General features: G+C 49.6%; 1 protein-coding gene across 1 annotated transcript; it reads left to right on the top strand.

Annotated features, from left to right (window-relative positions):
• Positions 1-17156: 17156 nt before the first annotated feature.
• Positions 17157-67358, top strand: ATP2C2 (ATPase secretory pathway Ca2+ transporting 2; the record flags this gene model as incomplete). Its single annotated transcript, XM_082605787.1, has 27 exons — positions 17157-17228; positions 18036-18146; positions 19213-19329; positions 26877-26966; positions 28222-28257; positions 28363-28424; positions 32316-32424; positions 40284-40433; positions 40520-40588; positions 40920-40995; positions 45125-45191; positions 51295-51419; positions 51568-51665; positions 52572-52673; positions 53852-53941; positions 54870-54971; positions 56756-56912; positions 58198-58368; positions 59151-59248; positions 59345-59395; positions 60924-61090; positions 61536-61604; positions 61684-61800; positions 63000-63147; positions 65326-65424; positions 65522-65663; positions 67143-67358. 27 exons carry the CDS (start codon positions 17157-17159, stop codon positions 67259-67261), a joined length of 2814 nt encoding a protein of 937 aa, XP_082461913.1. The 3' UTR covers positions 67262-67358.
• Positions 67359-70978: the final 3620 nt, after the last annotated feature.

Genomic DNA, 70978 nt, shown 5'->3' with positions numbered 1-70978 from the left:
AACTCTTCGTGTATGTCCTTTGCCCGTTTTTGAAAGACATGAGATGCTAGTCTTTTCCCTTCTTCGTGAGCAAGAGCCCTTCATTTGTTTGGGGAATTGTTTTTCATCGGTGTTATAAGCTACAGATATTTTCCACAGTGTGGCTTTTACCTTTGGACTCTGCATGTGGTGCTTCCTGCAGGAGACAGCCCGGTTTTATGTAGTGAATGTATCAGTCTTTTCCTTCCTGGCTTCTGGCTTCATCTGACACTCTTACTCTGAGATGTTTTTGAAATGTAGTGCATAGTTTCTTTTAGTACTTCAGTGGTTTCTTTTGTTCCTACTTGTCCTAAAATTTATTTTATTGAAGTATAGTTGAGTTACAATGTTGTGTTAATTTCTACTGTACAGCAAAGTGATTCAGTTTTATATATATATATGTGTGTGTGTGTGTGTATATATATATATACACACACACATATATATACAGACACACACATTCTTTTTTAAATTCTTTTCCATTATGGCTTATCATAGGATTTTTTTTTTTTGCGGTACGCGGGCCTCTCACTGTTGTGGCCTCTCCCGTTGCAGAGCACAGGCTCTGGACGCATAGGCTCAGCGGCCATGGCTCACGGGCCCAGCCGCTCCGCGGCATGTGGGATCTTCCCGGACCGGGGCACGAACCCGCGTCCCCTGCATCGGCAGGCGGACTCTCAACCACTGCACCACCAGGGAAGCCCTTGAGTACTTTCTTTTGCCAAGCGCTGAGCGGTGCACTTGGCTCTGAGTTGGATAGGACCAGCCACTGCCCGGGGAGGCTTATGGCCCAATGCTGGAGGCGGACAAGTGGGTCAGCAGTGCGCTGGACACAGGAGGACTGGGGGTCTGGGAGCTCAGAGAGCTGGGTTCCTCCTGGGACCGATGGTAGGTGGGTGGATGGATGGATGGATGGATGGTGTGTCAGGTTCCTTGGGCTGCGGTGACAAATCACCACAGACTTGATGGCTTGAAACACACAAGTGTATTCTCTTACAGTCCTGGAGGTCAAACGTCTGACACAGGTCTCACTGGGTTAAAATCAAAAGGTCAGCAGGACTGCTTTCCTTCTGGGAGCTCTGGGGGAGAATCTGTTTCCCTGCCTTTTATCCGCCTTCTGCAGGCTGATTCCATTCCTTGGCTTGTAGCCCCTTCCTCTGTCTTCAAAGCCAGGAATCACATCCCTCCAGCCTCTGCTTCTGTCCTCACATCTCCTCCTCTGACCCTCCTGCCTCCCATTATAAGGATCCTTGTGATGACATGAGGCCACTGGGATAATCCAGATGGTTTCCCCAACTCAAGGTTGTCAACTTAATGTCATCTGCAAAGTCCTTTTCGCCAGGTCAGGTCACATATGCACAGATTCCAGGGATTAGGACGTGGGCATCTTTGGTGGACTCAGCTTTCCCTGCTCCCACCATCCTTTCCCTCTTCTCCACTTGGAAGATCCAAAAAGTCATGTTTTACTATCTGTTTTCTCCCACTTGCACAACACAATGCCCACCAGGAAGTTTTCTCGTGTTTTTATCGAGCAGAGACTAAAAGTGCTGTCTTGGGAATTGACCAAGGCATCCATTTCTTCATCTGTAAGATGGGGATAAAAAATTATATCCGGGCTTCCCCGGTGGCGCAGTGGTTGAGAGTCCGCCTGCCGATGCAGGGGACACGGGTTCGCGCCCCGGTCTGGGAAGATCCCACATGCCGCGGAGCGGCTGGCCCCGTGAACCATGGCCGCTGAGCCTGCGCGTCTGGAGCCTGTGCTCCGCAACGGGAGAGGCCACATCAGTGAGAGGCCCGCGTACTGCAAAAAAAACCATTGCATCCACCCCCAGGGGCTGCCGTGATGTTTCAATGAGCTCGTATATGTCCAATGCTGGGTAAGATGTCTCATATCAACATGTCAACTATTTATCTGCTGTACCGTGAGTATCGATTGTTGCAGCTACGGTGGTTTTACTGTCATCGTGAGCTGTTAGCTGTTGTCTGCCTCCCCTTCACTGGCCATCTCCTTTCCTTGTCCGCCCGACTTCTAGGAGGACTTGGGGCACCTGCTGCCTCAGGACCTCACCCCCATTCCTCCTCCAGGAAGCAGAAGGATGCTCCCTGCTTGGACTCCTACCGCTCTCCTGGGGCCCCGACACTTGTCACCTGCTGCTTGGTTGGCCATTGGTCACAGCCTTGTCTCTCCTCCAAGATGGCGGCCCTTTAAAAACAGGACCCATGATGTTGCTCTTTGGAAAGGTTTTTATTTTTATTTATTTATTTTTATTTTTTATTATTTTTTTGGCCGCACAGCACATAGGATCTTAGTTCGCTGACCAGGAATCGAGCCCATGCCCCCTGCAGTGGAAGCGTGGAGTCTTAACCACTGAACCACCAGGGAAGTCCTGGGGTTGCTCTTTGAATGCATCTCCCAGCCAGGCATCCTCAGCTCAGCTCTGGCTGCGTATCATAATCACCTGGGGCTCTTAGGAGTCCTGGTGGCTGGCACGCCTGCGCTCAGGTGGCCTGGGTATAGGCCACAGCAGGTATATTCTTACACGGTCCTAGTGGTTCCCCAGCTTTGAAGTGCATCAGAATCCCCTGGAGAACGTGTTAAAACACAGATTGCAGGGCCCACCCCCAGGGCTTCTGAACCATTAGATCCAGGATGGGGCCCAAGAAAATGCATTTCTAGGGAGCTCCAGATGATGCTTGGCTGAGGACCACACATTGAGAAGCACCAGACTAAGGTAAAACTGGATACTTCACAGATACACGCCTTGGGAGAGACTGGTCAGGAAGTCTTAGAAAGAAGGAAGCATTTGCATTGAGTGAGGCTCGTTCGCCCCTCATTTCCAACATCACCTCCTTAGTGACCCCTGGCCAGTTGTTCTTGGGTTACCGCGATCCTTAACATCGTTGCCCTCCCATTGCATTGATCCCAGGAACTGCATCCACCCATTTTATGGCCTTCTGGAAAAGTCAGGGCTGTGTGGTTCACCAGGCCCCTGGCTTGCTCTCTGGCCCCGTCTCTCCCTCCGAAACCCTCGAGGGCTGCCAACTCTCTCCCCAACTCCGGGAGCTCGGAGCTCCCCAGGTGGGCCACTCGCTGGCTCTTCCTGGTGGCCTTTCCACCTGAAGGCCTCCTCTGCTCCGTGGGAGCTCCCTCCTGTACCTTCTTCAAGGCTGTTTTCTCGCAATTCCTGAGCGCCTGCACTCTGAACCGGGGCCCCGTGGCTCCTTTGTAGGGCGAGGTGTCCCCGTCACGGTGTTGTCGCACGGGTCACGGGCGTCTCTTGGCTCGTTCCTTCCTGGTGTTGCCAGATCCCCAGAGGACGTCCAGCTGCATTTGACTTTCAGATAAGCAGCGAATCGCTTTTTAGTATACGTGAGTTCTGTGCAGTGTTTGCCAAGTACATATGCTGAAAGATGATTCATTGTTTATCTGGCATTCGGAAGTAACTGGACATCCTGCACTTTTTTTCTTTTTCTTTTTTTTTTTTTTTTTTGCTTATTCTGGCAGCCCTGTTAGGAACCCCCTCCCCTACCCTGTTCTTGGAGCTGCTGGAGGATGAGGACATCCCCCCGCTCTGTTGTCCCTGTTCATCACCCCCATTGCTTAGGTTCGCTTATGCTTCCCAGGTGCCAGGCCCTGAACTCGGGGCTCCGAGTCCCTGGCTTCCTGTTACCTCACGGCAGCTTATGGAATCCCTGCTATTATAACCCCCACTTTGCAGAGGGGGAAATCGAGGCACTGGGGAGGTTTTGGGCAAATATGTTGCAGAAATAAATGTTTGCATGAACCCTTTAAAGAGGGAAGCGAGCCTTGGGGTCTAACTCAGTAAGTGTTTGAGGTGAACCGAGTTCCCAGAGCTGGATGGGACGCAGAGGAAGCCAGGCTCTGCTCAGAGGAGACGGTTCACCCCCAGGTGCCATGTGGTCGCTTGCTCTGCCGTGAGCTCACAGCTCATCTTTCAGCGATGCTGTTTGCCTCTGTGGTTCCCTTGGAAGGCTCCGCCAGGTAGCATCAGCACTGGGCTGTCTTGCTTGGTGAAAATGCCCTCAGAAGTCCATACGTTCCAGACTGTTTCCTCGGGGCTCGGGAAGACCCCGCTCGCCATCACCAGTGTGGGTCTGTCCTCTGTGAGCTAACGATCCTTCGGGGGTCACAAAGGAGGCACAGAAGGTCACCTATTATATGATTCTATTCATATGAAATATGCAGAATCGGTAAATCTGTGGAGACAGACGGCAGATTGGAGGTTGCCAGGAGCTGGGGGGGTGTGTGTGTGTGTGATTGATGGTGGTACAAGGTCTCCTTTTGGGGTGACGGAAATGTCTTACCACTAGGTAGATGGGGTGATTGCACAACACTGAGGATGTTCTGAATGTCCCTGAATTGTTCACTCTAAGATGGGTCATTTTATGTTAGGTGAATTTCACCTTAGTGAAAAAGAACTTTGTAAAAAAAAGAGAGACACCAAGGAGAAGGGAGGCGTGGTGCCCCCCAAATCAGGCTGGACAGGAAGGGAGAATCAGGGGTGCCCCGGAGGGTGCCTGACCTGAGTCAGGATGGGCCACTCTTTACAGAAGGAAAACGCCACGATTCAAACCCGGCAGAATCCACAAAGCATATGTCCTTACGGGGGAGAGGGGGCCACGCGCGAGCACCCACGTGCCGGTGGGAACAGGGACCACATTCCAGTCCCCTCTGAGGGCTCTGCTTTCTGAGAATGGCAGCCCTGCAGTAAGGCGGGGTGAGCCCCTGCGGATGCCCTGTCCTAGCAGCCTGGGAACACAGGAGGGACCTGGGACCCCGGCTGAAGTGGGTTGGGAAGTGGATGGGCGTTAACAAAGCAGAGACAGCAAGTGTAGATGGCTTCTTCCCAAGCTCGATCGTGGGGAAGGAGAGGAGTGAGTGTGTGGTCTCCAGCGTGAAGCCCAGAACGGAGGTTAGGGGTACGGGGAAAACCACACGGACATGCGGTGGAGGGATTGGAGACCCGCAGGGGTGGGGCGGAGGTCTGAGACCTGATGCAATTGGGGCCCAAGAGCGAGTTGGGGACACAGGTCAAGGTTTTGGAGGGAGTTCCAGTCTAAGTGGCTTTTATTTTTTTATTTTTTAAAGAAGGAATATTTTCTTTTTTTACTTTAATTTACTTATTTATTTTTGGCTGCGTTTTGTCTTCATTGCTGCCCGCGGGCTTTCCCTAGTTGCAGCGAGCGGGGGCTACTCTTCATTGCGGTGTGCAGGCTTCTCATTGTGGTGGCTTCTCGTTGCAGAGCACGGGCTCTAGGCACGTGGGCTTCAGTAGTTGTGGCTCGCCGGCTCTAGAGCGCAGGCTCAGTAGTTGTGGCCCACGGGCTTAGTTGCTCCGTGGCATGTGGGATCTTCCCAGACCAGGACTCGAACCCGTGTCCCCTGCATCGGCAGGCAGATTCTTAACCACTGCGCCACCCAAGTGGCTTTTTAAATTTTTTTTGAAAAATAAAATTTATTGTGGTGAAATTCACATAACATAAAATTCCCCACGTTAAAGTGACCAATTCCGTGGCACCGAGTGCATCACTAATGTCATGTGACCCCTGCTTCTAGTGGAACCCCCAGTGCAGGGCTCCAAACATTTTGTCACCCCTGAAAGAAACGTCACACCCACAGCAGCTGCTCTCCAGTCATCCCCCTGCCGCCAGCACCTGGCAACCACGCATCCACTTTCTGTCTGTATGGAGTTACCTATTCTGGACATTCCCTGAAAACGGAATCAGGTGATAATGTGGCTTTTGTGTTTGCTTCCTTCACTCAACACAAAGTTTTTGAGGTTCATCCGTGTCGGAGAATGTCGTCATTCCCTGGGGCTCCTGAGACAAAGCACCCAAAATTATGGTGGCTTCAAACAACAGAAATTTATTCTCTCACGGTTCTGGAGGCCAGATGTCCAGGATGACGGCGTTGGCAGAGCCTGGCTGTCTCTGACGGCTGTAGTGGAGAGCCTGTCCCATGCCTTTCTCTTAGCTTCCGGTGCTGCTGGCGATCCCTGATGCCCTGGGCTTGCAGAGGCATTGCTCCTTGCTCTGTCTTCACATCGTCTTCCCGCCATGTGGGTGTGTCTCTGTGTCCAGAGCACCCCTTCTTATGAGAACATCAGGCGTATTTGATTAGGGCCCACACTAGTGACCTCATTCTCACTTGGTTACCTCTGTAAAGACCCTATTTCTAAATGAGGTCGCATTCTGACGTTCTGGGGGTTATGACTTGAAGGTAACTTCTTTTTCATTCCAGATTTATTTTTTTAAGGTTTGTTTATTATTTATTGATTTATTATTTTTGGCTGTGTCGGTCTTAGTTGCGGCACGCGGGATCTTCGTTGAGCCACGTGGGATCTTGTGTTGCAGTGCGCGGGCTCTGCATTGTGGTGTGTGGGCTTCTCTGTAGTTGTGCCACGCGGGTTTTCTCTCTCTAGTTGTGGCGCGCAGGCTCCAGGGTGCATGGGCTCTGTAGCTGTGGCGTGTGGGCTCCAGAACACATGGGCTCTGTAGTTTGCGGCAAGCAGGCTCTCCGGTTGAGGTGTGAGAGCTCAGTAGTTGTGGCACACGGGCTTAGTTGCCCCAAGGCATGTGGGATCTTAGTTCCCTGACCAATGTAGGATCTTAGTTCCTGGACCAGGGATCGAACCCGCGTCCCCTGCATTGTAAGGCCGATTCTTTACCACTGGACCACCAGGGAAGTCCCTCCTTCCAGATTTATTGAAATATAATTGACATACAGCACTAAGTTTAAGGTGTACAGCAGAATGATTTGACCTACACACGTCATGAAATGACTATCACAGTAAGTTTAGCGAACATCCATCTCATATTTTTTCCTTGTGATGAGAACTCATAGGACTTACCGTCTTAACAACTGTTGTACATAACATACAGCAGTGTTAGTTATGTTTATCGTGTTGTACATTATATGCCTGGTACTTATTTATCTTATAACTAGAAATTTGAACCTTTTGACCACCTTCATCCAATTCACCCTCCCCACCTCTGGTAACCATAAATCTGATCTCTTTTTCTATGAGATCAAATTTTGTTTTTTGAAGTTTAATTGACCTGTGACACTATGTTAGTTCCTGGTGTACCACATAGTGATTTAATATTTCCATGTATTTCAAAATGATCACCAGGATGGCTAGTAACAATCTGTCACCATACGAAGATATTACTTAATAATTGCACGTGTCCCTCACACTGTCGATTTCATACCTGCGACACGTTTATTTTGCAACTGGAAGTTTGTACCTCTTAATCTCCCTCACCTGTTTCTCTCCTCCCACCACCCCTCTTCCCTCTGACAACCACTTGTTTGTTTTCAGCGTCTATAACTCTGTTTCTGTTTTGTTATGTTTGTTCATTTTTTTTTAGAGTCCACTTAGAAGTGATATCCTACAGTATTTGTCTTTCTCTGTCGGACTTATTTCACTGAGCATGATACCCCCTAGGTCCATCCACGCTGTTGCAAATGGCAAGGTTTCATTCTTTTTTATGGTTGAGTAATATTCCATTGTGTGTGTGTGTGAGTGTGCGTGTGTGTGCATATACATATACACACACACACACACACATATATACACCGCATCTTCTTTATCCATTCATCTATTAATGGGCACTTAGGTTGCTTCCATATCGAGGTATCTTTTTGGAAGGGACACAGTTCAACGCACAGCACAGCCTGCGTCAGCACTTCATTCCTTTTTGAGGCTGAAGAACACTCCGCTGTGGGAGAGAGCACATCATGTTCATCCATCATCTGCTGATGGGCCTTTGAGCTGATGTGAATTGTGCTGCCGTGAACGTCCACGAACATGTAGTTATTTGAGTCCCTATTTTCTGTTCTCTTGTTCACATACCTGGGAGTGTGTCCACGGCTTTGACTCAGAGAACACAGTTGGAGGCCAGGTGCCCTCCCACTTTGGGCTCAGACTCTGTCCCCACGGTCATGGTCACAGTACACAGCTGGAATGTGGACCCTCCCCCTCCAGGCTGCCTTTCCTGGCCCCTCCCCTTACACACCCAAGCCTCTTTCAGCCACTTGGCTGGTTCCCAGGGACATGCGCTCGGACAAACTGGGAGTTCCTGAGAAGTGGTGGGAACTCCTGCTAATCTTGACCCACAAAGGCAGAGGGAGTGGATTCCTTTGATCCTTTTTTTTTTCTTGTTGTGGATTTTGTGTGTGTGTGGTAAAATGTACATAACATTTACCATCTTAACTGTTTTTAAGTGCATGGTTCAGTGGCATTAAGTACGTCCACGTGGTCCTCCAATCATCACCACCGTCCGTCTCCAGAGCTTTTTCAGCTTCTCCCACTGAAACTCTGTCCCCATTCAACACTAACTCCTGGGACTTTCCTGGCAGTCCAGTGGTTACGACTTGGCACTTTCACCTCCGTGGCCCAGATTCAATCCCTGGTCAGGGAACTGAGATCCCGCAAGCTGAGAGACGTGGCCAAAAACAAAACAAAACAAACAAAAAACCCACTAATTCCTCCCCAGCTGCTGGTAACCACCATTCTACCTCCTGTCTCTATGAATTTCTCTATTCTGGGTACCACACATAAGTGGTGTCATTACAGTATTTGTCCTTTTGTAACTGGCGTATTTCACTTAGCATAATGTCCTCAAGCTTCATCCATGATGTGGCAGGTGTCAGAATTCCCTTCCTTTTTAATGTTGAATAATATTCCATTGTGTGGCTAGACCACACTTTGCTTACCCATTTATCTCTTGATGGATCTTCTTTTTTTTTCCTGAAACATTTATATTAACATATTTCCATATAAATAACCCAAAGAAAGTTTAGTATTAGTTTTTTTGGGTTTTTTTAAATTTTAAATTTTTATTTCATTTATTTTTTTATACAGCAGGTTCTTATTAGTCATCCATTTTATACACATCAGTGTATACATGTCAATCCCAATCGCCCAATTCATCCCACCACCACTCCCCCCCACCGCTTTCCCCCCTTGGTGTCCATACCTTTGTTCTCTATATCTGTGTCTCAATTTCTGCCCTGCAAACTGGTTCATCTGTACCATTTTTCTAGATTTCACATACATGCATTAATATATGGTATTTGTTTTTCTCTTTCTGACTTACTTCACTCTGTATGACAGTCTCTAGATCCATCCACGTCTCTACAAATGACCCAATTTCATTCCTTTTTATGGCTGAGTAATATCCCATTGTATATATGTGCCACATCTTCTTTATCCATTCGTCTGTTGATGGGCATTTAGGTTGCTTCCATGACCTGGCTATTGTAAATAGTGCTGCAATGAACACTGGGGTGCATGTGTCTTTTTGAATTATAGTTTTCTCTGGGTATATGCCCAGTAGTGGGATTGCTGGGTCACAGGGTAATTCTATTTTTAGTTCGTTAAGGAACCTCCATACTGTTCTCCATAGTGGCTGTAACAATTTACATTCCCACCAACATTGCAAGAGGGTTCCCTTTTCTCCACACCTTCTCCAGCATTTGTTTATAGATTTTCTTATGATGCCCATTCTAACTGGCGTGAGGTGATACCTCATTATAGTTTTGATTTGCATTTCTCTAATAATTAGTGATGTTGAGCAGCTTTTCATGTGCCTCTTGGCCATCTGTATATCTTCTTTGGAGAAATGTCTATTTAGGTCTTCTGCCCATTTTTGGATTGGGTTGTTGGTTTCTTTAATATTGAGCTGCATGAGCTGTTTATATATTTTGGAGATTAATCCTTTGTCCATTGATTCGTTTGCAAATATTTTCTCCCATTCTGAGGGTTGTCTTTCCCTCTTGTTTATGGTTTCCTTTGCTGTGCAAAAGCTTTTAAGTTTCATTAGGTCCCATTTGTTTATTTTTGTTTTTATTTCCATTTCTCTAGGAGGTGGATCAAAAAAGATCTTGCTGTGATTTATGTCAAAGAGTGTTCTTCCTATGTTTTCCTCTAAGAGTTTTATAGTGTCCAGTCTTACATTTAGGTCTCTAATCCATTTTGAGGTTTTTTTGTTTTTGTTTTTGTTTTGCCGTATGCGGGCATCTCACTGTTGTGGCCTCTCCCATTGCGGAGCACAGGCTCCGGATGCGCAGGCTCAGCAGCCATGGCTCACGGGCCCAGCCGCTCCGCGGCATGTGGGATCTTCCCGGACAGGGGCATGAACCCATGTCCCCTGCATTGGCAGGCGGACTCTCAACTACTGTGCCACCAGGGAAGCCCCATTTTGAGTTTATTTTTGTTTACAGTGTTAGGGAGTGTTCTAATTTCATTCTTTCACATGTAGCTGTCCAGTTTTCCCAGCACCACATACTGAAGAGACTGTCTTTTCTCCATTGTATATCCTTGCCTCCTTTGTCATAGATTAGTTGACCATAGGTGTGTGGGTTTATCTCTGGGCTTTCTATGTTGTTCCATTGATCTATGTTTCTGTTTTTGTGCCAGTACCATATTGTCTTGATTACTGTAGCTTTATAGTATAGTCTGAAGTCAGGGAGTCTGATTCCTCCTGCTCTGTTTTTTTCCCTCAAGACTGCTTTGGCTATTCGGGGTCTTTTGTGTCTCCATACACATTTTAAGGTTTTTTGTTCTAGTTCTGTAAAAAATGCCATTGGTAATTTGATAGGGATTGCATTGAATCTGTAGATTGCTTTGGGTAGTATAGTCATTTTCACAATATTGATTCTTCCAATCCAAGAACATGGTATATCTCTCCATCTGTTGGTATCATCTTTAATTTCTTTCATCAGTGTCTTATAGTTTTCTGCATACAGGGCTTTTGTCTCCCTAGGTAGGTTTATTCCTAGGTATTTTATTCTTTTTGTTGCAGTGGTAAATGGGATTGTTTCCTTAATTTCTCTTTCTGATTTTTCATCATTAGTGTATAGGAATGCAAGAGATTTCTGTGCATCAATTTTGTATCCTGCAACTTTACCGAATTCATTGATTAGCTCTAGTAGTTTTCTGGTGGCATCTTTAGGATTCTCTATGGATAGTATCATGTCATCTGCAAAGAGTGACAGTTTTACTTCTTCTTTTCCAGTTTGTATTTCTTTTTCTTTCCTGATTGCCGTGGCTAGGACTTCCAAAACTATGTTGAATAATAGTGGTGAGAGTGGACATCCTTGTCTTGTTCCTGATCTTAGAGGAAATGGTTTCAGTTTTTCACCATTGAGAATGATGTTTGCTGTGGGTTTGTCGTGTATGGCCTTTATTATGTTGAGATAGGTTCCCTCTATGCCCACTTTCTGGAGAGTTTTTATCATAAATGGGTGTTGAATTTTGTCAAAAGCTTCTTCTGCATCTATTGAGATGATCACATGGTTTTTCTTCAATTTGTTAATATGTTTTATCACATTGATTGATTTGCATATATTGAAGAATCCTTGCATTCCTGGAATAAACCCCACTTGATCATGGTGTATGATCCTTTTAATGTGTTGTTGGATTCTGTTTGCTAGTATTTTTTTTTTTTTTTTTTTTTTTTTTTGCAGTAGGCGGGCCTCTCACTGTTGTGGCCTCTCCCCTTGTGGAGCACAGGCTCCGGACGCGCAGGCTCAGCGGCCATGGCTCACGGGCCCAGCCGCTCCGTGGCATGTGGGATCCTCCCAGACCCGGGCACGAACCCGTGTCCCCTGCATCAGCAGGCGGACTCTCAACCACTGCGCCACCAGGGAAGCCCTGTTTGCTAGTATTTTGTTGAGGATTTTTGCATCTATATTCATCAGTGATATTGGTCTACAGTTTTCTTTTTTTGTAGTATCTTTGTCTGGTTTTGGTATCAGGGTGATGGTGGCCTCATAGAATGAGTTTGGGAGTCTTCCTTCCTCCGCAATTTTTTCGAAGAGTTTGAGAAGGATGGGTGTTAGCTCTTCTCTAAATGTTTGATAGAATTCACCTGTGAAGCCATCTGGTCCTGGACTTTTGTTTGTTGGAAAATTTTAAATCACCGTTTCAATTTCATGACTTGTGATTGGTCTGTTCATATTTTCTGTTTTTTCCTGGTTCAGTCTTGGAAGTTTATACCTTTCTAAGAAATTTGTCCATTTCTTCCAGGTTGTGCATTTTATTGGCATACAGTTGCTTGTAGTAGTCTCTTGGATGTTTTGCATTTCTGCGGTGTCTTTTGTAACTTTTCCTTTTTCATTTCTAATTTTATTGATTTGAGTCCTCTCCCTCTTTTTCTTGATGAGTCTGGCTAATGGTTTATCAATTTTGTTTATCTTCTCAAAGAACCAGCTTTTAATTTCATTGATCTGTGCTATTGTTTTCTTTGTTTCTATTTCATTTATTTCTGCTCTGATCTTATGATTTCTTTCCTTCTAGTAACTTTGGGTTTTGTTTGTTCTTCTTTCTCTAGTTCCTTTAGGTGTAAGGTTAGATTGTTTATTTGAGATGTTTCTTGTTTCTTGAGATAGGCTTGTATAGCTATAAACTTCCCGCTTAGAACTGCTTTTGCTACATCCCATAGGTTTTGGATCATCGTGTTTCATTGATTTCCTCTTTGATTTCTTCAGTGATCTCTTGGTTATTTAGTAACATATTGTTTAGCCTCCATATGTTTGTGTTTTTTACATTTTTTTCCCTGTGATTCATTTCTAATCTCATAGTGTTGTGGTCAGCAAAGATGCTTGATATGATTTCAGTTTTCTTAAATTTACTGAGGCTTGATTTGTGACCCAAGATGTGACCTATCCTGGAGAATGTTCCATACGCACTTGAGAAGAAAGTGTAATCTGCTGTTTTTGGATGGAATGTCCTATAAATATCAATTAAATCTATCTGGTCTATTGTGTCATTTAAAGCTTGTGTCTCCTTATTTATTTTCATTTTGGATGATCTGTCCATTGGTGTAAGTGAGGTGTTAAAGTCCCCCACTATTACCGTGTTACTTTCGATTTCCTCTTTTATAGCTGTTAGCAGTTGCCTTATGTATTGAGGTGCTCCTATGTTGGGTGCATATATATTTCTAATTGTTATATCTTCTTCCTGGATTGGTCCCTTGATCGTTATGTAGTGTCCTTCCTTGTCTCTTGTAACATTCTTTAGTTTAAAGTCTATTTTATCTGATATGAGTATTGCTACTCCAGCTTTCTTTTGATTTCCATTTGCATGGAATATCTTTTTCCGTCCCCTCACTTTCGGTCTGTATGTGTCCCTAGGTCTGAAGTGGGTCTCTTGTAGACAGCATATAGATGGGTCTTATTTTTGTATCCATTCAGCAAGCCTGTGTCTTTTGGTTGGAGCATTTAATCCATTCACGTTCAAGGTAATTATCGATATGTATGTTCCTATGACCATTTTTTAAATTGTTTTGGATTTGTTTTTGTAGGTCCTTTTCTTCCCTGTGTTTCCCAGTTAGAGAAGTTCCTTTAGCATTTGTTGTAGAGCTGGTTTGCTGGTGCTGAATTCTCTTAGCTTTTGCTTGTCTGTAAAGCTTTTGATTTTGCCATCGAATCTGAATGAGATCCTTGCCGGGTAGACTAATCTTGGTTGTAGTTTCTTCCCTTTCATCACTTTAACTACTTTAAGTATATCATGCCACTCCCTTCTGGCTTGTAGAGTTTCTGCTGAGAAATCAGCTGTTAACCTTATGGGAGTTCCTTTGTATGTTATTTGTCATTTTTCCCTTGCTGCTTTCAGTAATTTTTCTTTGTCTTTAATTTTTGCCAGTTTGATTACTGTGTGTCTCGGCATGTTTCTCCTTGGGTTTATCCTGTATGGGACTCTCTGCGCTTCCTGGACTTGGGTGGCTATTTCCTTTCCCATGTTAGGGAAGTTTTCGACTATAATATCTTCAAATATTTCCTGTGGTCCTTTCTCTCTCTCTTCTCCTTCTGGGACCCCTATAATGCAAATGTTGTTGTGTTTAATGTTGTCCCAGAGGTCTCTTAGACTGTCTTCATTTCTTTTCATTCTTTTTTCTTTATTCTGTTCCACAGCAGTGAATTCCACCATTCTGTCTTCCAGGTCACTTATCCTTTCTTCTGCCTCAGTTATTCTGCTATTGATTCCTTCTAGTATAATTTTCATTTCAGTTATTGTATTGTTCATCTCTGTTTGTTTGTTCTTTAATTCTTCTAGGTCTTTGTTAAACATTTCTTGCATCTTCTTGATCTTTGCCTCCATTCTTTTTCTGAGGTCCTGTATCATCTTCACTGTCATTATTCTGAATTCTTTTTCTGGAATGTTGCCTATCTCCACTTCGTTTAGTTGTTTTTCTGGGGTTTTATCTTGTTCCTTCATCTGGTACATAGCCCTCTGCCTTTTCATCTTGTCTATCTTTCTGTGTTTTTTGTTCCACAGGCTGCAGGATTGTAGTTCTTCTTGGTTCTGCTGTCTGCCCTCTGGTGAATGAGGCTATCTAAGAGGCTTGGGGAAGTTTCCTGATCTCTTTTTTTTTTTTAATTGAAATATAGAGAAATTCTTTGAGCCTAGCATCAAATGCAAATCAAAGGAGATTTTTAAAAAATAGAATTCACAATTTTTCTGCCTGTACTTTCAGTGTTGATTAAAAACACACAGATTCGGGACTTCCCTGGTGGCGCAGTGGTTAAGAATCCGCCTGCCACTGCTGGGGACATGGATTCAAGCCCTGGTCCAGGAAGATCCCATATGCCACGGAGCAACTAAGCCCATGCACCACAACTACTGAGCCTGCACTCTAGAGCCCATGAGCCACAACTGCTGAGCCCACACACACCACAACTACTGAAGCCCATGCTCTGCAACAAGGGAAGCTACCTCAGTGAGAAGTCTGCACACCGCAACAAAGAGTAGCCCCCGCTCTCTGCAACTAGACAAAGCCCGCACACAACAAGGAAGATCACCAACCCAGCCAAAAATAAAATACATTAAAAATAAATAAATAAAAGCACACAGATTCAAAAAAATGAATAAAAATTTAAAAATAAAATAAAACCACACAGATTTAAATATTTATATATCTTCCAGAGCCACTTGTAGAAGCCTCAGCCTCTGAGAGAACATCAGGGAATATCATCCCCAACAAGACAAAGTCCCAGAGAGAAGCTACTCCAGTGCTGGGGTCACCACACCTCCTAAATCCCTCTGGTTCTTTAGGCTGCTGGTCGTTTGTGAAATATTTACTGAATGCACCTGCCACATGCAAGGCACAATTACAGAGTTGGGTTTTCTTAAATCTTCAAAACTACCTGGGACAGATTATCATCCCTGGTTACAGGGCTGGTCAGTGACAGAGGAGGATTTGAACCCAGGTCTGTGTGATTCCAACCTCCGTGCCCCTTCTTTCGCTCTATGCGTCTTCCTGCTCTTGAGTTGTCTAAACTTGGCTGAGCCACCCAAGTGATGTCACCATCATTGTCATTCCAACCAAGTGTCGGAGGCCTGGTCCCTGAGACAGGTACCAGGCCAGCATTTACTTGGAGTTCATGGTGAGTCTGGACTGTGTCAAGCCCTGTACAGGCACACACTTGCCTGATTCCAAAACAACAGGACGAGGTAGCTAGCCATTATCACCCCCATTTTGCAGATGAGGAAATTATGATCAGAGAGGTCATCATTTGCCCGAGGTGACATGCTGGCAAATGGAGCTGGACTGTCTCCTGGGCAGTGCTGACAGTGAGGGTAAACTGAGGCTTGTGGCTGAGAGTGCGTATCCAGTCGTCCACACTGTGGCGCTAAGTGCACATGCACTTGGATTGGTGTTGATTGGTGTCCTGGGCTCTGACTAACAAATGCTCGCGGAGCAGCCCCTGGGTACCAGGCACTGGTCCTACCTTCTGGAGGGGCTGCGTCATGAGCAGATGGAGGCATCTGAGTGATAATCACTTGCTGGTCATGATGCAAATGAAAGTTGTGTAAGTGCCATCAAGGAGACATCCAGGGTGCCGAGAGCGTAGAGCAGGGTAACTCATCTGTTCTGGGAAGACATCAGGACAAGACCACCACCTATTTCTTTCTTTAAAATTTTTTAAATTTAATATTTGTTTATTATTTATTAAATATTTATTATTTTTAAATGTTTATTTATTTGGCTGCGCTGGGTCTTAGTTGTGGCACACAGGATCTTTGTTGCCCTCTGTGAGATCTTCCTTGCCGTGTGCAGGATCTTTTAGTTGCAGTATGCGTGCTCTTAGTTGCAGCACGCGGGATCTAGTTCCCTGACCAGGGATCGAACCCGGGCCCCCTGCATTGGGAGCGTGGAGTCTTAACCACTGGACCACCGGGGAAGTCCCCCATCATCTATTTCTAAAGCAGGCCTTCTCGCCCTCAGCTGTATGGACATTTCTTTTCCAGGTCATTCCTTGTAGCATGCTTGGCAGCACATGTGGCCTCTACCCACTAGATGCCAGTAGCACCCCTGACCCCCGTTATGACAACCAAATGTGTCTCCAGACACTGCCAAAGTCCCCCAGGAGGCAAAACTGCCCTTGGTTGAGAACCCTGGATTTAAAGTTTGGTTTGGCAGTCGGGAAAATGTGCCATCCTCTGCAGGGGCACCGGAGCAGTCCATTCCCGGGGGACACAGGACTCCTCCAGTGGGCAGTGGATTCTTAGCTAGTATGCTGCTGCTCCACCCAAGACCAGGAGAGCATGGAGGGTGGATGTGAGGTCGGGTCTGCGGCAGCCATGTTGGAGAACGTTGGATACTGCCCTGTACCTGGAGTCTATCCAAATGTTCCCAGCATGGTGTGTGTGTGTGTGTGTGTTAGAGACAGACAGACAGAGAGCAGAAGGTAGAGGAGGGGGGTAGATTTATACCTTCAGGGTTGCTTGAGATGCTGCATAAAAAGTGAATTGGGTGTGGTCATGCCAGACAGAAGTGGTCAGCTGGAGAACAGCCAGGCAGGCAGGTCCTGTAACCCCAGGACTGTGTCCATCTGCGGTGTGTGCAAGGATTGAGCGCTTGATTTGGTACGACCGAACCAGGTCTTGAGAGCAGAAAAAACATCCCGTCTCGGCTGTGATGTGCGTTTCTCCGGGAAGTGGATCTTGCACAGTGAAGAAAGTAAGCTTGACTTAAGAAGAGAGAGTCTGTCCAGTGATCTCTGTAATAATCACGGGTTGCTTCCTGGTCACTGGCACAGTGAGAAGCACCCCCAGGAAGTGGGTGTGGTTAGCAGTGCTTTTCTAAGCAAACAAGGCATTTGGGAGATGGGGGCGGGGGTGGGGGATGGCGAGAAGTGCAAGAGGAATTTACCGTCTCTGTTCCAGCTGAAGGAAGAGGTTGGCCAGTGCCTCTCCCCTTCCTCCTTCCCAGTGCCAGACTACCTGGTGGAAAAGGAAAAGATGATTATCATGTTCTAGGTGTCAGAATACCAGGAATAATTTTGCAAAAATACTCAGCGTTTTCCTAATTATGAGGTCTCCTCTGTGGTACCGTGTCCTCCCACACCCTTCAGGTGTTTCATGTGGCTTCTTCCCAGACCTGCTAGACACCCAGACCTTGGCCAGGTTCCCCACCCTCCTTAGGTTATTGCAGACATCTCCTAGAACAGGCTGTGATATCGCCAGTCACCATCAGGGGGCACTCTCTGTGGTATGGGGCAAACTTAACTGAGAATCCCAGACGTTCAGGGTCCAGGGTTCTAAGCCTGTGCATTGTTGCCTTGTTCTGTCAGCTTTGTGAGTTCCAGTGGTTGCATCTGTAATAGCCAACAACTGGAAACAATCCATCAGCAGTAGAACAGATAAATAAATTGTGCTCTAGTCATTTGGTGGAATATTATGCAGCCATGAAAATTAGCGAACCATCACTACACACATCATGCATGAATCTCACTAATAACCTTGAGTCAAAAGCATATATATTGCATGTTACCATTTACACAAAGTTCAAACCCCAGCCAAACAAATCTCCTGGGGGCTGGTAATGTCTGTTTCTCGATTTGGAGGCTGGTTATATGGGTCAGTTTGTGAAAATTCGAGCTGTACAGTTAAGATCTGCACACTTTCTCTTTGTGTGTTATACTTTAAAAAGACATATCAGTACAAAACCAATATGCCTAATAGCAATCCTGCTGTTTTTCACAGATTGATGGACAGAATGAGCTGAAAGCCATCGAGAAAGAGAAGACGGTGGTTGCTCTGCCAGCCAAGGAAGCAAGCAAATGCCACAGAGAGGATCTGGCCGAAGCATTTTATGTAAGAATTGAATTTGTATCTGATGCCAGTTGCGGTAGGGTTTTTAGATTAAGAAGAAAGCAAAGTCCTGAAAGTGGCTTTAGAATTCTGTGCTGTAGTACATTTTTATCGTCACTGTTAGAAAATACTATCGCTGCTGAACCATTCTGATTTCCACCAGGAATGGCATCCACATTAATGGCAGTGGCGCTAATCCTCAAGGCCCTTCCCGGCAGCCAGGATCCTCCCAGCTCTCTGTGTACCTGTTGATGGGAGACAGAGGATGTCTCGGGGGACCCACACGGTTCCGCAGCAGCACAGCCAGAGTTGAGTCCAGGTGTTTTGACATCAAAGCTCAAGCTCTTCACCATCTGCTGTGCACATGCTTCATCTTTTCTAATCCATGGTGTTTCCAGTGACTGCAAACAAATCTCACCAGTTTCTCCAGCGAATTTGAATTCCTGGCCAGTACAAGACAAAACCCAAACCAAGAAACCCCTTCCATTCCATGAGGCTCCCCTCTGAGGCTGAAGGACTTTGCTTGCTTTATGTTTTTAATTATCTTTACTTAGATAACTGAGCAAACATGGTGTGTGTGGTGTGTGGTGTGTGTGTGTCCTCACCGCATTTTGCTTATCCATTCATGCATCGGTGGACACTGGGTTGCTTCCACCTCTGGCTATTGTATGTTATGCTGCTATGAATATGGGTGGATAAATATCTCTTTGAGATGGGCTTCCAGTTCTCTTGGTATATACACCCAGAAGTGGAATTGCTGGATTGTATGGTGGTTCTATTTTTAATTTTTTGAGGTACTTCCATAACGTTTCCTATGGCAGCTGCACCATTTTACATTCCCAGGCCCGCCCATTTTTCTAAAGATGAAACGTAAGTGTTCCTGCATCTCCAGGTGTCCATACTACAATTGCACTCCTTGAAATGTAGGCCCAAGGCTGTCTTTGAACTGGTGCCCTCTCCTCTGTGACAGCCCATTTTCCTTGAGCATCGTGGAAGCGGCTGGCTTCCAGAGTGGGAATCCTGTGACTTGGGCTCCTTAATCCTTACCGGTCCATCCTTCTCCCTCCAGGTGGATTTACAGAACGGGCTGTCAGAGTTCTCAGTGACACAGCGCAGGCTGGTCCATGGCTGGAATGAGTTTGTCGCTGATAACACAGAACCCGTGTGGAAGAAATATCTCGATCAGGTAGGACTGTAGCTGTCATTCTGTGAATGAACTCGTGTAAGCCTGGGGGGTAGGGGTGGGGGACAGCCATTCATTGTTTAAGTATGGATTGAGGGTGTCCATGGACAAGTCCCAGGGTGTGGAGCAACTGTACTACAAAGTTAAACAAGGCTCTCCCCATTCAGGCTGCTCTTAGCCGGCAGGAGGGATCACTAACTACCCCAGCAGCCATGGCCATGAACGGTAGTTGTTTCATTCATGGAGGGTTTACCATGTGCCAGGCACATGCTGACTGAGTAAGTAAGCAAGCATCAACTTACTAATCTTCCTCCTAATCCCCACTTCGAGATGAGGAGGGTGAAATACAGAGAAGCTGAAATATTTCCCAAGGCTGTGTAGGGTTGCCAGATTTAGCCAATGAAGTTACAGGATGCCCTGTTACATTTGAATTTCACATACATGAAAAAACTGTTCTTTTTTTATCTATGTCCCAAATGTTGCATGGGGCCTACTTATACTTAAAAAAAAAAAAATTCCTTGTTTATCTGAAATTCACATTTAACTGGGTGACCTGTAGTTTATCTGGCAGCCAGGGCCCAGAGTCACACAGTAGTTAGTGGCACTGCCGGGAAATGAAGCCAGGCATCTGGTTCCAGAGCCCCGGCCCTCTTAGCCTCTGCCATTGGTGCTGAATGCATGGTGCATGAGTCAAATTCCTGGAAGCCACTGGGAAGGCGGGGGGAAATGGAAATAGACACGGCTGCAAATTCCTGTCTAGAAATCAACCCCCCACCCCCCAGGACCAGCTCTGAAAGCTCCAGTTAACAGGCAGAACTTCCCATGAAGCCATGCAGATTGCCTCAGTTTCCCCTCTGGCCTTTTGCACCCTCTCCCAGCCCTGACACCTCCCTCTTAACCTAACTCAGGGCTGCCCGGCTTCAGCTGCCTTCCCCTGGCTCACATTTAGGGCTTTCTTGATTGGTCAGTTCAGGGACCAATCACAGCCCTCCTTGCAGCATCCTCACCCTCCATTCTCCTCCAGTCCCCACCCTGCTCATTGGTCGGTTCTCAGTGCCCTAGGGATGTCATTCATTGACGCATTTTGGCACCAATATAGGCTTCTAGGTATGCAGGTGGTTCTGGCCAACCCAGAAACTTCCTGGAATCCCAGTGTTGGGAAGAGGCTGCAGAGGCTCCTGGAAGGTGAAGTTCAGGGAAGGGGGCAGACACGCAGGCTGTGAGGGACATTCCCCCTTCTGGAGTGGGGCCTTGGTCAGTTCTGCCCTGGCTGCCCCTTCCACTAGGACCTGCTCACCTGGCCTCTCCCTCACGCCAAGGGCTCTCCTCCAGCCAGGCCCTTTCCAGGAATGAAACCTCTTCAGTTTCTAAGAGCAGGAAACATGCTTATTCTTCTTAGCCTCATCAGTTCGGGAATCCATCTCAGGGAATCCTCGCGGGATTGGAAGGCAGCTCCCGATGGCCGTGTTTTCCTGCTCTTGATGGGCACAGGGAGTCCATGGCCTCTCACTTATTCATTCTTGTTCATTGAGCATCTGCCACATGCCAGATGCTGTGATTCTCCTGTCTGTCACCTGCAGTGACAGGGAACTCAACCACTTCACGAGGCAGCCCTGCTTCTCTGTCTCAGGAGACTCAGCATTAGGAATTCTACCTTAGTGTGACCCAAGATCCCTGCCCTGGAGTCATGAGGCCAAGGTAGATTCGAGTCAGCCGGGTTCAGCTCCCGTGTCAGCCTTGTGACTGTTGCTCCTCCTTGAGCCTCAATTGTCCCCATCTAGAAAATAGGCCTAATAAGTACCTCCTGTTCTGAGTTTTACAAAAGAAGAGGCTTAGCCCGTATTAAGTGCCTAATAAAGCTCGCCCCAAGTCCCAGTGTCTGCCAGTTAGCCCTGGTTTGATTTGAGCGTAGCTGTTAAGAGCACAAGTTTTGGAGTTGCCTGATCTAATTAAATCCTTGGCAATTCAGTTTCTTTCAGAGCCTCAGGTTGGTCATTTATCAAGCAGGACTACTTAGCAGTACCTGTGTCATGGGGTTGGGAGGAGCCTATGAAATGATGCAGGTAAAGCCCTGAGCACAGGGCGTGGCCTGGAGGAGGTGCTCAGGAAATGCTGGTTGTTGCGGTTGTTACTGTTCATTGTAATGAATGTCTCCGGTGTGCCACCATTTCACCGCACAGTATGGTTTCACCATACCGCTTTCTGCCTGTCCCCCTTTACTTGTGAGCTTAGGAGGGTTCCAAGAGCCAGAAGAGTCTGATTATCTGTGGCCAGGGCAGCCCTAGTGGCACGTGGTGGGATCTTCCCATTGGATCTGACACTTGTGTGCTGTGTCTCACAGTGACTCACCTGTTTTGTGGGGGAGAGGGCAAGTGCTTGGGATGGTCTCTAGGAGGGGAGGGAGGGAGGGAGGCTGGTGGTATCAGTGTCGGCCTGGAGGGTTGCTCAGGTCCAGCCTCAGGGGGACGGGGTGAGATTATGGGCTTGGAATTAGAGTTCATGGTGAGGCCAGCATGTGGTCCCAGCCTTCAGAGCATCCTGGCCAGGACTGTGGACCCATGAGCTAGCCCTGAGCCCATGGCTGGAGGGGTCCCTTGTGTAGAAACAGGCCCCCTGCTTTCTGAGTCTCCACTGGGTACAGCCTGCAGAGAGGGAGGGAGCTGCCAGCCAGGGCCGGGAGAGGTGAGGGCAGGGATCCAGGCGGCGGCGCAGAAGTGACCTGGCCAGGAGGACACGCCACCGGGGCAGTGCAGACCCAGTGCTGATCCCCACTGTGCTGGGTGACCGGGATCAGGAGTTCCAACCCCACCAAGCCTCCGATTCCCCTACCTAACAATGGGCGTTGGCTATCCGTTCATTCATTCTAGATAAACGCCTTTAGTGCTCCTGGCCTGCTCGAGGCACTGTGCATAGAGCAGTGGCCTAAACCAAGTTTCTGGTTTCAGGGAAACAGACACTCGGTGGGTGATACAGCACCCAGTGGGCGTGGCCTGAGGAGATGAGTCAAGACAGGAGTGAGGACGTGCGGGCGGGGAACTGGGTGGCCAGCAGAGGCATCTGACTGGTGTCTGGAGGGGGCGATGTCTGAGCAGAGACCCAGTGAAGTGAGGAGAGGAGCCGTGGTAGGGTCTGGATGAAGGATGCTGCAGGAGGGGGACGTGCAAAGGCCCTGAGGAGAGGCCTGGTGCATGTGGGGTAACCCGGCCTCAGAAGGTGGCCTGGAGAATGCAGGTGCATGACGGGTGTTCAGGGCGTGTTTGCGCCCCCTCCCCCCTCACTTCTGTCCAACCGGGTGGGAAGTCTGTGATGGGCTCGGGGCTGAAATGAAATCTTATTCTTTTTTTTTTTTTTTTTTTTTTTTTTTCTTTTTGCGGTATGCGGGCCTCTCACTGTTGTGGCCTCTCCCGTTGCGGAGCACAGGCTCCGGATGCGCAGGCCCAGCGGCCATGGCTCACGGGCCCAGCCGCTCCGCGGCATATGGGATCCTCCCAGACCGGGGCACGAACCCGTATCCCCTGCATCGGCAGGCGGACTCTCAACCACTGCGCCACCAGGGAGGCCCTGAAATCTTATTCTTAACTCCACTGAACCGAGGGGTTCTCCTTCCCTGTGCGAGGTTGAATAGCGTCCCCTCAAAATTCACATCCACCTGGAACCTTAGAATATGGCCTTATTTGGAAATAAGTTCTTTACAGATGTGATTAGTGAAGATGAGGTCATACTGGGTTAGGGTGGGCCCCTATCCAGTGACTGGTGTCCTTAGAAGAGACTCAGACACACACAGAGGGGAGAAGGCCCTATAACAGCAGAGGTGGAGTGATGTGTCTACAAGCCAAGGAGTGCCAACAATACCAGGAACTGGAAGAGTCAGGAAAGGGTCCTCCCCGAGGAGGCCCTGGGGCCTCGCCTCCAGAGAGAGCACAGCCCTGCCGACACCTTGATTCTAGACTTCCGGCCTCCAGAACTGTGAGAGAATGTCTCTTGTTTTAAGCCCCCAAGCTGTCATTTATCGCCGCATCCCCAGGACACTAATACACTCTTAGCTGCTTTGCCCTTTTATCTGGCCCTTCCTCCTCCCTGGACTTCCAAGGAAAGGGTGTGTCCCTCTCCGGGGTGGTGGTGTCTGGCCATGGCTGTGAGCTCTGCTGGGCAGCTCTGAGTCTAGCCCGAGGACTCTCGGCAGCCCCTTCCCTCTGCAAACTGCCCCCGATCCCCTGACCCCCATCTCCGGTGCTTCCAGGTGCTCTCAGGACCAAAACTAGAACTTTTCTGACCAAAACCTTTTATTAGGGAAAATTTCAAAAATATACATTAGGCGGGCTTCCCTGGTGGCACAGTGGTTGAGAGTCCGCCTGCCGATGCAGGGGACACGGGTTCGTGCCCCGGTCCGGGAAGATCCCACATGCCGTGGAGCGGCTGGGCCTGTGAGCCGTGGCACGTCCAGAGCCTGTGCTCCGCAACGGGAGAGGCCACAACAGTGAGAGGCCTGCGTACCGAGAAAAACAAAACAAAACAAAAAAATATATATATATGTACACATTAGGAGGGAGAATAAGATAATAAACCCCAAGTATCCACCATCTAGCTTTACTAATTGTCAACCCGTTTTGCCCCATTTTTTATCCCCCTTTTTTCGCTGCAGCATTTTAAAGCAAATTCTAGATACGGAATCATTTTACCATCTATACTTTGGTGTGTATCTCTGCCCTGGAGGACATGTTCTTTTTCTCTCTCTTTCTATTTATTTATTTATTTATTTATGGCCGCCCTGCACGTGGCACGCAGGATCCTAGTTCCCCGACCAGGGATCGAACCCATGCCCCCTACAGTGGAAGCTCAGGGTCCCAACCACTGGACCGCCAGGGAAGACTGTCTTTTTTTGTTGTTTTTTTTTAAACCATAACAACAATACTGTTATCCCACTAAGACCATGAGCACTTCATTCACATCATCCAGTGCCTGGTCCAGAGCTGGTTTTCCCCACATGCCTCAAAGGCACCTCTTCACAGTTGATTTGTTAGACTCGGGGTCTAAACAAAGCCCACCCTTTGCTTTTCAATGGCGTGCCCTTTAAATCTAATCCCTTTTCCTAATCTGTGGACTCATGCCCATGGAATGGCTTATGAGATCGGTAAAATGGATTTATTTACATGTTTATTTACATGTTGAAGACATCACTCTTGGGAAGAAGCCTGTAGCTAATTGAAAAGGTCCATCTCAGAAACTCTGATGCAGGTTTCAAGGTTTTGTGGGAAGCTCTTTCGCGGGTCTCCCGGGGTTGACTTCCACCAGTGTGTCTCAGACCGGAGCACCGGGGCTCCCAGGCAAGCTGGCTTTGAGGTGTGGTTCTCTCTGAAGGTGTGATGACCCCCTCTACCCCAGCCCAGCCCAGCCCTGGCGAGGATCCGATGGGAAAGCTGCCCTGAGGGCCAGCTATTGGATCAAGAGCCCTGATAAGAGGGACCGTTTTCTGGAGCTCAGGCAGCCACGATTCCTCCCTTTGACCAGTGTTTATCCAGTGCCTTTTGTAATCAGTCTTGGTCCTTCTGGCTCCCAGGTACTGAGTACCTACTGTGTGCCACCCACTGGGCAGGTCACTCTACCCTCCTTATGCCCTTTAGTCCTCCCATCAGCCGAGAGAGAGAGAGAGAGAGAGAGAGAGAGAGACAGAGACAGAGACAGAGACAGAGAGAGACAGACAGAGACTGAGACTGACTGGAGAAGTCAGAGGCTTGCTCGAGGTCTGTCAATGACGTCATGGTGGAGACAGCTGGAATTCTATCAGAATCCTGAGCTCTTTCTTGCCTCCCCATGTGCTCAGATCCCCTTCTGGGTCCTGGAAGGATTGGGGACCTCAGGATGGGTATGGCCTGTGTGCTTAGGAAGATTACATTCTAGAGAATAGAGATACACTCTATTACACTCTAGAGAATAGAGACAAATAATTTGATACAGTCGCAGAAAAACTGTAGCTAAGAAGGTGAAATACATTCGAGTTGCTCAGTCTTGAGGATTCACAAGAGATGCGGTGGCTAGCACTGGGTGGCCCGTGAGCTGACCGCAAAGTGCCCTGTCCCTCATTCAGAGGAGTTAAAGCACAGCAGTTCTGGGGTGAGAGGCATTAAATCCCATCATGTACCACACTGGCATGATGCTGATGTGCTTCTTAACGTCAGCAGTACGAATCACACATCTGATCACATTTCCCTTTTTGCCTTTGCTGCTGGGAAGGTCAGAGCCAAAGGTACAGCCCCAATTTAAACAACCATGATTTGCTTATTGATATTTTGACTCCCACCCTGATCCTGATCTTTGGTCTACTCTCCCCGATCCTGCTTTTATATGTTTGTGTTTATGCTTCCTTTCACTTGTCTGAAACAATTGAAATGTATGTGTGAAATGAGACAGATACAGTAGTCCCCCCTTACCTGTGGAGGATACATGCCAAGACCCCAAAGGACGCCTGAAACAGTTGATAGTACCAAACCCTATATACTATGTTTTTTCCTGTACATACATATCTATGATACAGTTTAATTAATAAATTAGGCACAGTAAGAGATTAACAGCAGTAATAATAAAATAGAACCATTATAACAATATACTGTAATCAAAGCCATGTGAAATAATCTCTCTCTCTCTCTCAAAATATCTCATTGTACTGTACTCACCTTTCTTTTTCTTGTGATGATGTGAGATGGTACAATGCCTACATGAAGAGCTGAAGTGACGGGAGTGACGCAGGCATTGTGACATAGAAGGAGGCTTATCTGCTTCATGGCATCCTGGATCATTGAGCCACGAGGGTGTCAGTGGTTGGATGCCAGGAGCAGAGGATGTGTTTGGTTGGGGATCCCAGGCAGGATGGAATGGGACAGCACAGCCTTCATTATGCTACGCAGAATGGCACAGAATTTTAAACTTATGAATTATTTATTTCTGGAATTTTCCATTTAATATCTTTGGACCACAGTTGACCGCAGGTCACTGAGACTGTGGAAAGCAAAACCACTGGTAAGAGTAGACCACTGTACATAAAATAATAAAGTAAAAATCCTTTGGGAAGTTTCTGGAACACCTTTTCTCAGGAGGGACATCACTGGAGCTCCCAGAGGCAGTTACAAGAGTGGGTTTTTGTGATTGGGACACACAGGATTGCAGGACTGGTGTGGTGAGAGGGCGCCCCTTGGCCCTGCTGGACCAGGGCTGGCATCCCACCAGAGGGGAAGATTCTGACCTGGAGCATTGTGGAGATGTGGCACAGCAAGACCAAGAACTCAAAGGCAGGGCCAGGGCTAGCGTCTTGACAGGGACAGTGTCAGGATGACCCCAGGAAGTTGATGTCAGTGAAACTGCAATGGTGGGTCTTCAGGTGGAGGAGAACCATCGGGTGGTGGTGGTCCTCCTGCTCTCCTAGCCCTCGGATCACTGGAGGGTTGGCCTGGAAGCGGGCTGTGAGTGAAGAGCTGACGCTGCTACACGGGAGAAAGCCCAGCCTCTGATCTCTGTGAGCCTAGAAAAGATCCCCCTGCCCTGTGTTCATTTTTCAGTTTAAGAACCCCCTGATCCTGCTGCTTCTGGCCTCTGCCTTGGTGAGTATCCTCACAAAGAAGTACGAGGATGCCATCAGCATCGCCATGGTGAGTGCACCCCGTGGTGGGGGCAGCGCCCCGATCCCAGACCCAGCTGCCAAGGGGCTTGCTGAGTCTGTGCTTGTCTTTGTTATGCAAGGAAAAAAGAGTTTGGCTGTAGATTTTTTTAGAAAAAGAAAACACAACAGAAAGAAAGGACAGGAAATCCACATCCTTCTCTACCCGCAAGGAGGGCGTCCTGGTTCCTTGGCTGTCGCTCTCTTGGCGGTTACGCTGGTGGCTTCCAGTTCTTTGCCGTCAGGAACAATGTTGTAATGAACTCCTCCCCTGTGACCCCTGGGTGGAATTGCTGGATCCTGGCTGTGGGCGCAGTACAAAGAATGATTGCTCGGGGACTTCTCCAGCAGTCCACTGGTTAAGACTCTGTGCTTCCACGGCAGGGGACGTGGGTTCGATCCCTGGTCAGGGAACTAAGATCCCACGTGCCGTGTGGTGCGTCCAAAAAAAACAAAAACAAAACAAAACAAGAATCATTGTTCGTAATCATTACACAGAGAGAACCGTTGGGCACCTTTAAAAAAAAATGTTTTTTTTAATTTAAAAAATGAGCCGTTTTAAAGTGAATCATTCAGGGACATTTACTACATTCACAGTGTTGTGCCACCGCCACCTCTGTCTAGTTCCAAAATGTTTTCCTCACCCTAAAAGAGACCCCGTACCCATTACGCAGACGCTCTCCTTCCCCCTCCGCACCAGCCCCTTGAAACCACCATCGCTGTCCCCACGGATTTACCTGTTCTGGGTAGTTCCTATAAATGGACTCATACAGTATGTGACCTTTTAAATGTGGCTCTGAACACATTTTGATGACTTTCTTTCCTGCTTCCTTCTATCTGTCAAGTGCCGTCTTTTAAAATACAAAAACAGACTCCTTCCGTGCAGCGGAATTCGGTGCTTCTGTTCGAAAGCCTGAGGCTAGGTCCGCATCTTCTGATGTGGACTGATGTTTATTAGCTGCTGTTGAGATATAAACGATTATCTCTGTACTAGATGATGCTGTGTTGTAAGTGTATCTATGCTGAAAAATCTAGAAGGATAACCCCCAGATGTGAATCTCTAGGTGCCAGAACTGGAGGTGCTTTTCTGGCTCGTCTGTTTTCTAAAATTCTGTACAGTGCTTTTATTTTGCAAGAAGAAAGAAAATAATATTTTGCAAGACGATACCCCCGCCTTGCCTCCCCTGGGCTCCTTCACCTGTCGTTGGGCAGCTGGGTGTTAACGTCCCCTCCCGTTTGCCCCCTAGGCCGTGCTGATTGTGGTCACCGTGGCCTTCATCCAGGTGTGTAATGTGTGTCCCGAGGTCCTGGGGGGGAGTCACCCGGGCTAATGGGAGCTCTGTGGAAGCCTCCCTCTTAAACACCACGTTTCACATGCTTCCTGCCAGGAGTACAGGTCGGAGAAATCTCTGGAAGAGCTGACCAAGCTGGTGCCTCCCGAATGTAACTGGTAAGTCAGAGACCCCCTGGGACTTTTTGGTTCATCAGAGGAGCCAGTGGGCTGGTGAGTTTGACAAAAAGTTCGGCAATATTTATATCCTTTGTAATGTGATATGGGAGAAGCATGTCTTACTGGGGGTTAGGAAACCTGGTCTCTGCCCTGCCAGCCGATTGCTACATGCCCTTGGGTGTGTCATTCAACCTCTCTGGGCCTCCACTCTGTCACTGGTGTCTAAGCCTGGTGCCCAGCCTGGGGGCCACGGGTGACGGGAATGGCTTTGGGGAGAGGGTAGTCCACAAAACGTGTGATAAAGTGTGCAAAAAATGTGTGCGTTTTTCCTAGGGAGGCATTCGGAATTTTCACTGGATTCTTAAAGGGGGGATCAGAAGAGGCTGAGAGGCGGGGCTTGAACAAGCTGAGGCATCAGAACTCTGGCTGAAGGGGGTGGACAACTCAGTAATGAACTCCAGCCATTTGCTCAGCTGCCCGCCAGCCTCTTTCCTGCCCGGACATTCCTGCTTTGCCATTTGGTTATCACACAGCCCTCCCCAAAGACATTTAAAAAGGAAAAAAGAAAGACGAAAATGTCTCCCCGTTCCTCCTGGGCCTGTCTGCTTAGCACAGTGCTGTGCCATAGGATTTTCTGGAATGTTCTGTCATGTGTGCTGCCTGGGACGGCATCACTAGTCCCATATAGCTACTGAGGACTTCACCCAAGGAATTGAAGTCTTCATTTTATTTAACTTGAATTCAAGTAGCCTCACAGGCTAGTGGTTGCAGTCTCGGACAGCTCAGCGTAGAGGATGTGCAGGGGCTGCCGCCGTGGGTAAAGGGAGCCGCAGAGGCAGAAGGGAGAAGGTTTGTTTTTGTTTTTGTTTTGTGATTAATTAATTTTATTAATTTATTTTTGGCCACGTTGGGTCTTCGTTGCTGCGCGTGGGCTTTCTCTAGTTGCGGCGAGCGGGGGCTGCTCTTCATTGCAGTGCGCGGGTTTCTCACTGCGGTGGCTTCTCTTGTTGCAGAGAACAGGCTCTAGGCACACAGGCTCAGTAGTTGTGGCACGCAGGCTCAGTAGTTGTGGCTTGTGGGCTCTAGAGAGCAGTCTCAGTAGTTGTGGCGCATGGGCTTAGTTGCTCCACGGCATGTGGGATCTTCCCAGAGCAGGGCTCGAACCCGTGTCCCCTGCATTGGCAGGCGGATTCTTAACCACTGCGCCACCAGGGAAGGCCCGGGAGAATGTTTTAGGCTTGGTTTTTTTTGTCCATTTAATTTTTTAGTGTATCAGTCATCCCTATGTTATTTTCCCTGTAAAAATGAAACTCTTTCGGAAAAGGCCCAGGTCTTCTCCCTTACTCCTGCTAGTGTCCGTTGAGGTTGTTTTAAAGTCACGTGTCTTTCCCAAATAGACGTTGTTGCTCAAAAGAAAATAACTGAAAGTATCTCGTGATCTGAGGTACTTTGGAAGGATTTAAACATACAGTAACTCTCTATTACCTGAAGGATAATTTGGGGGAAAGAACCTTAACGTGTATTTGGCAAAATGGAGCCTAGGGCTGGGGGATAGAAAGATCTAGTGAGACAGGGTTCCACCTCTCATGGAAACAGCAAGCAAAGAATGTGTGTGTGCATGTGTGTGTGTGCACGTGTGTGTGCGCATGTGTGTGTGCATGTGTGTGCATGCACGTGTGTGTGTGTGCGTGTGTGTGAGAACAGGCAGAGAATAATGAGTAACGACCAAAAGAGCACGCTGTGAAAGCATGAGAGAGGAGGAGTCAATTCTAGAAGGTTCATCGGGGGGCGGTAAAAACGTCTGGGCCTAATGACTGGATGAACAAGGCTGTCAGAAATCCAGATGTGTGATGTGTGACGTAATCCTATAAGCAGACGGAAGCATCTATGATTTAAATGGCTTGATGAGCTGATCTTAAGTTTAAATATCAAGTCTTGGCCTTTTGGGTGAATAGTATGCATTATTGATGTCCCTGGAAGTCACTTCTGAAAGATATTTTTATTTTCAAGAGCAGCGGAGGCGGACAGGCTGGTAGAGTTGAAAGAGCACTGAAGGGACACAGCCTCACTCCCCGAGTCCCTGAGACGCGTGTCACAAATCGGGAACAGCATCTGCCCTGCAGACCCTTCCTGCATCACCTCCATCCTTTACGCATTCACTAAATACTTACTAAGCACCTACTGTGTGCAGGGAGATATTGTCCCAGGCGAAGCGATGGGAAGGCCCTGGCCTTCGGGGTGCTCACGTTTCTAACAGGGGAGGCAGATGATGAAGTGAAGGATGAGATGATTTTGGACTGTGGCAGGTGCATTAAAGCCAAAAAGACCCCCTGAAACCCAAAGCCACACAAAAATTAGAAGAAAGAGAACCTCACGGAGATGCGGTAGTGACCAGGGGAGGTGTGGGAACAACCTTAAATAGCTGGCTGGCAGGCCACCCTGATCTGACATGTAAGGAGGAGCTGACCTTTAGGTTGAGGTCTGAGAAACAGCAGGAGCCAGCCATGGGAAGAGCTGAGGGAAGAGCAGATGTATATCTGATAGGCGCTCTTGGATACAAAACCCAGAAAATTCAGCTGTGCAAACCACAAGGAAGTTGTGTTGTCTTATGGTAAGGGATCTGAGGTGGGGGGGATAGTGGGGTTAGTTAATTCAAGATGGCACCAAGGACCTGGTGCCTTGTATTTCTTTACTCTGCCATCCTCAGCTTGTTAGCTTTGTTCTTGGGCCAGCTTCCCTCATGATCCCAAAATGGCTGCCACAGCTCCAGGCATCACGGTCAGGTATGAAAAGGTCCAACAGAAGAAGGGTGTGTGGGTGTGTGTGTGTGTGTGTGTGTGTGTGTGTGTGTGTGTGTGTGTGTACAGAGTGAAAAAAACTTTCTCTCAAGCCCCCAGCAAATATCCACTCCTGTCTCTTAGGCCAGTGTTGTAGATCATGCCTGTCCCTATGCCGGTCATGGCAGGCGCTGGGATCACCCTGATGGTCTCAGCCACTCAGGACCCACCCGCTAGAGCACTGACTGGGCTGTGGGGAGAAGGGCAGTACCTGAATAAGATTGAATTCTGTCAACAGGAAAGAGGGGAATGTCTGCTCCAGCATTCAAGGTCAGCAAAGACCTTGAGACTAGAAGGAGTTGGGTGCGTTTGGGGGTGGGGTGGCAGGAGGCAGGGCCTCTGGGTTTGACTCCAAGGTCACTGGAGAGGGTTGGAGTAGGAGGAAGTTGTGATCCGATTTTGTGCTTTAAGAGCTCTCTGGCTGCCACGTACAGGATGAATTGAAGGAGGTCAGGGCGGGTGGGCACAGGTCCATCTGGGAGGCTCCTGCCATGTCGGGCAAGGGGCAGCGTGTGGTGGGATTCCAGTGGGAGCCCGTGCACAGAAGCACGTCCGTGTCTAACGGCAGATGGCCATGAGGAACGGTCCTGGCCCTGTGGGAGGGGGTGTCCCCAGCTTCTCGAGCACTTAAGATGCTCCTCCCAGCTTTGGCAAGCCTCTGCCATCCCTGAGGTCCCAAGCTGGGCTCTGCACACCAGAGTGCTGTGTCCTCTGAGGGCAGAAGTGCCACTAGCTGCCAGCTTCATTAAGGAATCGCTTCCCTAGACCAGCAGAAGCGTCTGGAGGCCGTGTGGCCCAGCCTTGTTTCCAGGCAGAGTGAACAGTAGTCACCCCACTTTTCAAATGAGGCTCAGGGTCTCCTAGGAGCCATACACTTTCCCAAGAGTCTTTTAGGATAGGTGAATTTAAAAAATAATAAAACCGTAAAGGCACAAGGGTTTGTCCATAAGGGAAAGAGAAAGTGTGTTTCTGTAATCTTTGCTCAAGTTTTTCAAAGTGCCTAAAAATGAGATGTCAACATGGATGCTTTTGCTTTTTCCCATTTCAAACACAGCATAAGAGAAGGAAAGCTCCAGCATCTTCTTGCTCGAGACCTGGTGCCTGGAGACATCGTGTCTCTCTCTATCGGAGACCGGATCCCTGCAGACATCCGTCTCACAGAGGTGAGGGGCCCCAGACCCTGGTCCAGGGGCCATGCAGACACTTAGCTTCTCAGAGGCAGGAGTTCTCTCTGTCTCGTGCACACATGTGCACAGACACAGGCATGTGTGCACATAAAACAGGAAGTGAGCAAGCAAGCTAATTTTAAGCATAAAGCTCCTCCAATGGCATTTCACAAATTATTTATTCTCATTTAAGTATAAGCCTAAAAATTGTGGTTATGTGATTTTTCTAGTTTATAGCAAACTGCAGTGGCAAATTAAACCAGGGTGGGGCTGAGGAATGAAGGAAAAGTTGCTTCTAGAAACAGCCACACTGATGTCAGAGAGAAACGCTGACTGACTACTTAATCACGAGGATGGGGACAACCAGCACAGCCATAAACAGTAGCTCAAGCTTTTACAAGAGCGCAGCTGGGGACATCGGGTGTGGGGCAAGCTCTATACCCAACCTTTGTGGGTCTCAGGGTGTCACAGCTTCACAGAACATTTCCTGAGGCTCTCCGAGATAAATTTGATTCTCGAGAAAAGGTTAAATCAAGTTCAGAGGGATCCGTTGATGGGAGTAATCTATTTTATGATCCCTGGAATAAGTAAGAATTGTTCAAAGCTTTTAGTGATAAAGGGTTAAGCCCAGGTTATCAGCCTGATTTATTTATTTAAGGAGGACATGTTCTCAGGGTCGATAGCAGGCTGTTTGAAGGGTGGCCTGGAGTGGGGGGATGGAGAGAGGCAAAGAGGCTGGCAGCTAACCCCTGGGAGCTGTGTTTACAGCATCCTGAGCCAGTCTTTGAAGTAGAGTCAGAGGCCAGAGGGCACCCAGGCTTTCAAGCCCCTCTGCCCCTGGCTTTCAGATCTCCAGGCAGGGCAGGGACAAGGGTGAGCAGGATGGGGCAGGGTGAGCAGGAGGTGCCCCGCACCAGAGAGGATTCCTCCCCGTCCGCTTCTCCCCCCGCCAGCATCTGGCCTCCGACTCCAAGTCCAGGGCAGGTGGGTCCCATTTGAGGAACCATTGTCCAGTGGCCAAGCCCCACTTGCGGGAAGGCTGGGGAAGCCAACGTGACGTTGTCCATGCCTCCCCTAGGGGTGGGCTGTGCCCCACAATGTGAGGAGTCCCCAGGTATGGGGTGGGGAGTCCCCATGCCGATAGGGAGGATACGCATATACCACAGGCTCTACAGAGAGGCAGTGTTGCCGAGTGGTTAGTGCCCTGGGACTGGGCATTAGCTGGATCCTGTCATTCATAAGCTGTGTGACCTGGAGCAAGTTGCTTACCCTCTCTTTGCCTCGGTTTCCTCATCTATCACAGCGGTTAATGTTTATTCCCACCTCGCGGGGTTCTCCTGAAGCTGAAACGCTAAGACCTGCTGCCTGCTTGTGCAGCACCTGATAGGGGGACAAAGTCACAAATATCCGCAGTTGATTTTACTGTTGATCAGTACCAGGCTCTACAACAGTTCTCTGAAACACTTTTTTAAACCCCAAATGACTCCTTTCCTACTTCAGCTGGTTTTCTTCCTGACCCGCTTCTGTCAAATTAAATTGTGCCTGGTCGTTGCCACCACGAGGATGTTTTTTCAAGGCTGCCAGCCGCCAACGCTCTACAGATTTCCTTTTTTGTCCTTTTGCTACTCCACTGAACAATCAGTAGCTTTGTTTACTCACAGTGGAATATTCTTACCCACTATTAAGCTCTTAATTAGTTCCAATTAGCCAAATTAAGCTATTAATTGGTTCCCTTGCATTGTTCAGCCTCCAGAGGCCGCCTGCATTCCTGGGCTTGTGGCCTCAAATTGCTCCAACCGCTGCTTCTGTCTTTGTATTTCCTTCTCTCAGACACTTCTCTGATCCTCCTCTTACAAGGACCCTTGTGATGACACTTAGGCCCTGTCAGGATCATCCAGGGTGTTCTCCGCATTGCAGGGTCATTAATTCAGTCACATCTGCAAAGGCTCTTTTGCCATTAAGGTAACACTTTCACATGTTCCAAGGATTAGGACTTGGGTGTCTTTGGGGGATCGGATGGTCGGGGGCTATTATTCAGCCCAGCACACTCAAAGCCCTCCTCTAAGCCTCTCTGCCCTCCCTCCCTGCCTCAGGGCACCCCTCCCCATATCCTCATCACTCATTCAGTTAACAAATATTTCTTGAGCACCTACTATGTGCCAGGAACTATGCTGGGTGCTGAGGAGGCAGTGGAGAAAACAGATGAGATCTCTGTGCTCATGGGTTTATTGCCCAGAGTGACAGACAAACCATATCTACTCATGACAGGTCATGATTGCTGCAGGGACTTGAGGGAAAAGCACCGGGAACTCTGGGTTTCCCAAACAGGACAGACTTGCCTGGCCCAGTGTAGTCACAGAGGGCTTCCTGGAGGCAGTGGCTTTTGAGCCATCCTGGAATGGACATGAATCAGCTGTTCTAGGCAGAGGAGGCCCAAGCTGTATGCCCAACCCTGACTTAGAAGCCAGGCGCATTGATGCTTTCAACTGCCTGCAGTGTGTCTTCACTCAGGAGGGCCATTTCTGCCGCCAGAACCCACTTTCCACCAGCATGACTTAGCCTTTCTCATTCCTGAGGTCTCAACTCACTGTTCCCTTCTCACTGGCCTCCCCTGACCCCTCTCCTGAGGCATCACCCCGCCCCCCCGCCCTGGGTACCTGCTGCTCCTTCCAAAGTCTGTTTGCTTTCATGTTTATTGCCAGTGCCTCCACAAAGGCAGGGAGTTTGTCTGTCTCGGCCCTGCTGGATTCCCAGGGCCCAGAAGAATGCCTGGCCCCTCGTAGGAGATGGATGGACAGATGGACAGATTGCCCACCTCCATTCCAATACATCCAAACCCACACCCGCCTCCGCACCTGCATCCCCTTCCCTTCCCCGCGCCCCATTCTTCCTGCTTCTCTGGCCATCTGCCTTCAGAGAGGCACCTTTGTCTCATCTCTCTCTTCCTTTCCTCTTTTAAAGAAAAACAGACTTTATTTTTTAGAGCCATTTTAGCTTTACAGAAAAATCGAGAAGATAGTTGACAGGATTCCCATAGATCCCACACCCTTTCCTCTAATGTCAACATCATAAATTAGCCGGGTACCTTGGTTACAATTAATGAACCAATCGAGGCACGTTATTATTAACTCAGGTCCATGCTTTTACCAGATTGCCTTAGTTTTTCCCTAATGCCCTTTTTTTGTTGTTGTTCCCGGGTCCCATGTTACGTTTAATCATCATGTCTCTTTAGGCTCCTCTGGGCTGTGACAGTGGCTCAGACTTGCCTTGTTTTTGATGACCTTGACAGTTGAGGAGGGCTGGTCGGGTATTTTGTAGAATGTGCCTCAATCGGGACTTGTCTGATTAGACTGTTTTCATGCTTAGACTTGGGTTTGGGGGAAGAAGACCCTAGAGATACAGGGGCCTTCTCTTCATCAAGGGTGCATGCTGCCACCATGACCCATCACTGCTGATGTTGACCTTGATCAGCTGGCTGAGGTCTGTTTCCTCACGTTTTAATGTGTTGCCAATTAATGGGGTTCTTTCTGTGAAAGATCCTCATGCTTGGGCAACCGCTGATGTCACTCCAGCTGGAACCTCCCCCCATCTTATCCATCCAGCATCCCCTCATAGGGTCCTCTCCCCAGGCTCTGTGTTCATGGGCCTCCTACTGCCCTGGAAGCTCCGCCCTCTGACTGCTCACAGCCTGGCCTGCCCCCACTGCCCCATCCCTAACTCTGCTGAGAGAACGGAAGCCTGAGCTAAGAAAATGCACTAGAATTCATCTCCAACACAACCTAGCCTTTGGGACCTTGGGCAAGTTTCTTAAGCTCTCAGGGCCTCAGTTTTCTCATCTGTAAAGTAGAGATCAGAGCAGCATCTTTTCCATGGGATAATTGTGAATGTTTCATGAGAAAAACAAAATACAAGCACTCAGCAAACGTTTATTAGCATTAGCATACCATCAACAGCAGTATTTCTTCTCTGAATTTCTCTTGTACTCTTAACTTAGCACCATCCTATTTAGCACTTAATCACCCTCTGTTTGTTTCAAGAACTTGATTTCCAAATTTCTTGGAATAGAGTCTGACTTAAAATCCTTTGGGTGTATAATAGGCATCCACTAAAGTCTTGTTGACTTGACCAATTGAGAAACCGGGCGAGCAGGTTATATTCCAGTTGGTCTTTCTTTAACCAGCAAAAACCAGTGGTCAAAATGAGTTCTGCTTATGTGGTCCTCTGTGTGTTTGGAGGGGTTAGGGTTGGAACTAGAAGAGACTTGGCGACCTTCCAGCCCAGTGTCTGGCAAAACTTACCCCACAAGATGATCCACATACTACCTCCCCCGCTTGGAGAGTCTCAGCACCTATTTGCATAGTAAAGGCCCTGAAAAGTCCTGTACTCGGGAGAACCAGTTCACTGGCTTTAACTCCACGTTTCCCAAAATGTTTTTCACCGTGGAACCCTTTCTCCATAGCGCACCAATTAACTCCCTGTGAAAGAGGGTTCCCCAAGACACAAGTGGGAAAATGATATTCTAACTCCTCACTCATCCATTTTATAAGTGGAAAAACTAAAGCTTCCCAAATCACAGATATGCAAATATGATTTTTAAAAAAGGAAAAGAACTTTAAGAAGTCTCTAGCCCTCGTGGGTCCACTGGGAAACCAGCATGGAGGTACAGGGGGGCTCTTGGGCACGCAGTTAGCATTCACATAGTCTTGTACAAGTGTAAACACTAGAATTAAAACCAGAACAAGTAAACCTGTCTACTTAGTTCTAGTTGCTGCCAGTTGCTTCCTTGTTCTCTCTGTCTGGCTCTTCTTTCTGTGCCCACTCCCGCCCTCTTGTTGAGAGCCACACTATGCTTCACTTGGCCTCTACTCCTTGGACTGTATGCTTCCCCTCCCAGTGTCACGGGCCTACCTCTTCCAACGTCTAACATGGTTTTTTTTATATCTCCCCCATGTCCATCCTTCTCTGCTCAAGACTTTTCATGGCTCCTCATTGCTTACCAGGTAATATCCAAATGTCTTAACCAATGCCAAACACAATTGGGTTCCAACCACACCTTCCATACATCCTTGGTCCAGTCATGCTGGTCCCCACCCGGGTCCCCAGGTGGACCAAACCTCCTGTCTCTTTGCCTGGGCCCTCTTGCGTTGATGGGGTTAAGCCCCCCTCTTCCAATCAGTGCCCCTTGAGAGCAGGGCCAGCTCTCCTTCCCGCTGTGGCTTCAGCACCTGGGACAGTGCCCACCTGTGTCCACTCCCTGTCTACTCCCAAGAGCCTGTCCCCAGAGAGGGTGAATTGGTGCCAGTGCTCAGCGCGCTGGCCTTCTGTCCTTCTAGTGCTGGTGGGCTGCTGGGACATGAGCGGTCTTTTCTTTACCTCCCCCCCTCTCCATTGCTCGGATGCAGCTTGTTATTACTAAGTTCACCCACCAGCAGTTCTCCAACTTGCCCTCTTTTCCGTCCCTAGAGACCTGCCTGATTCTCCCACCAAATGTCTGCTCATCCTTCAAGGCCTGTTTCACGTCCCAGACCCTCCAGGACACTCTCCAGCTCATCCTCCCCACACCAGCCGCTCCACCCTCTTGTTTCCCAAACCTTCTGTGGCAGATTAGATCTGAATAGAACAGCAGGTTGTTCTAACTGCATCTCTCAAACTCAGCCAGTGGAAGGGTTGCCTTCCAGTGTTGTCTATTATTTTTATTACAGTGTTACTTAAATGTAACAAACATCAAGTTAGGCACAAATTCCTTGTGCTTCACAGTAAGTACGTTACAACTTCTTCGTGTGATTATCACGTCCCATTAGACAGTGTCTTGGAAACGAGATCCCTGCTTGCCATGGAGACGTGCCAGTTTCTGCTGCCCGGGGCCTGTGGAGTCAGCAGCTGGTGGTGCTGGGTGACGCAGTTCTCCCATTTCTTCTTTCATTGTGGGTTAGGAGCTGCCCCACGAGCTCATTTGACGTCCTGGGGATAAAAAACACAAACACAAACTCTAGATCAGTTTGTAGTTGTTTGTGGTAACAGATTAAGGAAGATGGATGGGCTTGAACGGGGATTTATTCCTCTCTCACATGACGAGAGGGCCTGTCAGCTCAGCCACCTTCAGAGATCTTCCCCAAGACCATTCATCCCATTGTCCAGACGGGGAGACACCGTGAGCTGCCAGGGAAGCTGGGAAATAGGGTTGGGGGTGCGCTGGGGGGCACATCATCACTCCCAGCACCATGGGGTTCTGTTAGGAAGGGGGAAGGGGAGGTGGACACTACTAGGCAAGTGGTGGCCCCTGTCAGCCTTGGGGACTGGGGTCCCGTGGCAGTGTGACTTTTTCTTTTTTTCTTTTTTTTTGCGGTACGCGGGCCTCTCACTGTTGTGGCCTCTCCCGTTGCGGAGCACAGGCTCCGGACGCACAGGCTCAGCGGCCATGGCTCACGGGCCCAGCCGCTCCGCAGCATGCGGGATCTTCCCGGACCGGGGCACGAACCTGCGTCCCCTGCATCGGCAGGCGGACTCTCAACCACTGCGCCACCAGGGAAGCCCGAGTGTGACTATTTTTAAGGACTGTTATTGAATTGTAAGATTTCGGAATCATGGAGCACTCACAGACGTCTATTTGAGAAACCCTGATCCAACTGTTCTTTTGTGAGTTTGCAGAAAGGTGGCTTCTCTCTCTCGGTTGCTCGATTTTGCTTAAATGAGAAGGTCCTCAGGGGCAGAGCCCACCCTGATGCCTTGCCTGTCCTCAGTTCTGGCCACAGGAGACTCACCTCTTGAGTGATACCAACTGGGCCTGTGGTCAGTTTTGCAAGGGGGTTAAGAGTGCAGTTTCTGGAGCCATCGCCTTGGTTCAGACCTCTGCCACTAAGTAGCTGTGTAAACTTGAGCACATTTCTTAATCACTCCATGCCTCAGTTACCCCACATGTAGAGAGGAGAAAATAATAGCATCTTTCATGGAGTCTGTGAGGCTTGAGAGATAAGCCTTGTGTGGGACTCCCCTGGTGGCACAGTGATTAAGAATCCACCTGCCAATGCAGGGGACATGGGTTTGAGCCCCGGTCCGGGAAGATCCCACATGCTGCAGAGCGGCTGGGCCCGTGCGCCACAACTTCTGAGCTTGTGGGCCACAACGACTGAGCCCACATGCTGCAACTACTGAGCCCGCGCGCCTAGAGCTCGTGCTCCGCAACAAGAGAAGCCACCGCAATGAGAAGCCTGCGCACCGCAACAAAGAGTAGCCCCCGCTCGCTGCAACTAGAGAAAGGCTGCGCGCAGCAACAAAGACCCAATGCGGCCAAAGATAAAAAATAAATTTTAAAAAAAGAGATAAGCCTTGTGAAGTGTTCCGCGCCTGGCCTGGCGCATGGTAGGTGTTCTGGAAATGTCACCCTGGAAACGTCTGGGTGTGTGTGCGCGTATCTGTGCCCGCGTATGTGTTTTGGGTGTTGACGTGACCTTAGGCTGTCACTGCATAACGCAGCTCAGTGCTGCTCAGACTACACAGATTGTACGGGATCTTCCAACGTGGCTGGGATGTGGAGTGTTAGGGTTAAGACAGGATGCTCTGAAAGGGATGTTCTAATTTAACCATTGCCTAAGTTTTTAAAAAATATTAAAATTTAAAATAATGTTAAAACAGGATACGAGACCTTTATGCTTTCTGAAAGGGGCTGTACATTCAAAGCTTTTCTGTTTCCTGGAGGCATCTGAGGCTGTGTTCTGATACTCGCTTCCTGCTTTCAGCACGTTCCTGTTTGCTGTCTGTTGGCAATGACACTAAGGTGCTAGACACCATTCTGGGCTTTGAAAACCAGCTCACAGATGGGAGGGTGGGTGCCATGCCTTCTTGCTTTGCTCCCCCAGGTCACAGACCTCCTGGTGGACGAGTCCAGTTTCACGGGAGAAGCCGAGCCAAGCAGTAAGACAGACACCCCGCTGACGGGCGGGGGCGACCTCACCACCCTGAGCAACATCGTCTTCATGGGGACCCTGGTGCAGTACGGGAAGGGACAGGTAAGCCCCGGGTGCCTGGGGGCCCTGGCCTCCGTCATCTGCAGGCTTTCAGCCTCAGAACTCAAGCTCCTCTCTCCTAAACACAGGGCGTCGTGATCGGAACAGGAGAAAGATCCCAGTTCGGAGAAGTGTTTAAGATGATGCAGGCTGAAGAGGTGAGGGCAGTGGGGCTTTGGGTTTTTGTAAGCTGGGGTTTGAGATGATTCTCAGCTGGTGGCACCAGCCCTGCCTGCTCCTTAGGGATAAGGATGGTATGATTAACGTGAATACACTTTTCCAAAATTTTTATTTTAAAACATTTATTTGGACTTTTGTCAAGATAACTTACGGTGACATGCACAGATCTGAAATGTAGCAGTCAATGAATTTTTATATATGTGTCCTCATGTAATCGTCACTCAGCTTAAGATATTAAAAAATCCAGGCAGAAGCCGGGGGACGCTGCTGGGATCTCATCTAACAAACCCATTGTTCTCATCCTTTCAGACGCCTAAAACTCCTCTACAAAAAAGCATGGACAAACTGGGGAAGCAATTGACACTTTTCTCATTCGGCATAATTGGTGGGTGAAGCAGTTTCTGCACGGGGTCCCAGAGGGGGTGGGGTGTGTGGAGGGAGCCGTCCTGAGCACCCACAGCTGTTTCTCAAATACCTGCTACTCAGCTGGGTGAGAATTGGGGTTTGGGATCAGAGGTCTTGGACAGTAATAAGAGGTTTCTCTATCAGAACAAGCTAATGGCTGTAACAGGCAGCCCCCGCATTTTAATGGCCTAACGTGGTCAAAATCTATTTCTTGCCCACACCACAGTCCGTGGGCATGTTCCTGGTGAAATGGCTTTCCTGGATAGCTCACCTCCAAACACTGACTCGGGGGCCCAGGCCCCTACCGTATTGTTGCTCTGCCTTCCTGCAGGTCCTGGGAGGTGGGCCATAATTCTATGTAGCCAGCAGGTAGGGAAAGAGAGAATATAGAGGCTTTGGGGGAAATTTTTAAGGCAGGGACCAGGAAGTGATGTCATCAATTTTGCCTATTCTCGATTGGCTGGAATGAAGTCACATGGCCTACCTAACTGCAGAGGAGACTGGGAAATGTAGTCTGGTGGTGCACCCAGCCATGTTTCTGTTCTACTAAGCAGGTTGTGCCTGGGCTTGCGCGTCCTGGCCTTTGGCAACACACCAAACAGCATCCACAGATGCTGCAGAGCTAAATTCAGGTCTTACTCCTGAAGATCCCCATGGGGCTGCCCTGGTCCCTTCACCTGCTCCTTCCTGCTGTCTCCAGCTCTGGTTTTGAGTCTGTGTCCTTCATTCCCAGCTTTCAGGATCAACCAGTGCCTGGGCCACTGTAGATTCTCAATAAATGTTGGTTGAATGAACTAGTGAATAAAGGAACAAACCAACCAACCACTGCTCATAGCATGAGCAGTGATGGGAGGAAGTACTAGAGAATCTGGCTAAACTGCAGAGCCAATAAAGTTCTTAGGAGAAACATCTGTCCCTCCTAGCAGCAGTTTTGTTGTGCTTCTGGGCATCTAGATGCATTCATGCATTTAGTGAGTATCTTATGACATGCTAGACTCTATGATAGGTTCTGGGGCCACCAAGATGAGTCAAGCACAGCTTCTGCCCTTTGAAGGACCCCAGGGAAATAGAGAGACACCTGAACAAATACGAAATGTGAAGGCAGCAGTTAATTTTGCATGGGAGAGTTGGGAAGGCTCCCAGGAGGAGGTGACATTAAGTTGGGTCTTGCAGGATGGGTGGGAGTTTTCCAAGTGAAAAAAAAGAAGAGATTGGGAATTCCAGACAGAGGAAAGGGTAGATTCAAAGGCATGGAAGGTATCTCCCACTCCTTCACAACTTGTAAGAGGTGGTAAATTTAGCAAAGTGTTAAGAGGATATGGTCTGAAGTCAGAGCTCTCAATTCTGTCATGCTGGGGACAGACCTGCCCACCCTTTCCTCCCTGGCCATCCCATCCCAACCTTCTGGTATCCAGTCTCCTTTTCAAATGTCAACTTTGGATTTAGTTCTCAGACTTTGCTCAGTCAGTAGTTTTACTGTTTTCAAGTAGCTCTATGTCCTCTTCCCTCCTCTCCACCCTATTTTGTCCTGGAGCAGTTATGGAAAATGGGTTTTATCTTAACCTGCCAAGTCTGATCACAGCTAAGGGGGCTCTGTGCTTGTGAGAGGATTTGGAGGCCATGCTCAGGCTTGGTGGCAGAGAACTGTGATGGATTAGTGATGTCTGTCATGGACGCAGGAGGGAAAAGTGGCTCTGCATCGCTGTTCACCTGCCATCCTCGGGGTTACATTGATCAGGCTTCTGGGGTAGAATGGATGCCCACGCGGCCCCAGCTGGCCAGAGGACCCTTTTACACTCTGGAGCAGGGGATGGAAACTATGACTCACAGGCCAAATCGGGTTTGCCACCTGTTTTTGTGTGGCTCACAAGCCAAGAATTTTTTTTACATTTTTAAATGACTGAAAAAAATAGAAAGAAGAAGAATATGTTATGACATTAAAGTTATATGAAATTCAAATTTCAGTGTTCACAAATTTGTTTTATGGGCACACGGCCACACCCATTCACGTATTATCTTTAGCTGCTTGCACGCTGCAATGGCCAAGTTGAGTTGTAACAGACCATATGGCCCATAAAGCCGATGCTATTTACTATCTGATCTGTTATATGAAAAGCTTTCCACCACCTGCTCTAGACACTGGGGTTGCCAGAAGGAGACTGGGCCGTAATAATGGCCCCAAGAGCAAATACCAAGTAGATGTGCTTCAAGGCACATTGTCAAACAGATGATCTTAGCAGGCCTTTCCACAAGATGAAATTTGTTTTAAAAAAAAAAATCCAAGTCAGAGGTCCTGCAAGGTCATTGCCTCTTATAAGCCATTATTCCTCAAGTTAAATTAGAAAGTAAATCAGCATGTCCATGGCCAGGCCCATGATACCATTCAGACGTTTTTTCTTTTTAATAAATATTTTAAGAATTGCTCTGGCAGAGTGGGAATTTTGAACCCTCAGAGGGTCCAAGGAGGAGATTCAGGGGAACAGCAGGCTCCAGCGGAAAGCGGTGTTTGCCACTTTCCATGGTATCAATACTCACAGCCGCCCATTTCAAGCTACCAGTGCAAAGTTACTGAACGTGGATTTGGGAAGAAATGAGCACAGTCAGCTCTTGTGAGCCCCCGGTGAACAAGCTCAGCCTCCTACTGCAGGGAGGCCCCCAGGGTAGGGGCGGGTCCTGGTGGGTGCGACCCTGCCCCTACTTTTAATAGAGTTCCCTCCCCCCCAGTTTTTTGCATCTGGGTTCATTTGGATTGCAGCTAAGATTTTATTTGACTACTGAATCCTGTTGCTAATCATAGTATGAAAATAGGGACTTCCCTGGTGGTGCAGCGGTTAAGAATCCGCCTGCCAAAGCAGGGGACACAATTTGAAGCCCTGGTACGGGAAGATCCCACATGCTGCGGAGCAACTAAGCCCGTGCGCCACAACTACTGAGCCTGCGCTCTAGAACCCCCTAGCCACAGCTACTGAAGCCCGCCCGCCTAGAGCCCGTGCTCCGCAACAAGAGAAGCCACCGCAATGAAAGCCACCGCACCGCAATGAAGACCCAACGCAGCCAAAAATAAATAAATAAATAAATAAATTAGAAAGATACATAGTATGAAAATAGCCCCTAATAAATCAGATCTTCTGACCCCCCTACTCCCAGCACACACGCACACACGCACACCGCTACGACCCAGCAGAAAACTTGCGCTGCCTCCCCTTTCCCTGCAAAACAAAGCTGATGCTTTTCAGCAAGTCTCCCAGGACGTGTCAACAGGTGACTCCTCTCACCTCACACATCTTTCCCTTCACCTGTCCGGTAACCGTGGCCCCAGCAGCTCACGACTGGGTGTTACTGTGGGCCAGGACCTGTGCTAAGCACTCCAAGTGCATTGTCACATCTTACATCCTGAAATAAGTCCTCGAGGAAGACATGGTCATTTTCCCTACTTTACAGGTGAGGAAACTGAGGCCACGCCTGGCGGCCCCTGAACTTTTCCCCATTGTCAGAACATCTCAGCACTTTCACGGGTCCCAGCGTGACTCGTGCCACTCCTGTGCCTGGAGGGTCGGTCCATCTCTGACTGACTGTGTGTCCCAGGCATAGCACAGTGCCCGGCGTTTAGGAAACGTTGGGTCAACGATTGACGAAGGAGAAAAATGGAAAAAGGAATGTATTTCATCATGAACACGCAGGATAAAGTCAGTCAAGAGACAGCGGCCCATCTGTGCGTCACGGGAGCACAGCAGACACCTTGGGGCAAGTCCTGGGGGCGTGCAGCCCATGGGAACTTGTGGAATAATACAGAAAGGTTGACAACAGCCCCAAATAAACTGGTTGGCTGTTTCTTTTACTTGAGCTGGCTTGATCCTCTCCTGAAAAAGTAAAACCATCCTCTTTCTCGTAGGCAGGGGAGTTTCTTTCTTAAAAAGAAAAAGGGGAGAAGTGGCACGTGTTTGAGGTTATTCATAATGGTCCGAGTGTCTATATTACTGGAAACTCTTTAAGGAAGTGAGTTTGGAATGCTTTCGACCTTTGGAGGACATACTCGTGCGTGTGTGTGTGTGTGTGTGTCTGTCTGTGTGTGTATACATACATACGTGTATGTTTTTATCTCCTCCCAGGCCTGATCATGTTCACAGGCTGGCTGCAAGGGAAGCACCTCCTCAGCATGTTCACCATCGGAGTCAGGTAAGGGTGCTGCGCCGTCCCCCCTCGTCTGTGCGCAAGAGAAGGTGGGGAGATTGGGGGGCAGGAATGGCGTGGGGCAGATGCAGCCCTCCCCCCGAAGCCACAGTCTCCCCGTAGCACGTCGTCTGGCAGGTGGGTGCCCAGCGAATGTCTGCAGAAGGAATGAAAGCTGACGATTCGGAGTCCCTGTCCCCCTGGCCCGTGGGTTTGGGTGTTCCTGGCTGAGCGCGGACTCCAGAGCCAGCCAACCCACGTTTAGATTCTGCCTTTGCCACTTGCTAGCCATGCGACCCCGGCCCAGCGTCTTCATTTACTGGTCCTCCTTTTCCCCCTCTGTCAACGGGTGTGATGTCAGCCCTCTGAGGGGCGCGGTGCGGCTGCCCCGGGTGCCCTGCGCAGGCGCTGCAGCCACGCGGAGCGCGCGTTCCCGTTACACATGTGGAGCTCGGCCCTTGATTTATGGAGGCGGCTGCAGGCGAGGTCAGAGAACATGTAGCCGGGGCCACGCGGCTGGCTGCAGGGCTGGGGATCGGGGCCTTGACTTCAAGCCCAGGGAACCTGCTCCTCCCCGACCTGGTGATGCTCATAAGTGACCGCCCCACCCTGGGTCCCAGTGGAGAAGCAGAGGCAGACAGGAGAAGGCAGGCTCTATGCCGGGGTGTGAAGTTGCCACAGCTTTTCCACGGCTGCTCGGGGACACGGGGTGCTGGGGGTCGTCCCTAATGGGGCACGTCCCAGCGGAAGGGAAGCCGGTAATCGGGGACGTGGAGGACCCACGTCAGGCCCCTCCTGGTTTCCTCAGGGTGACCCCCCCTTGTGTTGTTGTCGGTAAGATGGTCAGGTGTTACGTGGAAGATGAATGTCGGTGAGCAAAAATACATACTTAGGACATGAAACCCACAGTGTAAACAAACTTAGGTGCCCGTCAAGTAGAACAGATAAACAGCATACAGTGGAATACTATTCAGCCACGAGAAGGAGGGAAGCCAGTGGGGGAAGGATAAGCTGGGACGAAGTGAGAGAGTGACATGGACATATATACACTATCAAATGTAAAACAGATAGCTAGTGGGAAGCAGCCACACAGCACAGGGAGATCAGCTCGGTGCTTTGTGACCACCTAGAGGGGTGGGAGGGAGACGTAATAGGGAGGGGATATGGGGACATATGTATGTGTATAGCTGACTCACTTTGTTGTACAGCAGAAACTAACACACCATTGAAAAGCAATTATACTCCAATAAAGATGTTAAAAAAAAAAGTGAAGCACTGACACATGCTACAGTGTGGATGCCGTAGAAACATGAGGCTAAGAGAAGGAAGCCAGACACAAATGGCCACACACCACGTGACTCTGTTTCTATGAAATGCACCAAATAGGCAAATCCATACAGACAGAACGTAGATTAGTGGCTGCCAGGGACTGGGGTCGGGGAATGAGGAGGGACCCCAACAGTTATGGGGTTTCTTCTGGGGGTGATGAAAAGGCTCTAAAAGTGATGGTAGTGATAGTTATACAACTCTGAATATAAAACCACTGAATTATGTACTTTAAAAGGGCAAATTTTATGGTACGTGAATTACATCTCAGTAAAGAAAACATAAAGCAGGTAATTAGGAAAGCTGTTATTACAAGGATCCTTGGAACCTTTCTAATTTATATATAAAAAGTAAACTGTTTGCAAACAGCCACGTTGTAACTGTCATTGCAGTAAATTACAGTGACGCACCTCACAATGGATCGGGGCATCCCAGTGCAGGACAGAGGCTGTGGGGTGCTGCTTCCCACAGGGCCAGCCAGTGTGGGCAAGAGAACCTTGCTTTAGGGGGTTGAGTGTACACGTCTCTGGTACAGAGTCAAGTCTGTCTGTGTAAAAATGAGTGGACACCATTACCTGGCAATTAGCAATAGAAGAAATTCAAATGCAGGTCTTTTAAAATTCCAAACGCCTCACTTTTTAAAATGGAAGTATAGTTGATTTACAATGTTGTGTTAATTTCTGCTGTACAGCAAAGTGATTCAGTTATACATACATATATATATATACATTCTTTCAAATGCCTCATTTTTTAATCACACTGCCCTGTGTGCATTGAGAGGCAGGCCAGCAAAATCCACCCGTGGGCAGGTGCGTATCCTATTATTCAGTGACTATTTTGTGACTGAATGGAAACTGGAAAAGTCTGTGTCTGGTTTTAGAAGCTTTGCCATTCCTTAACAAACAAAATCTCATTAATGCCAAATCCTGGGGACATGAAAAAGAAAAAGGAAAAGTTGGTTTAAAGAATATTATGCAGTTAGAATATTATGTGACAAAAACCAAAAAAGCAAAATACAAAATGGCAAACATTTGGAAAACGCTGTCTCAGACTAATTCTGAGTATAAAAAGAAAAGATACCCTAACAGCAATTGTCTTTAGGTTTTCACTTTAAATAAGCTATAAATAAATGGATTGATACCAGGGTTTGGGTCTTCCCCCAAACTCTTTGGAACCATGGAAATCAGGCCATTGTGCTGTACAGATGTTCCTGCTGGATTTCAGGCCTTTTCCCTAAAACACACCCGGATCATCATCGTCACATTTGGGTGGTGGCCACAGCAGATGGCTTGCGGAGTTCTAGATACAGAGCCCAGCGTGTTCTTTTGAGTGGACGAGGTCATGATCTCAAGTCGAGCCGGGTTTCCTGACTTTATATCCTGAGCTACGTGCCGTGAATGGTATGAAAGAAAATAGAACCCAGAGCTTTCGATGGCTGTTTATCCTTCCGTGTCAGTGTTGGAGTGTTGACCAGCTAGGTGAGGCGGTTCTAGAATCTTCGAGAAAGTGAAGGGGGCGCGGCCAGGGTCTGCTAATGCCGAGTGGAGGAGGGGGAAGGACTCCAGAGGAGCACGTGACCTCGCTCATCGAGGCACAGCTCCCAGAGGCAGGTCGGTCTCCGTTTCACAGATGGAGAAGCTGAGGGTTAGGCCGACACATCTGCCTGTAGTTACAGGATCAGGGAGTGGAGGAGACAGCCTGCAGACCCCACGATTCTGATCCAAAGCCAGGGTCCGGCTCAGTGCCCCCTGGCCACCTCCCGGGCAGGGCGGGGACTCTACCTACCCTCCCCGGCCATGGCTCTTGGTTTGCTTATTTGCCCCACACGTGTTTCTTGAGCACCTGTTTACTATGTGCTTGCATCGTCCAGTGCTGATGGAGCTGGACCACGGAGTCTGCAGGCTGGTGGGGAAAGTAAACGTGAACAATTGAAGTGAATGTTAGCAAAATAATCACAACTTATGATCAAAGCTACAAAGGAAACGAGGTCAAGAGAGATTAAAAGGGAGGCGGGAAGGGATGTGGCTGGAAAAGGTGGCCAGGAGAGGTTTCTCTGAGGAGTTGAAGCTGGAGAGATGCTGCTAAGGGTGGGCGGGGTGTTCAGGCAGGGGAATGGCAGGGGCAAAGGCGCGGAGGTGGAGCGAGCCTAGCGCATCTGCGGAAGCCGCAGGGAGGCTGTGGTCGGGCTGGGTGATAAGACCAGACGGTGGGGTAGATGAGGGGGCTGGTCACCTGGAAACTCACAGGCCCCTTTTTCTCTGAATTCTAATCACATCCTCAGAAGCCTTCTCAACACGCCGTGCCAGGTCATCTCTGCTGTTCTTTTGCAGCAGAGTGATGAAAAGTGTTGGCCATTCTTGGGACGGTGATGGGAGGTGTGACCCCTGGCTTGTTCTGAGGAGGGAGGGGGAGGAGGGAACAGGGCAGCGGGCAGCTGGCTGCGCTGTGGACGGTGGAGTTTGAGGTGAGGGCAGGGCCTCCTGCAAGAGGAGGACGTGTAGAGCAGGGGGTCTTGGACTTGACTGTAACTCACCTCACCATACAAGGGTCCCTGGGAGAGCTTGTCCCACACAGATTGCCGGGGCTCTGACTCAGTGGGTCGGGGGGGGGGGGCCGAGATGCTGCATTCCTCACATGCTCCCCAGGGATGCTGATGCTGCCGGTTCAGGAAGCATCACTCTGAGCAGTGAGGCCATGGCTACAATTACCCTAGTCGGGGCTCCAGCAAGAGGTGGGGCTAGGGAAGAAGGTGGAGCCCCAAAAAGAAGGCTCAGGTGACTAGGTCTTTAGAAGTAGGGGTGGTGGCAGAGGGTGGAGCCTCAGCCACGAGGGGGTCCCAGAAAAAGCAGAGCTCTCAGAGGCCATGATGCATGAGAACCTCCCCCAAATAAGGATGCGTTCCATCCCATCTTGTAAACCACAGAAAGTTCCACGAGGCAAAAAGACTGGTAAATATTTCCAGGTCAGTAAGAGAAAAGGCTCCTGTGTCCACCGCATCCCTGCTTCCCCAAGGTCATTTCTGATTTCTTGTCTAACAGCCCCTCTCATCTCTCTCATCTCACTCGGTCCATGGGAAACTTGAAATTGAAAGAAAACTGACTCTGGTCATTTCACTTGTGACTTTGAAAGGATGAGGTTCTTCAGTTTTTAGCAGAAGGAAATCACTCAAAACCTCTCCGTCATAAGGTAGAACTGGCAGGATAGCTGGTGAGGAAGAGATTCTCCAAAATAAACAGCATGAGAATCATTCTTTTAAAAACTTTATCCCACTTCCTTCTGCCTTGAGCGACATTCAAGATGACCCAAGGTCTACTTGCTTTTCCTGGTCTATTGTAATCTTTGTTAGTTTGCCAATTAATTTTTTATTATTATGATAACATCCAGGCACACACAATGCCCTTCTCATGCCATGTAGGAGGAAAGTGCCCGTGAAAACCCTTTGCACATGTTTGCTTAGCTGGCCTTGTCAGCCTGTGCCATAAAACCACGGAAGCCTTCTTGCTGTCACCGTAGAAACCGGGCACAGTCCCTTGACCAAATTCCGTCACCTTGGTTTATATAACTCACCCTTAATGCTCCATGGTCTCCAGGTGAAAGGCTGCCATTCATATACCGTATTTCTTTGATTCTAAGACACACATTCTTTTTCACCTTCTGCCTTCTCAAGTCAGACTGCTTCTCACAAGTGAGGTGATAAGAAAGCATCCCGGCACCGTTAATGGGCAGCATGTTTTTCCTTTCTTAGAGGGTGCGCAGGATAATGGTGCCCTTCCCGATCAGCAGCGCGTTAGATCTGATGAAATACGGTAGCCGTGCGTGGCTTCGGTTGAATGGTCCTCCTCGGCGGCGGGGCTTTCTGATTATTAACCAGCCTATGTAGAGCGCTCACTATGTGCTACGCCAGGGTGGGTCCAGGCTCCTGCACTTGCCATGTGTTCACTCAGCAAATATTTACTGACTACCTGCGGGACCGTGCTGTGCAAAGGGTGGACCGCGCTGGGGCGTGGCATGGTAATGCTCACCCCACAGCTCCGCACAGTCTGCCCCGCACTCTCCAGCCTCCCCCATCGGCCTGAGGTCACTGGCAAGACACAAACCCTGCCCACAGGAAGGGGGTCCTGTGCTCAGTCCCAACGCACATTCCCAAGGGAGAAGCTCATTGGTTCAGTGGAGTCACATGCTCTCCTCTAACCCAATCAACCTTGGCTGTGGGAGGGCGGGGCCCCGTGGTACAGACAGAGTTGGGCGGGGGGCGTCCTAAGCAGATGAGCGGACAACACAACAACCGGCTTAGGCTAAGGCCTCTCCGGGCCACTTCACCTCCCCCAACTTTCATTTCCTTGTCTGGTTTTCTCACAGCAAGTGTCTAAACCATTAGACCAACTTAAAGTAAAATACAAGGCACCCACGGAGGACCCTCTGAACCTAATAATTCCACTTCCCACTTAGTGCCTGATTCTGGAAATTGCTTTCATAGGGCCCAAGACTTTTGTCTCTAGTAGATGACAACAATTTAAATGCAAAAGCACTTAAATAGGCAAAACAACGGACAGGCTAATTCACACTAAAGTGTGGATGTCTGGTAGGAAAGCAGGGTTTTGCAGGGGGAAAGCTCAGAGCAATGGACGCTGAAGAAGGAGGCAGGTGTGTCATGGGGCTGGGAGCAGAGAACAGAACAGAGAAGGTGGGGGAACCACGGGTAAACATGCTGCCAACGCCAGGTGGGATGCACGTCATCGTTAAGTGCGTGCTAGAGGTGATCCGCCTGGCCTTTTCGATCCAGCCTGGCGGTGGCCGCCATTCCCGAGGGTCTGCCCATCGTCGTCACAGTTACGCTGGTCCTGGGAGTGCTGCGGATGGCCAGGAAGCGGGTCATTGTGAAGAAGCTGCCCATCGTGGAGACTTTAGGTGAGGGAATCCAGCTGGTTGGATTCTTCCAAATTGGACTGCATGGGCATTTTAGTGCCGTGATCATTCAACCTGGGTGTTTCCTAAGCCTGAGAGTTGGTGGGGACGACTTCTTGTTCCTATAAACTCTGGTGTCTTCTTGTGCCAGGTTGCTGCAATGTCATCTGTTCTGATAAGACGGGGACTCTGACTGCCAATGAAATGACTGTCACCCAACTTGTGACGTCGGACGGGCTCCACGCTGAGGTGAGCCCGTGTGAATTTATAAGGTTCAAGTCCAGGTTGTGCCCTGCCAGACCCCTTCCTTCCCAGAGAAAGCACATGGAGTCTTCCAGAGAACAGTAAGGAAGAAACAAATATGGGTTATTGGACAATCTCCTTGCTACAAATAGCAGCAAGGAACATGACTGATGGGAGGCAGCCACCCTCTGGTTGGCGGAGGATGCTGCACCCTTGTGTTGTCACGTTGTCCGTGTTTCCTGTCATATCACAGCCACAGAGTAATCGCAGCAGAGATTACTGCCAAGGCTACGATATTTGCTATCGGCTCTACAAGAAAGAGCTTGGGGCTTCCCTGGTGGCGCAGTGGTTGAGAGTCTGCCTGCTAATGCAGGGGACACGGGTTCGAGCCCTGGTCTGGGAGGATCCCACATGCCGCGGAGCAACTAGGCCCGTGAGCCACAACTACTGAGCCTGCGCATCTGGAGCCTGTGCTCTGCAACAAGAGAGGCCACGATAGTGAGAGGCCCGCACACCGCGATGAAGAGTGGCCCCCGCTTGCCACAACTAGAGGAAGCCCTCGCACAGAAACGAAGACCCAACACAGCAAAAATTAATTAATTAATTAATTTTAAAAAAAAAAAGCTTGCCCGCCCCGGTTCTAGAACATAAGCACCCTTGTATGCTAATACTTGGTTTTCATAACCATAATTTTTACTGGCTGAAGAATGCCCTGTTGCAATTTACTGAAGCACGGCACTCGGTGAGGTATCTGATTAATACATAATCCTGCAGGGGACATTTCATGCTTGGAGATGTGTTCGTGGTGGGACCATGTCCTTGGGGATGGATCCCCAGAAAGGGATATGGGTCAAGAGGGGAAGCGTCTTTTTGCCTCCTAGTGACACCCCGTTTTTTGCCTTTGCCCTGTAGGTCAGTGGAGTTGGCTACAATGGCCAAGGGACTGTCTGTCTTGTACCCTCAAAGGAAGTCATTAAGCAGTTTTCCAACGTCTCAGTGGGGAAATTAGTCGAGGTAAGTGTCAGAAGTGCCACCGTGGAAGTAAACATGAATTTAAAACAGAGCTAATGGGGACTCTCTCCGGAAAGAGAGATAGCAGTTGGACCAGCTGGTTCTTGGTGATGACCGGGCCACGGCCCAGGGGTCAGGTTGTCACGGCGGCCCAGATACAGATGGAAATATGGGACGTAAGGGAAGAGCCGGGAGCACCTTCCTCCCCGCTTGCTGGCTGGACAGGGAAGGGGCTCCGTGAATGTCGGGAAACAAGCACAGGATGAACGCCGCCTGTTGTGACCATCAGTACTTGTGATGTGAGCCATACCTATCCTCGCAGGAGCTCACGTCCCCTCCCCACGGGAAGTCTGACCACCATCCCCTCCACGCAGGTCCCACCTCCACGGTGACAATTAACAGAGCCCTGAGAGGGCTGCCCCATTATCTCAGTTGTGCAGATTGAGAAACGGGAGCTCGGGACTTCCCTGGAGGTCCAGTGGTTAAGACGCCGCGCTCCCAATGCAGGGGGCACAGGTTCGGTCCCTGGTTGGAAAACTAAGATACGGCATGCTGGCATGCACAGCGCCGGCCAAAAAAAAAAACAAAAAACGGGGGGCTCAGAGAGGTAGCGTTGAGTGCCCAAGGTCCCCCAGTGAGTGGGAGGGAGCCGGGATTCACCCCCGTGCTCTTTTTGTCTATTTGTTTCTACTTCTCTTTTTTCAGTTATTATTTTAAATTGAGATGTAGGTTGCACACCACAGGATTCACCCTTTTAAAGTGTACAGTTCAGTGGGTTTTAGTATATTCACAAGGTTGTGCAGCCATCACTGCTGTCTAATTCCAGGATGCTTCGTCGCCCCAATCAGAAACCCCGTCCCCTTTAGCGGGCACTGGCCATCACCCCACACGCGTGACCCCCCCCCCCAGTCTGCCTGCCTTCCCACTGTAGTTCGTCATGACAGCTGTGTGATGACCAGCATTCAGCAGAGTCAGTAAATATTAATGGTGTGGATTTTGAAGATCGGGGACTGATGTATTTTGAAGAGTAAACTTGTCCCCTGGCCCCCATGCCAGCCCCAGCTCTGAAAATGGGTCCAGTGTTCAGGGCTGCACCTTTTCACGTGCCTCAGTAAGCCGGGGACCCCGGTGGGTGCAGCTCCAAATACTAACAGACGATCTTTGGAAACCTCTCCTTCCAGGCAGGCTGTGTCGCCAACAACGCCATCATCGGAAAGAACGCCATGATGGGGCAGCCCACGGAAGGCGCCTTGATGGCCCTGGCGATGAAGGTAGGAGGTCTGGGACGTCTGCACGGGGAATTCTTTCACTCGGAGCTCCACTGGCAGCACAATTCCAGGTCCTGTCTGAGTGAGGGAGGTCCTCACATGGCCTTGTCCTCTTCTGAGAAGGACACCGGTCATACCAGCGTGGGCTCCCCCTAACCAGCTCATCTTAACTTCGTTACACCTGCAAAGACCCTATTTCCAAATCAGATCCTGTTCGCAGGCACTGGGGAATTACACCTTCCATAAGTCTTTGAGGGACACAGTGCAACCGATGACACTCCCCTAAGGAGACTTTTTAGATGTTTTTTCCCTAATCACTCCCCCCATGAGATTTTAATACTGCAGATATTACAGAAAGACCCAAACGAACTTTTTTTGTCAGCCCAATAGTATGTATCTGTTCCTGTACTGTATGGGTATCTGTGCTTTATACACAAAAGGAGATTTTTTTCACCCCCTAAGAACCCATTTTCACCCCTTGGGGGGCGATGGGATGCATGGGTTAGGATTGGTTTACAACTGGGCAAACCAAGGCTCAGAGCTGTCAAGGAACTGGCCTGAAAGCCATCAAAGAGAGAGTGAATGTGAGGCCTGGCAGGGACCCCAGGTGGTGACCGCAGGCACCCCACTTCCCAGGGCTCCTTTTGCCGCCTCTTCAAGTCTGAAACATTCATCCTGGCAGAAACCCCACAGGTTCCAGCTAGAAGCTGTGGCAGAGGCCATCAGGCTGTGCCTCTGGGACAAGAGAAAAGAGATTGATTTCTTTTCGGGTGGGACGTTTGAAAGCAAATGGCTTTTCTCTGTGTGCTAAACGCTTGGGTTTCTCATCTGCCTGAGGTGGTTTGAATAATGAATAATTTAAATGCACTGAGCTTGGCCTAGAGATTGGTTTAGGATGACTCACTGAAAACGTCCCATTTTATTTTCCTAGATGGGCTTAAGTGATATTAAAGATTCATACATGCGAAAAAAAGAGATTCCATTCCGTTCGGAGCAGAAGTGGATGGCGGTTCAATGCAGCCCCAAGAATGAGGTGAGTGTGCCTCTCTGCCCCTTTCCAGCAGAGCAAAATGCAGACATCAGAAGAGTTTAAAGTTCCTGGCTACTTCTGTGAGCTTCCAAATATGTGAAAGTACAGTTGATGGCAATTACACCTTTGATTATCTTGGGCCCTCTTCTGAGATTGTCATCTGAATCTCTGGTTCTCAAAGTGGGGTCCCTGAACCCGCAGGAGCATCACCTTGGAATTTGTTTGAAATGCAGATTCTCAGGCTCTACCCCAGACCCACTGAATCAGAAATTCCAGGGCTGGGACCTGGTCACCTGTGTCTGCTGGGGATTCTGATGCAAGTTCACGTGTGAGACTCACTGGCCTACAGTACAATGACTGAGTAATTACTACTGGCGTGACTGCACGTCCTACTGACGACACTGACCCCACTGCTACCTTAGGGTCCTTTTTTCGCATCCCTGTGCTGAGTTCTTTACACATATGAATCTCATGTAACTGTCACAACGGGGGAACGAGCCTTCATCCTGAAGGGGGATCCAGGACACACACCCCGGCATCCACCATAGATGGTGTGGACAGTGAGCTCGCACGTGTGTGCACACATAGGTTCTAGGCCACCAGGGGAACAGGTACCAAATTCTTACTGGCTGTGCCTGGGTGGGGATTCAGCCAACGTTTTTCCCCCACCTTTTTCTATTTAAATTTTCTGTAGCTCTTCAGATTTTCTGAAATGAAAAAACTTTTTTTTTTTAAGAGATTTTTATTGCCTTCTTTCTACCTTTTTCTCCAAACCTTCTGCTCTTTCTGGAATCTGTCACGTCTTGCCCATGCTGAGATTTCCCATCTCATTCACAGTGGCGGGTAGCTCGGCCAGCTTATCCCAGGTCTTTGCCATGAGTGGACAGGCATATAAATTCCGGGTGCTTAAGAGGGGTTTTGGGTTTTTTTTTAATGTTTTAATACCTTCAAATCTTATTTCCCCCCCAAAGGCAATGGTAATATATTTTCATTGAAAAAAATTATAGAAATGTAACTTCAAAAATGGAAGCTCACGACAATCCTGCCCCTCTTTTCTCCCTACCCACTCCCCACCCATGCTAACACCCCTTAGCAGTCAGAGATAGAGTGTTCCAGATTCTAAACGTGCACATGCAGCATGGGGGGTGGTAGTTTCAAAAGAAGGTCATGCCGTATACAGTGTGTGTAATTTGCTCTTTTCCCTTAAATGCTGTCTCGGACAGCTTTCCGTGTCAGTTGGCACAAGCTCATTCGCTGCCCACTGCAAGCAGGAAGGCGCTGTGCTCGTGCCGGGGTTACAGTGTGACCCACACTGACAAGGCACCTGGCTCTTACGGTCTCGGGGAGACGGAGCTTAACAAATGCACAGGAAACGGGTCAGCTGCTCATTTGGGTTCATTCTTATGGGCCAAGTTCATGGTGCCTGCCTTGCTTGGAAGTCTCCCTGAAATAGACATCTAGTGGTCAGTCACACACTTAAAGGCACAGCACTGGCTGGGATATGACCAGTTTGTGAAACGTGCGGATGCTTTGAGTGACATTAACCAGGGAGCCTGATGTAGGGCAGGCCGGGTTTGGGTCAGAGATCGGCCTCACCCCTCTCTGGGCTGCAAGGTATTCCATCGCGTGGATTTCCTGTAACTTCTCTAACCTGTCCTGTATCGGTGAACAATGACGGTCCGGGATAAATAACCCTGCCGTGAACATCTCTGTGTGGATGAGGTGACGGTCACCAAGAGCTGAAGCAGCCAGTGTCAGCCGATTTTTTTCCTTTTGTCTTTTCCAAGGAGCAGGAAGACATCTACTTCATGAAGGGGGCCTTCGAGGAAGTGATTCGTTACTGTACCATGTACAACCATGGGGGTATCCCCCTGCCGCTGACACCCCAACAGCGAGCCTTCTGCCAGCAGGAGGAGAAGAGGATGGGGTCGCTCGGCCTGCGGGGTCAGTGCCTGTGGTCCCAGCCCCAAGCTCTAAGTTTGCATATAACACTGACTTCTCAAGTGTATTAACGCAGGGTCCCGAGTCAACGCAGTGATGATCAGAGTGGTGTCAGGCAGGATGCTAATGCAAGCAAAGCCAGGGTGGGCTCTCTTGGGCAGATGAAAGATAGGGAGACCCCCACCCATCTCAGCCGCCAGATGACACCCGTTATCCCAGACGCAGCTCACGTGTGCAAGAAGAGGTTCTGAGTTTTCTAAGACAGGTGAACAGGCCACCCCTGAAACAATGATTTTCCCGATTGGTCGTCTTGCTCACGGCTCGCTGTCAGGAAAACCCAAAGCTCTTGTAAATTAATAGACATTTCATTCCTTGGCCATTTCCAATTTTCTGCACCAGGGCCGACGCCTTCCCCGATGGGCTGAACATTAAATCTCATGTTTCCCGTAGTGTCATATGTCAGCCTGTCGGTTTTCAGAGAAAATGTCTAAAAACACTCTGGAACACGTGTATTCCCTCAGGGGAAAGTGAGAAGCGTTGGCTTGCTGTATTGGTTTCAGTTGCCCTAGTTTTCCCCTTCAGGGGACAGTAATTATAAACTGACAAGCCTAGAAGGTGAGGACATGACAGGACAGAGCTGAGCTTAGCTGAGCAGGGCAGGGAGGGTTGCTTTGAGAAAGGGGGGAATGGTACCCGCATCGCTGGCACACCCCCTGGCATCACTGGTACAGTGTCATGACTGAGGGGTCACAGCTGGAACTTGCTGGCCTATCTCCCCTCCCATATCAGTAAGGTGACAAAGTAAGGTCAGTTCTCACACCACCCCCTCAGAGCACCTGTCCCCAAGAGCCGGGCCTGGCTTCTGTGCCACTGAAACAGAGTCCTCTGACCTGTGTTGCCTCCTGCACATTTTTCTTGACCTCGGTAGCTGTTGCCCCGAGTCTGCGGGCAATGACAGATAGGCAGGCCATCAGAAATGCGCCCGTATGCGCCAGCCCACAGGTGTTCTCGTGGCCACTCCCCTTGGGGACTGCACCGCCAGAGCAGAGAGGCCCGTCTCCTGCTGGGCAGGCTGCTGCTTGCCCTGCTCTCCATCGTGGGTGAGCCGGCAACGGCCGCTGCCCTGCACGGGCCTGACGACCACCGGAAAGAGCGTCCCTTCCCTTGTGGTCCAGGGACTTAGTGCCCAAGCCCCTCGCGGACAGAAGAGGGTCTGGGACACGGTGGGGCTGGGCTGACTGGAGACGAAAATCTTCTGAACCTTCTGTGGGTCTTGCTCTGTCTGCAGTGCTGGCCCTGGCTTCTGGGCCCGAGCTGGGGAAGCTGACGTTCCTGGGTCTCATCGGAATCATCGACCCTCCGAGGGCTGGCGTGGAGGAAGCGGTCCACGTTCTCTCTGATTCGGGCTTGTCCGTGAAAATGATAACGGGAGACGCTCTGGAGACGGCCTTGGCGATAGGTAACCAGGGAATGGGGTGGAGGGTGAGGGTCGCTACCAGTGCTTCCTCCTCGAGGGACCTGGTCAGGAGAGCTCACACCTTCCTTCCACGTGCTTGGAAGAGATTCTGAGGTTCGAGGACCAGCATCCCACCTTCCGAGTGGGTGTTTGTCTCTAAAATGTTGGCAGGTTCTCCTAAAGAGGAAAAGACCTCGTGTGCACCGAGAACATTCTCTGTCCTGGGGGCCTTCCATCCATGATCTCACCTCCACAGGCAGCATCATTGCCTGTGCACACTTCCAGTCTGGCTTCTGCCAGTAGCGGTGTGCCCTTGGCAAACCATTGAGCCACTCTGACCCTCAGGCTTTTCATCAGCAGAGGGCTAGCTAGCAACCTTCCTCCTCCTACTCTTTTTATTACTGTTAGCAGGGTTGCCACACCTTGGGTTTCTTCCCCCTCTGTCTTGAGGCAGCCTGGCACCATGGAAAGATCACAGACTCTGGAATCAGACAGAAAGAACCACGTCAGGTCCAGCATTAGCACTTACTAGCCCTATGACCTTGGGAAAGTCACTGCTGTCTGTTTCCTCATCTTTAGAGTGGGGATAAGAGGCCTCTGTTGCCAGTTCATTCTGTGGATGGAATTAAGGTCAGATACCATAGCAGGTGCTCTCTAATTGGGGCCACCTTGGTTTTGTTTTTCCCTGTGGCCAAGGCGGGGCCTGATGTCAGGTAGGTGGCGTGAGGGGCACGTTTAGGGACCACAGGCTCAGGCCCTCAGAAGGGACTGTCCACACCCTGCAGGAAGAAACATCGGCCTGTGCAACGGGAAGCTGAGCGCCATGTCCGGGGAAGAGGTGGAAAGCGCCGAGCAGGGCGAGCTGGCCAAGCGCGTCGGGAAGGTGGGGTCCTCCCGAGGCTCGCCGCCGAGGGGCGTGGGGTGAAGGTGCCACCTCCTCAGTCACTGATGCTCGGCCCTCTCCCGTCTCCGTATCCAGGTGTCTGTCTTCTTCAGGACCAGCCCAAAGCACAAACTCAAAATCATCAAGGTCAGTTGTGTGCCTCTCTGGTCCCTCAGGGCACAGCCCAGGGCGGTGGCAGCTCTGCTCACAAGGTGGTCCAGGGCCCAGCGGTGGCCGCCTCCTCTGCACTGGCCTCTGGGGAGGGGAGAACTGGGGGCCCCGTGCCACGTATACCAAAAGCGGGGAGCAGGAATTGGGTGGCGCAAAGGGAGAAACGCAGAGCCCAGCCTTCGTTAGTCGGGTGCTCCTTGGTATATTCCTGTTATTTAACTCCAGGCCTTAGTTTCCTCATCTGTAAAATGGAGATAATGTGAATGACAGAGTGACACCAGCTAATTCACAAGGCAGGAGAGGGTGAAACGAAGCCAGGGGACTTACCTGGCTGTCCACTGGTTAAGGCTCCACGCTTCCAGTGTAGCGGGTGCGGGTTCAATCCCTGGTCAGGGAACTACGATCCCACATGCTGCATGGCGTGGCCAAAAAAAAAAAAAGAAAGAAACGAAGCAGGGCCTGTGAAGCCCTTGGCAGCTGCCTGGCCCAGCGCAGGTGCCTTCTGATGGTGCATCAAAAACGAAAGGACTAGAACGAGAGACTCCTGCGTTTTCCCGCACACAGATGCTTTGAAAAGTTGCTCTTTAACACGTGTGTTTTTCCTTTTGTGTCATTTTGGGGTTTTTTAGTTCTACAGAGTGAATCTCTGTGCCAGTCATTCCTCAAAGAGAATATTAATACTTACTGGGTACCACATGGATTCAGGGGACGAGTTGATTATTATTTGTTAATGGTTGTTGACTGAAAAGCACACCGTGAGAGCTGTGAGTTAAGTTTTATTGGGGGCAAACTGAGGACTACAGCTGGGGAGACAGCGTCTCAGCTCTGAGGGGCCGCTCCGAAGAGGTAGGGGGTGGGGTATGTATGTGACTTTAGTGAAGGGGGTACCAGCAGTCATGCACACGTTTTGGCAGAAGGCTGCTCCTGGCCACGAGGAGCTGACGTCTCTGTTAGTGATTTTAGTGCTTTTCTAGATACGAAAAGTTGTAAGAATCTGGGCGCATAAAATCTCCTGAAAACAGCCAACCATCTGAAGGCTTGTTCTGGCAGTTCTCCCCTCATTCCCCATCTCCGCCCTGAACTCCTTTCAGGGGCTGTGGAAGGTCAGCAGCTGCAGTGGCCAGTGACTTCATCCTTATAGAACCAGACGGCAAGCGAGTTTTTAGTTGGCGTGGTGACGGATAACACATTCACGCCTTCGCTCTGTGCCGGGCACTGTCCCCTCTGTGTTCTTAGTTTAGGGCTCACAACAGCCCTGATAAGGAGGGACCGTGCTCCCACTTCGCAGATAGAGAAGCTGAGGTTAGGTTCAGGGCTTGCCCCGTGCCCACAGCTCGTATGGGGGGGGAACTGGGATTCAGACCCGGGCCAGCTGACCCCAGTGCCCTCTAGAGAGGGGCCTTTGCCGTGGACCACTCAGTGTGAGAGGCGGGGCAGGAGGAGGGAAGGATCTGGAAGGCAGGTCCTCAGGCTGCAGGCCTCCACTGGCCTCCTCTTTCCAAAGGCTTTGCAGGAGTCGGGGGCGATCGTGGCCATGACGGGGGACGGGGTGAATGACGCGGTCGCCCTGAAGTCGGCGGACATCGGGATTGCCATGGGGCAGACAGGGACGGACGTCAGCAAGGAGGCCGCCAACATGATCCTGGTGGACGATGACTTCTCAGCCATCATGTAAGCTGCTCTTTAGGTGTTTCTTCAGTGGCAAAAATGCCTGGGGTGGTAGCCCCCTCCTCTGCTGTGGTGGGTATACACGGTGTCCCCAGGCCCACCCCCCCTCATGGAAAGCAGGGCCACGGGGGCCCCTTCTCCTTGGTGGATCACCGAGGGGCAGGAGGCACTTCGGGAGCCTTGGGTGAGGGCTGGGGTCCCAGGGCTCGGAGGAGAGGATGGTCTACAGTCTTTGGACAGAAGGGCGATCGTGGCTTGGGGACCAGTCCCCAGCAGCTGAAGCCACCTGTTAGGACATCGGCATCCTCTACTGGTGATTCCCCGAGAATGCCAGCAAGGAGAAACGTGACCTCTGGTGACACCGTCGCTTCCTTTAGCAGGTGACGGAGCTGCCTGACCCTTCTCTCCCGGCCGTCTTTGTGAATAAATGCTTTCTCCTCTCTGGCAGGAATGCGGTGGAGGAAGGCAAGGGGATTTTTCATAACATCAAGAACTTTGTCCGATTTCAGCTGAGCACGTAAGTCGAGGCCGGTGTCCCCCCGCCGTGTGCCAGGTCTGGGAGCAGCTGGTGACAGTGCCCTGTGTGTGCCCTGCAGGAGCATCTCGGCCTTGAGCCTCATCACACTGTCCACCGTGTGCAACCTGCCCAGCCCCCTCAATGCCATGCAGATCCTGTGGATCAACATCATCATGGACGGGCCGCCGGCGCAGAGGTAAGGCAGCGGGCTGGCAGGAGCGTGCAGGGGAGACGGCGAGGGGAATGCACCAGGCGCAGGAGGAGGCCTCCGGTGGGCGGGCAGGGGGACGACGAACTTTCTGCTCCTCTGCCTGGAATGCTCTCCCTGAGTTACCTGCATGGCTCGCGCCCTCTTCATTCGGGTCACTGCCTCCGAGAAGTCCTCCCTGATTTCTCTAGCAGCAGCTTTCTCCCTCCCAGTCACCTTACCCTGCTTTATTTTTGCCTAGAGGGGAACATATTTCCTTGTTTATCTGACCATAATCCATCTCCCCTTTAGCATGTCAGCTTCCTGGGGGCAAGGTGTTTTTGTTCCCTGCAGGATCCCCGACTCCTACAGTGGTGCCCGGCACACACTAGGTGCTTAGGACGTTATTGGCTGGATGAATGAGGAGGGAGCGTGAGGCTAACGGAGTGAATGATGCAGGAGGAAGGATGGGCCCTGGAGGCAGGGAGGCTGGTGTGAGCGAGCGAGGCACTTCCCTGCGTCTGAGCACAAGGCGGGTGTTGCTGTCGGTGCAGCTGAATTGTTGGTTATTAATCTAATCACCACCGGAGACGGCTTTGCTCCCCCCCACGCCCAGCGAGAGGGCACCTCTTATACGTGCTCTCCCCGGGAACGGAGCGCGAGCAAAGCTGGACCCCAGCCGTATCTGCCCCGCGTGGGTGTCCCCCAGCCTGCTCCCTCCTTGGTGCCCCACACCATCCACTGCGGGCCCAGCCCCGATCCCGCTGCCTTGGAGTTGGCTGAAGGCAGGTCCCCTCAGTTGCTGGGGGGCTCTTTAGTGGGCAGGGCCTGGATCCCATTTCTCCAGGCCAGCTGGGATGAGGCCAGGCCCGAGCTGGGGGCGGGGGTCTCTGAGGTGGCGGGGAAGGACCGGGCACCATTCAGGACCACGTGGTCGGCCACAGGCATGGTCTTCTGTCACTGCACTCGTGGCTGGGGATGCGGGAGGGCGGTGGAGCTGCTGGGCTGTCGGTGGGGTCCAGGCTGTGGCAGCGGAGCAGAGGACGTGAGGCAGGAGGGGCTGGGGACAAGCTGGAGGCACTGCCTGCGCCCATCCAGGCCTTCGATGTGGACCCTTGTGCGTCACTTCGCCGGGTGGCCTCGCACATTTAACCACTGCACGTCTTTTCAGTGGTTTATTTCAAAGCGTCCGGTTTTGTTCCGAGCAGCTTGGGGGTAGAGCCGGTCGACAGGGACACCCTCAGGCAACCGCCACGGCACATCAAGGACGTGATACTCGGCAGATCCCTCATCCTGAAGATCCTCCTGTCGGCCGCCACCATCATCAGCGGGACCCTCTTCATCTTCTGGAAAGAGGTGGGGGAGTCCTCATGGGCTTGGCCAGCGGGTCTGTGCGGTGGCAGACGCGGGGCAGGGGTGTGGTCCCGGCCCCCAGGGGCGCAGGCGCCGTGGCTGGGGGAGACAAACACACGTGCAGGGCAGGGGGCAGCAGAGGGCGGGGAGGGACTGCGAGCCAACGCTGCAGAGGTGGGACCAGGCAGAAGGGACGTGAGGCCTCACAGGCAGAGAAAAGGCGGCAGATTTTTTTCCTAAATGGGACACAGTGCGGCTCCTGCTTTCTATTATCCCCAGGAGACAATCTGACATCTACTAAAGAAATTCCTGTCTTATTCTCAGGAGATGACTATTTGGGAGATCTTTTTTTTGTGTGGTACACGGGCCTCTCACTGTTGTGGCCTCTCCCGTTGCGGAGCACAGGCTCCGGAGTGGCCATGGCTCACGGGCCCAGCCGCTCTGCGGCATGTGGGATCTTCCCGGACCGGGGCACGAACCCGTGTCCCCTCCATCGGCAGGTGGACTCTCAACCACTGCACCACCAGGGAAGCCCGAGATCTTACTTTTTATTTAATTTTTATTTTATATTGGGGTGGAGTTGATTTACAATGTTGTGTTAGTTTCAGGTGTACAGCAAGGTGATTCAGGTATGCATATACATGTATCCATTCTTTTTCAGAATCTTTTTCCTTATAGGTTATTACAGAATACTGAGTTCCCTGTGCTACACAGTAGGTCCTTGTTGATTATTTACATGTAGTGGTAGTGTGTATAAATTAATCCCAAACTCCCAATCTATATTCCCTGCCAACGATTCCCCTTTAGTAACCATAAGTTTGTTTTCAAAGTCTGTGAGTCTGTTTGTTTTGTAAATAAGTTCATTTGTATCATTTTTTTTTACATTCCACATATAAGTGATATCATATATTTGTCTGGCTTACTTAATATGATAATCTCTAGGTCCATCCATGTTGCTGCAAATGGCATTATTTCATTCTTTTTTTATGGCTGAGTAATATTCCATTGTATGTATGTACCACATCTTCTTTATCCGTTCCTCTGTTGATGGACGGTGAGGCTGCTTCCATGTTTTGGCTTTTGTGAGTAGTGCTGCTGTGAACATAGGGGTGCAGGTATCTTTTAGAATTATAGCTTTGTCTGGGTAATTCTAGTTTTAGTTTTTTAAGGCACCTCCATACTGTTCTCTATTGTGGCTTTATCAATTTACATTCCCACCAACAGTGCAAGAGGGTTCCCTTTTCTCCACACCCTCTCCAGCATTTATTGTTTGGAGGCTTTTTGAGGATGGCCATTCTGACCGGTGTGAGGTGTTATCTCTTACAGTTTTGATTTGCATTTCTCTGATAATTAGCGATGTTGAGCATCTTTTCATGTGCTTTTTGGCCATCTGTATGTCTTCTTTGGAGAAATGTCTATTTAGGTCTTCTGCCCATTTTTTGACTGGGTTGTTTTGTTGATATTGAGTTGTATGAGCTGTTTATATATTTTGGAGATTAAGCCCTTGTCAGTTGCCTCATTTGCAAATATTTTCTCCCATTCTGTGGGTTGTCTTTGTTTTTATTTTCATTACTCTAGGAGGTGGATCAAAGAAGATATTTCTCTGATTTATGTTAGTGTTCTGCCTATGTTTTCCTCTAGGGGTTTTATAGTGTCTGGCCTTACATTTAGGTCTTTAATCCATCTGGAGTTTATTGTTGTGTATGGTTAGGGAGTGTTCTAATTTCATTCTTTTACATGTAGCTGTCCAGTTTTCCCAGCACCACTTACCGAAGAGGTCGTCTGTTCTCACTGTAGGGGATCTCATTATGCGTCACCTTTCCGTGGCCTGCAGGTTCAGGCAGCCCCTGTGCTGAGACGGCCAGTGAGCTAGAGAATTAGGCATGTGATCGTCCAGGCGTTTAAACCCAGCTCGCCCCTGTGCGGGAGGGGGGATGGGGCGCCGGACAAGCCCCAGGTCTGTTTTTCGCAGGGGTGTTCCCCACAGCACCCCCCGAGGAGCAGCTGGGCTCTTTCTTGCATCCTCAACGGCCCGGAAGGTGGAAGAGGCCCCGCCTTTGTCCAGCACATGTGCTCAGCCAGGCTGGGGGAGAGGCACAGATCTGTCGGTTCTAACAGGGGTCCTGAGGGCGGAGTCCCCGCCTCCCCCGCACCTTCTCACCCTGTGCACTCGCATTCCAGATGCCCGAAGACAAGGCAAGCACCCCGCGCACCACAACCATGACCTTCACCTGTTTCGTGCTCTTCGACCTCTTCAACGCCTTGACCTGCCGCTCCCAGGTGAGACCCCGCTGCCCCCGGCAGCACCGGCTCCTGCTTTCCAGGCCCTAGTCTCTGGGCGGCTCCTGTGCCCCAACTGTGCCCTTCGTCTCCGCAGACCAAGCTGATAGTCGAGATCGGCTTCCTGAGGAACCGCACGTTCCTCTACTCTGTGCTCGGGTCTGTCCTGGGGCAGCTGGCGGTGATATACCTGCCGCCCCTGCAGAAGGTCTTCCAGACGGAGAACCTGGGGGCGCTCGGTGAGTGGGAGGGGTCACCCGGGACCGCAGCCGTCCTCGCCGCATGCATGGGGCAGCTGCAGACCTCTCCGGGGTGTGAATTCCCCGCATGGGGCCATCCTGTCCCCAAAGGACTGGGCTCGTTCCTGGACATCTGCACTGGGTAGGAGGGGGCGACGTGATGGGGGGAGTGGAGAAGGTGGAAAACACGGGGATAGCTCCTAGGAGTCAGGGGAGGGCACAGGGGTCTCAACGTCCCGGCCCACCCCCTCCCTGCCCCAGAGCAGGAGGCTCAGAGCAGGGACGGAGAGGCCCAGGGGCAGCACCAAGATGGACCACAGTCTGGGCTCAGCCTGTGATGTGCTGCCCCAGCTTAGGAGTGAGTTTACCCTGTTGGGGGTTTTAACAGGGCCTGTGTCACTGGGACCCCACTTACCTGGAGGTAGGAGTGGGCCAGCTGGCAGTTCCTGCTGAAAGGGCCCCATGCAATGACCACAGCTCTCTGGGCCCCAAGCACACATGCCACGTGGGGGACCCCAGGGACTCCCCTGCATCTTCAGCAGGCTTCTGGCAGATCCATGGTCTCTCTTCGGAAGCTGCGCCGGGTGGCTTGGCCTCCTCTGCCTGAAACGGTGGTGACAGGGACCAGAAGTGGGAGGAGGCGGCCTGGAGAGCAGCAGTGCAGGGAGGGCACCCGGGTGACCGCCGACCCCGCTTTCCATCGGCAATCCCAGACCCCACTGGGGAGCCAGAGGGTGAGGGGGCTGGCGAGGCAGCTCCCAAGGCAGAGCACAAGGTGGGGCCCATCCCAGGATCATGAAATGCTCAGCAGCATCCGAGGTGGTGGAGACAAGGGCACTGAAAACCTTTGGGCAAGGCTGGGAACCCTCAGCTTCTTCTTCCCCAAAATCTAAAAAGCAGGGTCCCTGAGGGTATGGAGAAAAGAAAAAAACCTAAAAATGTTTTTTTACAGATGTTTCCATCCACTGGGAATTCAGGAAGCTTCCCAAGTCTAAAGGAAGTGCAGGGCCTGTGCTGGGCACCATGTCCGTCACGAATCATTGCCCACAGGGAGCCGAGCAAAGGCTCAGGGGGAGAACATAGGGCCAGCCCTCCACAACGAGCCGGAGTCGGGCTGGACTGGGAGCCTGAGCTGTGGCCGGGGGCGTCTGCCCAGGGAAGGGTCTCCTTCCAGCTGCAGCTTGCATCCTGCCCGCCCCCCAGCTCTGAGCTGCCTGTGAAGGCCAGCTGGTCCTTGTGGAGCTGGCGCTGCAGCGTTTCGGATGCTGGGCTGGGGAGATCTCTGCCCCCTCAGGGGAGGGGCAAGTCTGGTCCTCAGCTCCCGGGTCCGGGCCCCTCACCTCTGTAACTCAGAACAAACCAAGCACGGGGAACAGAACTCCATGGCCCCCTGGGCTCCGGTGCTGGGCAGCGCAGGGCTGGGGACCAGAGGGGCCAGCTTGCGCTCTCTGACCTTTTTCTCTCTTCACCTGTTGGCAGATCTATTGCTTTTAACTGGATTGGCCTCCTCCGTGTTCATTTTGTCAGAGCTCTTCAAACTAGGTGAAAAATTCTGCTCCAGAGCCAAGAAAGCCCAGATCCACCAGGAAGATGTATAGTGGACCCTGACCCATGTAGAATTCCCCTAAATCTATATTTTTATGTGACTGTGGCCCTCCCCCTGCCCCGCCTCTTCTGAGAGGTGCTTTCAGGACACCGTGGCGTCAGGTCACTCACCTGGCTATTCCTGGGAAACCGGCCGGGAGCTTGGGCCCAGCCTTGCGTCCATCCACCAGTCTGTCCCGCCAGGCCCTGGGCCAAACAGTGAAGGACCTGCACAGAAACACCTCACTATTTATTAAATCACAATGATTTTTATTAACCACGTCTGGCTATGTATTTGTGCCATAGCTTAGTGCCATGCAGCCCCTGGTAGGATGAGAAGATGGTCGGGGGGAGAGGGCAGGACCCAGGCTTCTGGTCACACTGCCCAATTGAGGCCCCATCTCCTCATCCATTAAAGGGGGGCTTTGGGTATTTTTAAGTGGGATGCCTGGGGCCTGATGATTATTTTGATGGATTTAATCAGCCCTTTCCTACACGTGGCCAGGTGGGAAACGCACAACCTCAGGTTCATGACCACGTATGTGGCGAGAGGCAGTCACGTCCTGAACAGCCTAAACAAAAGCCTCGGCTTTTGAGGCTGAACAAGACGTGGCCTTTCCCTCCAGAATCAGGAACCGGAATATGTCCCCCCAGCCTGAGGCTTGTTTCCCACTGGCCCCAAGACTGTTCTTAACACGTGTCCACCCTTCCAGCTGAAAGATGGAAGAGCAGGGAGGTCTGTGGCCGGGCAAAAACAACCACAGAGAACCAGAAATGCAACTCCACCTTTCATGAAATGAGGCCAAAGCTATAACCCCCCCGACGCAGGGCTTTCCAGAGAAATCGAACCAACGGGATGGAGAGGAGAGAAAGAAGGACGTTTGTGTTAAGAAGTTGGCTTACGTGACTGTCGGGGCCAGGGAGTCCGACGTTTCCAGCGCTGGCCGACAGGCTGGAGACTCAGGAAGGAGCTGGTACTGCAGGGCTCGGGTCTAGGTTCCTTTCTTCTCGGGGACCTCCGTCTTCTAGCCTTCGATTGGATGAGGCCCGCCCACGTGATGAAGGTCATCTGCTTCATTCAGAGTCTACTGGTTTAAATGTTAATCACATCTAAAAACTCCCAGAGACATCTAGGCACCATGGCCTAGCCAAACTGACACACACAAGTGAATCACTACACCCAGCCACAGGAGCTGTGAGACAGGCTGCCCCCGGTGGTAACACCCAGGCCAGACAGAGTGAAGAAGATCAAAGTGGACCCCTGAAGCTCCCAGGCAAAGCCCACATTTCTCCAAAGTAAGATTCACAGCCTCACTAGGCTCCTTGGCCCCAAGTGACACCAGAGCTAAATGAGGAGACACACATAAGCCATCCCCACAAGAAGAGGGAGGGGGCTGGCTGGAGAAGACCCCTTTGGGGCAGGGGTGATACCTGCCCACAGCTACCAACCTTTAGCGACTGCCTAGACGTAAAGGCTAAATAACGTCACACACACACAGCCTGCTACGGGGCTTCTCTCTGAGTCAGGGACACTCCCTGCTGCTCCCTCCCTTTTCAGGATTCTTCAGCAAATTGCTGGCCCAAGCAATAGGTTTCTCATTAAAAAAAATAATAATAAGTGCTCCCTGGTGGTGCAGTGGTTGAGAGTCCGCCTGCCGATGCAGGGGACACGGGTTCGTGCCCAGGTCCAGGAAGATCCCACATGCCGTGGAGCAGCTGGGCCCGTGAGCCATGGCCGCTGAACCTATGCCATGGCTGCTGAGCATGCGCGTCCGGAGCCTGTGCTCCGCAACGGGAGAGGCCACAACAGTGAGAGGCCCGCGTACTGCAAAAATAAATAAATAAATAAATAATAAAAAATAACTAGGGTCGATTGATACTTGCAATAGAAACAACAAAAAAGTATTCTTAACCCTTACTTATACCATACAGAACAAGCCAGGATAAACTGCAAATGTAAAAGGTAAAACAGTAAAGCTTTTGAAAGAAAAAATAGGGATAGGTAAATTTTTACCAAATAAGACACAAAGAGCTAGCCACTAAGTGTTATATATACCGGATCGACTGGACTACATGCAAGTGAAGACCCTCTTCTCGCCAAGGATGTAATAGAACAGGACCATTAAGCAGCTTACCTCCATTTATTTGTATAGAACTCCACCCATCAACAGCAGGGGGCCGTTCACCAAAATAAAGACAGTAAAGAAAGACCAGAAAACAATGAAGTCAAAGGCAAAAATAGAAAAATAAAATAAAATCAAAAGCCAGTTCTTTGAAAAAATCAATGGAAGTGTCAGTCTTGCTAAAGGTTCATCAAAGGAAAAAAAAGATACAAACTACCAATATTAGGAATGAGAGATGGTGTATCACACAGATCCCAGTATATCATACAGGTCCCTCAAGATATTCCAAAAATAAAGGAACATTAAGAACAACTTTATGCACTTAAACTTAACAAGTTAGATGAAATAAACCAATTCCTTGAAAACCACAAACTACTAAAACTCACTGAAGATGAAATAATACATAATCTGAGTAGTCATATAGCTAGCAAAGACACTGAAGTTATCATTAAAACCATCCCCCAAAAAGGAAATCACCAAAGCCAGATGGTTTCACTGGTAAATGTTACTAAACATTTAAAGAAATAACAATCCTGCACAATCTCTTCCAGGAAATAAGAGGAGGGAACACTTCTCAACTCATTTTATGAAGCCAACATTACCCTGATATCAAAACCATACAAACACAGTACCATAGACCAATATCCCTCATGAACGCAGAGACAAGAATCCTCAATGAAATATTAGCAAATTGGATCCAGCCATATATAAAGAGTACAAGACACCATGAGCAAGTGGGATTAATCCAAGAATGAAAAGCTAGGTCAATATTCAATAATCAATGCAACCCACCATATTAATAGTCTAGAGAAGGAAAACCACATGGTCATATCAATTGAAGCAGGAAAAGCATTCATAACATTCAAACCCCATTCATGATAAAAACTCAGTGAACTAGGAATAGAAGGAAACTTCTTGAACCAAATGAAAAGTATCTAGAAAAAATAAAAAACCCTATAGTCAACATCATACTTAATGATGAAAGACTGAATGCTTCCCCCATAACATTAAGAGCAAAGCAAAGATGTCCAGCCTCACCACTCCTATTCAGCATAATACTGGAATTCCTAGTCAGTGCAATAATACCAAGAAAAGAAAATTAAAAGGCACTGGAAAAGAGATTTAAAAGGGGGAAATAAAACTGTCCCTATTCACATGACACTGTATGTAGAAACTCCCAAGGAATCTAAAACACAAAAACCTTTCCAGAACCAATAAGTGAGTCTAGGGAAGCCACAGATACAAGGTTAACAAAAAATCACTGGTATTTCTATATACTAGCAATGAACAATTGGAAACTGAAAATTTAAATGTAATACACATTTACAATGAAGCAAATTGAAATAAGTATAAACTAACAAAACATGTTTAGGATCTGTGTGTGTGCTGCAAACTACCAATGAAAGAAATCAGAGAAAACCTAAAAAAACGGGGAGACATACTGTGTTCATGCCTTGGAAGGCTCAATATAGTCAACATATCAGTTCTTCCTAAATTGGTCTACAGACTTAACACAATTTCTATCAAAATCTCAGCAGGATCTTTTTTTAAGACAGATAATCTTATTCTAAAATTTATATGAAAAAGGAACTATAAAATAGCTAAAAC

This window comes from Mesoplodon mirus (assembly GCF_964341445.2).
Source record: "Mesoplodon mirus genome assembly, chromosome: 19".
In the NCBI taxonomy this organism is placed as follows: domain Eukaryota; kingdom Metazoa; phylum Chordata; class Mammalia; order Artiodactyla; family Ziphiidae; genus Mesoplodon; species Mesoplodon mirus.
This window is presented reverse-complemented; position numbering and strand designations above follow the sequence as displayed.